Source organism: Heptranchias perlo, chromosome 15 (assembly GCF_035084215.1).
Source record: "Heptranchias perlo isolate sHepPer1 chromosome 15, sHepPer1.hap1, whole genome shotgun sequence".
NCBI classification, from domain to species: Eukaryota; Metazoa; Chordata; class Chondrichthyes; order Hexanchiformes; family Hexanchidae; genus Heptranchias; species Heptranchias perlo.
In genome coordinates this window covers 45,794,991-45,867,079 of record NC_090339.1, presented here as the reverse complement: position 1 = coordinate 45,867,079, position 72,089 = coordinate 45,794,991, and the positions used below count along the sequence as shown (strand labels likewise).

Genomic DNA, 72,089 nt, shown 5'->3' with positions numbered 1-72,089 from the left:
GTGGTGTAATGCTTCCAAAATACTACCTGTTGCCTTGGAAAAGGGAGGAAGAAAGAGGGTGGCCTGAGTTTGTTCCAAATGGACACTGTTAAATGGTATCTGTTTGTAGAAATGCAATTGTGTATTTATTAGATTCTTTCTAATAAGTAATATATCAGTAATGATTGCATTGTACTGGGATTCAGTTTGGATGTGTTAAGATGCACCTCCACCCATTCATTAACAGGTATTGGCTGTCTTACTGTCTCTAAGATTAACCACACTGGGATATGTCATTGTATAACTTGTTGACCAAAGCGGAACGATGATGTCATCTTATTTTAATTGGAAAAGATTGTAGAAAAGTGGCTGAAAACATAAAGATTAATCGTGTTCTCCCAGTTACATTTTTTGTGTTTTGTGCATTCATTGGTCCTTATAACTTACAGTTGTGCAGAATTACCAAACTTGATGCTCAACTTGGCTGTGATGAAAATGATTTTCAAAACAGGATTCATCTTCTGGTCTTTGGCAAAGACATCAGAACAATGAGACAAAGTCTGAAAGACTGCTTTTTCTTCTTTTCTGTTTCTTTACCACATCAAAAAATTTTAAAGAGTTGCTGAATCATTGCAGAATGCAGTGTGGGAAATTGCCCAGCTCTATTGTCAACCCCGTCTCTTTCCCTCTCCAATCTAACTGGCAAACAATTCGTCAAAGTATTTGTTGTACCAACCGTATGAGGTGGTTTTTTTTTAAAAGAATAACGGTCATCTCTGGTAACTGACACGTCTGTGCTGAATTATCTGTAAATATAGTTGCCAGTTTAGGCTTGTTTTGCGGAGATGGATCTCTAACATCTTTTGTTTAAATAATGGTTGACCAGCTCTTGTATTACAAAATTTAAAAAATATCTCTCTTCCTTCTTCCCCTTGCCTCCCCCAGCCTATCCATCAGAAAAATAGCTTTGCATTTCCTGTTGAATGTGACATATGGTTATGAGATTTATTGCAATTCTTGTGATGGCCAATAAACCAAGAAAGGAGAATCAAGCAAAATGAGGTCACCAAAGAAGGACCAAAGTGATAAATATATTTCAGACCTCCCATCTCCTGACAGATGTTTATCTCCCCTTCACTCCTGAGCTAGTTGACTCATTGGGTGCATTTCCACTGTCCTCACCCCAGTGTCGACTTTTCGTGCATGAGCAGTGACTGTGAATATTGGCAGGTTATTTAAGCAGTGGTATAGCAGCCAGGCCTGGTCCTGTTTTCCCCTAACATCCAAACATACGCACTTGCCAGCATGGGTGACTGGATAGTGCTTTGGAACTTTTGGTGATTTTTTTTTTTCTGCTCTTTTTCTTGCTTAGGGATTTTCAGGCAAATTGTGGCTACCCTACCCTTACCCCAGGTGAGACCACTTAATGCAGCACGGATTGGGAATCAAACAGGGGACCGTCTTGGTCTATATGGCTCCAAGCTGGGTGTGCATTTACCAACTGAGCCATTGGGAGAGCTGCTATCAATGTGGTGAATAAAGATCAAGTAAAAGTCCAGCCCAGACTAGAATGTTGGCTTCCTTGTCTTGTGAACCCTTTTTTATAGCTTTTCAGTTTAATACATACAATGTACACAACATCATGACCCACATGAAATTCTGCTTAAAGTAAGACTGCTGCAAAAGAGTTCAACCCCTTTTCTGATTGAAAAATATTCAGCATAGCCACTGAGTTCAGAGTGATTATATTTGAAGTGTGCTTTTACCTTTTATTTCAATAAATTTCTGAAAGTTTCTTTTATTGAACTGCATTGGTTTCACCTTTTTATATCAAATATACTTTTTAAAAAAATACTACCTACCCCCTTTTGTAGATTACCATCTATTTTCTCTTGTTTCTATGCTTCCTTCTCCAAGCAGGACAGTCTGAGTTTGCAGAGTACTTCTCAGCTGCATGCTGTTCCATCCTCCACTGGCAGGAAGTGATCTGTTGGGTGGGGAGAGAGAGGTGGTGAAAATCTGGTCAATTTTTCTTCCCTTCTCTCAACCTCTTGCAGTTTTCTCTTGCCCTCCTTCCTGTTCTGAATGAATTGCTTTGCTTTTTGACCTAGTTTGTGTGGCTGAGAACCAGTGGAGAGTAACTATATTCAAATGTCACTGGAACTCAGACCTAATAATGCCTTTTGGGTTGGGAGTCTGAATATTGTATTGGAGTTACTGTGCTGCCATTTATTGGTATCTTATTCATGGAATACTGCATAGATGCAGACCTTAACTCTAAGTGTTCTCTTTCTGTTCTCTCCTCCCCCGCATGCCTGAATGCAAATTGAACACTCATGCCAAACACTATCAGTCTCCCTCCACATCCTTGCTGAGAATTCTTGTCTTTTTAGTATCAGGAGTTTGGTGGAAAATTTGTTTCTGTAAATGTTTTCATTGTTAATGTTTATGAGGGAGGGGGTGACAAGAAAGAGGAAGATGTTGACATGTGCAGGAGAGTGTACGTGAACACAAGTTGAACTTTTAGCTGTCTTGTTTCTGTTGTGTTCTTAACCTCAAATGTTGCTGTAAAGTACTGCATTTTACAATAGAGTTTGATGCAAAAGAGATTTACTCTTTGATTTGGTTGAGCCTCTAATACAATAAGCTGCTACATAAACCACTGTTGTGTTTTGAATAAAAGTTACATATATATTAAAAAAAAGGTGACCCTTGTACTTGAAGTAATACAGGGCATTTGCCCCTAAGCACCTTGCAAATTCATTATTGCAAGTAACTACACTCAAGTGACCATCAAACTTGGCGACATTTTACTTGGTACAAATTTATTTACCTGCAAATAAATGTAAAGTTAGGCTATTAAATATAGCTGTCAGAGAGTCAGAAATTCTACCTTAACTGAGTGCCAATTCACTCAATCTATTCAAGACTATTAAAGTAGAAAGTTGGTTGCTATTAGTTTTCTGTTAATCTATTTGATTTTATGTTGTGTGCTGGTGCTGTTTGTCACAAGATAGATACAAATGAGAGGGGTTATTCAGTGCAACTTAGCTCATCCATCCAGAAAGACAGTTTCCTCCCCCACCCCCACCCAGTGATGCTACAGGTATGTACAGATATAGAAATAACTAGCATGATATAAATGCAGTGAATACCAGCATTATCTTTTGTTGAATAACCTTGTAGCTCATGCTAAATTTACATGTACTGACCCCAACAGAGTGTTCAGTTTCAGAAGATTCTCTCCAGTATATCCCATGGAGCAGCACCTCAGACCTGTAACTGGGTAAACCAGCTCTGCTCCCCAAACTTTTTTGGGCGTGGGAGGAGAGCAAAGAAGCAATTTGTATTCAAGTACAGCCTACATGAGGTAAAAATACAATCTGCTAATTCCAGAGCTGTAACATCATTCCTTTGTGCTATTGATTACCTGTCCAAACACTGGATAACAAGGGCTGAAAAGTGGTTTGAAGATGTGGATGTTGCATTATTGAGGATAACAGCAAATGTAACTCTGGGCCTACTGTATCTCCACCTACCATTTAAAATGAACACCAATAAAAAGAAAAAACTGCAAATGTTATCAGAACTGAAAATTAAGCAATACATCATTTCTGCAATTTTGAAAAGGGGAGGGAAAGGAAGAAACCGAAGATATGACCTATCAGAGTAAAAAACACACTTTCCATATGAGGTAGCAATTTATATGTGTATTTATTCCAATCTAGTATTTGGTGCTTCCTGATGTGGCCAAGCTCAAATTAGGTGACTGTACCTCTGTTCTGTCTTAAGTGTTATCACCTAATCTCCCTGTGTCCCCCCTCCTCATCCCATTTAACTGCATCTTTGGCCTCCTACATGGTTCCAGTCAAGCTCAATGCAAGCTTCAGGAACAGTTTCTTTCTCCTGGGCACTGTGCAGCCTTCTGCTCTAAACATTGACTTCAGTAGCATCAGACCTTAACTGTATCTTCCATTTTCTTTGCAGTGGAGTATGTTCGTGATGTGGGGTGGATGTGTTAGTGTCGAGGGAGAGAGGAGACAAGACGGGTTGACATTTTGGGTGTAGATACTTTGTCAGAACATAATGCGATTAAGGGCAATGTTTGTACCGATGGCATTAACCTGATTTTTTTTCTCTTTGGGACTGGCAGCTCCCTGTTCTACCAGAGTTTTCTATTTTCATCTGGATGTCCTGCATTTGCAGGTTTTCTTCCTTCAATTTCCCCCCTTTATCTTCTTTTCATTTGTGTAGGGCCCTTTCATGTCTTTTTACCTTTTTGGCTGCACATTCTTTTGTGTTTTGACATTCTACCATTGCTTCACTGGTCTGTTATATCATCTAGCAGTTTGATGAAGTAGTTTGCTGCTCATTCAACCTACTGGCTCCCTCTTTGTGATTGGGGTATCTTCTGTTTCTCTTTTCACCCTTGCTAAAATGCTTGCATATCTTTTAGTTTTCAGTTCCAATGAAGGGTATACAACTTGTCCTTTCTCTTTTACAGATGCTGACCTGTGTGTTTTCTGCTTTTATTTCAAAATTAAAGCTCCAATTAAACTTGGAGGACAGTCTTTATGAAAGAGTATTTGGCAATCTACTTGGTTTGGGAAGGGAAAAGATCCATGTGTAATTTTCATCTTGTGGAAGTCACATTTTGATGCGATTTAGATTATTGTAGCAAATCTGTGTAGAACGAAAGGAGGTAAAATATCTGTCAAATGGCTTTAGCATACGTTCTACAAATGACCAGTTCAAATCAAGACATATTTAAGTGCACCTCTTCAAGTTTTCAGATTTTGTTAGTTAACTTACCATGCTCCTGCCTATTCTCCCCCCACCCCCCATACCATCAACGTACACACTTGCTCCAGGTTCAGTAGTGGTTTCAACTTTTCTGGATCATTCACTGCTGCCTTCTTGCCCTGGACATCCATTGCAATTTATGCTACTCCCAATCCTCATTAGTTGTGATGACTGCAAAAGTCAGTTTCCACAAGCATACCATTGGTATCCACACCAGAAAAAATATGCAGTAGCACTGCATGCTTCTGATCTGCATTAGCAGAAAAACATCATGCTGAAAGTTCCATAGGGTTCAGGCTAAGCCAATTCAAATTATTTGTAAGTAAAATTATACAGAAGACAGAATAAATCATTGTTTATCGTAAGTAGTATCATAAGTTCAGGCAGCTCCTGGCTACAGAATTGTCAGTTGGAATTAGAACAAGTACACGGTGGTAGCATACTAGATTAACAAGCAACATTAGCCATTGTTTGTGGTACCGAGAATTGCTAATACTGACACAATGGGCATCTTGTCTGACCTACAAAAATGGTATCTGGTTATTACCAGATCAGACAATGGTCTGCTTTCTCACGTAATCTGATCCTGCTTTTATTGGTGGTATGAAGAGAAAACACAGCTTTCATTTTAACATTGGCCAGTGTTAAAATCACTTGCCTATTCTCTATAAATGTAATTAATGAATAAAAGAAGTATATATTATGATCAGAAGTATATATTATGATCTTATCATTCAAAATAGGGATAGGCCTTGCTCTGTCACTTGATAGACAGGCAGCCTGCTCACTGGCTTCCACTAAAGCTGCTCAGAGCTGGCCACTGTGAGGCATGTAACAGTAGCCCAAGAGCACATTTTTCATTCACGACCCCCTGTGTAGCAAGGCTTCTGGCCTCTGTTCAGCATCTCCTGATGGCAACACAACTGAGGTAATGCAACATATTTGAAGAGTAAGAGAAAAAAAACCTAAGTGGCCCACCATGTCATGGCACCATATGTTGGTTTTCCTATAATCTACACTACTCCAACCATTTACAATTTATTTATGCTTTTAAAGAGGTCATCATGGTAAGACTCTTCCTTTTTAAGTTTTTTGTCTCCCACCAGCTAGATTCAAGCACATTAACCCAACTTCAGTCGTTTGGCAAAAAAGCACGAAAGCCAACACAAATAAAACCAGATAGAGTTTCCACAACACATTAGTCTGTGACACAGCACTGAATTGATTTGACAAGTGGCTCTGTAGCCAGCGTACAATGTCATGTGATCAGATGTTCACATTGACCTCACTATTAATAGCGACAGAATTGATGCAAATTTCACCATGATTTTGAGTGCAACCAGTTCATTTGTCAATCCAGTTTAACTAAAATAAATTGTGAAAATGACTGCATAAATGAAATACATCAATGTGAACCTAATGTGACACTGGCTTCCTTGAGGATTTTTTTTCCTATCTTTGTTAGTATTCTTATTTCCTTGGTTATTGATGTATAGACAAAAAATGTAATTGTGTAGAGGTTTCTGTGCCTCATCCAATTGAGTGCTTCTTTTATTCTGCCCCTTCTCTCCTGAAGGTGGTGACTCTTGAGGTGCAGATCCTTGGAAGTCAGCCACTGTCGGACCCCTTGCCCAACTAGCCGTTCTTCGTGTGTGAGCCAAGATAGTGAATATCAGCAATCTCTTCTGCTGTGGAGATGTTAGCCAATCTCAACTGTATCTTCATTCATATCCACATGCACTTACCTGCAAGGGCATAACACAAAAATGATGAGGAGACCTTGGCTCATGTTTTCCTCCAAATGCAGGCATGTTGAGGCCTGTTATAGTGTTTGCCACTGGCTTGGCTGCAATCAACTAACTCAGTAGAAACCATGTTTGAACCGGAGACTGCTGGTCTGTGTGGCTTAGTACCACATCGTGTGGTGCATTTATCCACTAAGCCAGCAAGGGGATATGAGGGGTGATTTCTGACTAGAAACTTTTTATTGAGAATCATGGCACTCTTATTACTCATCAATTTGGCACAGTTAATTGGAGTTTCCTCTATTTTCATCTGCCTGCTAACTTGAAGGGAGAAGGAGTTATTAACACACAAGGTAATGGGGGCAGGGGGGGGGAAACAAACTTGTCCATCTGGTGATGCATCATGCCATTTGCTTCTGCTCCTTCCATCATCTATAATTGGAAGGAAGATTTTTGGTGGATGAACAATTTATATTGAAAGAAAATATCGGACAGCTGGGGAAAGCATAAATATAATAAAGTTAAATGATGCAACATTACCATATACATGCATCCCAGAATTCCTGTACTTCTGGCTGAAGAAGGCATTAAATCCTACTGATAATACCCCAAGCAAATCATCTCAGTCTATTGGAATCTTTGGTGATGTGCACCTTGTTAATCAGCAACCTCCAGTATGTGGGTCAATGTGTATTTATACTACAGGCAATAATTTTTTGTATTGTATGTAATAAAATGTGTGATTGGAAGAAATATTCACAATTTGTTAGTTGACTTTAGTACTGTTTCCTTTTTATGTTAACTGTATAAAAAATTGTGGACTGCATAGCATCAGCGATTTTGTGATTTTCCATCTGCTAAACATTTCAATATTTTTAATTATTTTGTTAAAATCATCCAGTTGCAACGGGTCTCATCTCAGCCTTGGGTTTAATGTTTCTAAAATAAACACCCGAGGCTCTTGACATGGAATCAATTTCTGTTCGAATTTTTAAATCTTGATGTTTGTTGGAATAAATGGCTCCGTGTGGGTAGCGCTGCAGCATCTGAACCAGAGTAGCCATGTCTTTGCATATTGTCATGAATCCAAAATAAAATTAAATTTAATGGAACTTGTTGGGAAACATTGGGTTTTTTAAACACCTCTGTGCAGTTTTCTAAGTAATCTAATTCCATCTCTCTAACAGTTTAAGAAGCACCATTTAAACTTTTTAAAAAAAAAAAATAACAATACAGGGCAGTTTGATCAGCATCTGAAAGATAAAAGGTAGATTAATACATCAGGTGCAACCCTTCACACTTTTTGGGGTTTGTGCATAATTCAAATAACTTTTTCATATCACTGCCTGAGTTAATTATTGTATCATCATGGAAATTGCTGTATAACACGATAAAATAACATTACATGCCAGGATGTCCAACTGGGCAATTTGGGTAAGTACTGTATAGATGGATGCAGGTAGGCTGGAATAATTTCTGATGGGGAATGGAATGGATGAAAGTTTCCCCTTCTCTTTGGAGGGGTAGCACACATGAATATCAAAAATCTGAGAAAAATGACCTATTGTGGATATACTTGGGAACTAGAGGGAAAGTTGTTGGTGTTATTACTGTCTGGAAAGTTGATGGAAATCGCTTGAGCAGAAGGCAAAGAATGTAGCTCAATGATGTGATGGAATGAACAGGTGTTACATTGCTGCAATTTACTTGAATGAGATTGGAATGTATTAATTGTCAACCACAGCAGAGATGGCATACCTGAGACAATTTCAAAATTCACTTGTATTGCTGTTGAGAATGTTGATATTTAGGATTACTTCCCCTTTTTCTTTTGGAGGCTCCCTGAGCTTCTCTGGTTGTGAGGCTGGCTGAATAACCTACTTGCTGGCCTCTGCTGAAACACCTTGGGGGTGATTTTGAACTCCGAGAACGGGTGGTTTGGGGGCGGGTGGGAGTTGAAAATAGTTGTTTCTTTGGGTCGCAACTACAAAATTTTCGGACTTTGCATTCCCAGTGGGAAGCCTGTACTTTTACGCACCGCATTAAATCTGGTAATAAAGCTGGCTTGCGGTCACGACCCCAAAAAAACAACTCTTTTCAACTCCCACCTGCCCCCAACCCACCCGTTCTTGGGGTTTAAAGTCACCCCCCTTGTCTCTGTTCCATCCCATCTCCTTTTGACACAGCTGGCATTGGAAACACAGGGAATTGCAGGTGAGAATCCCTAACTGATCACCATGTGTGGCATTGGAACTTCTACATATTAGCATCATGCTGCCTCACCTTTAACTATTATACATAAAATCTGACCTGTTTCATTTAAAGGTTCACTTGTCTTACCCAACATGGAATGTTTTGCAGGATTCTGACCAGCACATATTGTGAAATACGCATAATAGATATTGTGAAATTTGGTGTCCATGTATCAATAATAAAAGTATTAGAATAAATTCCAAACACAAGGGAAATTAGTTTTCTCTCCTTTACAGAAAGAGGGATAGAGTTTTATAGGCTCATCAAGACTGTTCTGCCATTATATTCTCTGTGCAGCTCTATTTCTTTAATCCTCATTCTCTGACCTTGGTACATTGAAAATAAACCTTTTCTCTGTGGGATTTGTTTTTATTTTAAATCCCCTTTTACTTTCATGTGTTCCTCCAAATTCCCCACCCTCTGTTAGAGCAAGTGCAGAGAGGAATCACTTCAAGGCTTCTGTACATCCCAGTCTGAAACTCATTCAAGAAGCCATGTGAGAGCTGTGGAGTGGCCCTCCCTCTATAACTGCATTAAATAATGCAGTGCATAATCTTAGTATACTAACAAATGCATTCTGAAACATACTACAATTTGTGACAGACACCACATTTGAGTTGATTTTCCATTCTCTCTTTATTTCTTATTTTAGTTCAAGTAAATGGATAACAGGAACATGATAGAAATGTAAGCAGTAATTTCAGTACATTAAACATATGACCGAAGAATTCTTCTTTTGGAATTAACTCGCAACATTATTTTGTTTTACAAAACAAAATGTAAATCTGATGGAAAGAAAGCAAAATCTCCAAGTGTACTTTTGTAAAACTAATAAACAAAAAAGTGCTGCTGAGCATCAACCCCTTCTAATCTGTCAGGGTAGTAGTTTTGTGCTTTTATACATTGTATCACTGTTCAGATAACACTGAGAATCTTAGAGCATAGAGATAGGCCTGTTTCCACCTGGCACTGTTAGACCTAGCCATTGCAGTTCTGTATTACAGCATTCTACAGGACATATCAGGCCCTTTTCATTACAATAGTGTTTTACAGAACATTAGAAGTATCCCTGTAACAGTTTCACAAGGGTCTAGCAGTTAAACTCACTGTAACATTAGGCCTTATAGACCAGACGAGTCTAGATTCTATCTTCGATCTGTGCTGCAGTAGGTGGTCTCAGCTGTGGAAGCAGTTGGGATGCTACAATGAGGGGTCCGGTGTCCCTGATGCCAAAAGTGAAAAAATAGCTAGGATTCCCATCCAGTGATCTCTGCTGGAAAGTGCATGTGTGTGGACAAGGAGTGAGGTCAGGATTAAGCTCGGGTATGATTTTCAATTGCCCTGGTTCCACAGTTGAATAGTCTGCCAGCACTCACTACTTAGGTTTCCACACTTAAAAAATGGCCAGGAGAACTGCCAGAACCGGTGAAACTGTAACCTGGAATTTTCAGCAAAGGGGTGAAAATTAATTTTACAGAAAATGCTTATATGTTTCCCAGCAATATTATGTTACTTATATAAAATAAGAAAATGTTAAAATTCAAAGTACAGCCCAGAGTTAAAAATGCCAAGAGAAAATGCTGAAAATACACAAAAGGTTTTCTGAAAGAGAAAAGGTAAGTTAACATTTTGGTGTAGAATCTGCAAGTTCTGGTGATGGTTCTCCACCTGAAACCTTTGTTTTCTCTTTCAGATTCTGACTGACCCTTTGTCTATTTCTGGCATTTTCTGCTTTTATTTGAGATTTCCAGCGTTTGGATTTTTTTGTCCCTCTTTAATGACCCATTAAAAGTTTGTTATTTTATGTGTGAAGTTGTGGCCTCATTACTGCAGGTTCATTGAGAGACAATCTGCAACTAATCACCAAGAAGCCAATATATTTTATATGCTGTCCATTTCATATTCCTGCTTTCATCTGTTTGATGTAGAACTTCTAAAAGGATCTTATAACTCAGTCAAAGGAAGTGTTGGTTTTCAAATAAATCACTAACAGCTGACAACTGCTTTGAATCACTTCTGATGTTCTATCAACAAATATAAATGTTTTTTTAAAAACTGACACATATTGAAAAGGGGGAAAAACCCCAATGGCCATATTGGCACTGATTAGGCAAAAACTGATGGCTGTAATGGAAAATATTTTTAAAAACAGCAAAAGCTCGCTAAAAGAAAAGGACATATACACGTGTTTAAGATTAATGAACTCTCAGTTTATATTATCCAAACTGCTGGGAATGTCTTGCAACCATATAACACACTCCTAGCCAACTATTATTCTCTGTTGTTAGAAGTAGTAAGCAAAAGCAAATAATTGAATAATTAAAATATTAAGCTATCTGCATTGTGCATTTGTGGCTGTTGAAGACCCCCTTTGCTATTTCCTTGGACCTGCAGATTTTTAAAACTTTGTTACAAGCTTTCCTTATGTCTTGATTAATACTCTGTCCAACAGAATAACTACTGTTAGGGGGCCTATAAGCTAATCCCACCAGTGTTTTCTGCCCCTTGTTATTTCTTATCTCCACCCGTACTGATTCTATTTCCTGATCTTCCGAGCCGAGATCCTTTCTTACTACTGTCCTTATGTCATCCTTTATTATCAGGGCTACCCCCCCCCCCCCCCACCTCCCCACTTTTCCATTCTGTCTGTCTTTTCAAAAAGTCAAGTACCCTGGAATAATTAGTTCCCAACCTTGGTTATTTTGCAACCACATCTCAGTAATGGCTACTAGATCAAACCCATTTATCTCTATTTGTACCATTATTTCATCTATCTTGTTACGAATGCTTTGTGCATTCAGATAAAGCGTCTTTAATTTTAGCTTTTTACTATTTTTCCCTGATTTGACCTTATTCACTGATGCACTATTACTGTTAAACTCTCTGTCCCTTCCTGACAAACTCTGCTTATCGTTACCTAAATCGCTGTACTGCTATGGCTTTGGCTTTTCTCTTTAGATTTATAAATTTACCCTTACCTGAATCCTGCACCCCCGCTCCCCCCACCCCCCCCCCGCCTTTTTTTAGTTTAAAGCCCTATCCATCGCCCTAGTTATTCCATTCGCCAGGACACTGGTCCCAGCCCGGTTTAAGTGGAGCCCGTCCCAACGGAGCAGCTCCCTCTTCTCCCTGTACTGGTGCCAGTGCCCCATGAATTGAAACCCCTGTCTCCCACACCACTCTGAGCCAGGCATTTAACTCTATAATCTGCTTGATCCTATGCCAATTTGCACGTGGCACAGGCAGTAATCCAGAGATTATTACCTTTTGAGGTTCTGCCTATTAATTTGAACCTTAGCTCCTCTAACTCGCTCAGCAGTACCTCATTCCTAGTTCTACCTATGTCTTTGGTTCCTATGTGGACCCCGATAACCGGATCCTCACCCTCATGCTGCGTGTTCTTCTGCAGCCGCGAGGCGATATCTTTAAACCCTGGCACCAGGCAGGCAGCACAGCCTTCGGGGCTTCTGATTGCAGATGCAAAGAACAGTACCTATTCCCCTGACTATACTATCCCCTACCACTATCACATTCCTTTTTACTCCCCCCAACTTGAGTGGCCTCCTGTACCACGGTGCCATGGTCAAACTGCCCATCCTCCCTACAGTCTTTGTTCTCATCCACACAGGTAGCAAGTACCTCGTACCTGTTAGACAAGGTCAAAGGCTGAGGCTCCTCCATCACTGCATCCTGGGTCCCCATACCTGCCTGATTCACAGTCACATCCTCCTGTCCCTGACCACTGACCAAATCTAAACTAGTACCTAACCTAAGACCTGACTGAAAACCTAACTTAGACAGACTGGTGAAATGGGCAGACACATGGCAGATGAAATTTAATGCAGAGAAGTGTGAAGTGATGCATTTTGGAAGGATGAGGAGAGGCAATATAAATTAAATGGTACAATTTTAAAGGGGATACAGGAACAGAGAGATCTGGTGATATACATACACAAGCCTTTGAAGATGGCAGGACATTGATAAGGCTGTTTTTTTTAAAAAAAAGCATTTGGGATAATTGGCTTTACAAATAGAGGCAATGGCCAGATTTTGGTGTCAAAATAACGGTGAGGCTAATGGCTCTCGCAGTTATTTATGCACAAATGGTACAGCAACTTTAGGCAAGGGGCAGATGATCAGTTAAACTCAAATATCCAGAAGTTGCTGTCAGATTGTGTTGCTCCGCCGTTAGCTTCATGAAAACTGCATCGTACTGTCTGCCTCACCGTTGAAATGCATTGAATGACGTAAAGTTGCTGTATTTGCAGGGTAGATATGAACTAAACTCGCCAGAAAGTTAAATCTTGTCCAGTCTAAGTACCCTTTTTAATGACATGATAACTGTTAATTACTGCCAAATCAACTTCTCTGGCATTGAAAGTTAACTATTACAAGTGTGGAGTCTCATTCCTTCAGGTTTTATTTGTTGGAGATTATAAAAATGTAAAATTTAAAATGTTTACTTTTTTTACTTTTCCTTTGTCTTTTTTTTCTTTCTCTTAATCCAATCTTTGTTTCCCTCTCTTTATTTCTCTTTCTGTACTTGATTTGACATTGAATTCACCCACTCTAATTTACACTCCCTTCTCAGTCCTTGCGCTGTTAATTTCACTATCTTTTAATCTGATTGGTTAAGGAGATACACAGTTGCTTGCCGTTTCCCTCGCTGCGACATTATCAACTCGCACTTCCAGTAACTCGCCACGCAAAAAATTTAAAAACCTAAATGTGCAAGGGCAAGTCTAACTAACAGTCGATGCCGTTTCTCAGCAAAATTTGACCCATTGACTACAAAAGGAAGTTACTGGAATGCATTGGCTTGAAGGGTGATGGAAGCAGATTCAATAGTAGCTTTCAAAAGGGCATTGGATATGTACTTGAAAAGGTAAAAATTACAGTGCTATAGGGAAAGAGCAGGGGACTAATTGGCTAGCTCTTTCAGAGCCAGCACAGACGCAATGGGCTAAATGGCCTCCTTCTGCGCTGTATGATTCTAGGTCACTTTGCCAAATTTATTTTATCTAAAGTCTTCTTTTATTCTGAATACTGTTATTAAAGGAATGGGTGATTGCTTGAAATATACCTTCTGTTTAACTCCATTAGGAATTAGCCTTTAGCTTTTTACTTGAGTATCACTTTTGCTGCTATTGTGTGGCTCTGAATAAGATCTCCTATGTGAGTGTTTTTCAGGGAATCCAGTGGCGTAGTGTATTGATGCTCTGTTAAATTATGCCATGCAAGACAGGACATGGATTCATATTGTGATTCCTGATCTCAACCAGACCATCTGTAGAAAACAAGCACCAACTGAAGCTCCTTAAAGAGATGAAGGAAAAGTCAAATCCACTCATTGTATTCAGGATTGGCGGGAGCCTGAGAGCTGCTCCCCAATGGCTCATTGGTGTTCCTATTGGCCTGTGAATAGGCTGCTAGCTCACATTCACAGCAGCAAAGACAAATGCCCCACAGAAAGGACTGAGAAGGATTCTCCTCTCTCAAAAAAGAGCATATGTGTTCATTGAAGGGTAATACACTCTTTTTAAAAAAAACATGAGCAATTTTAAAATGCAACGGAACTGACATTTTGAGGAAAAGGTCTATTTTTAGTCATGGGACTACAATGCTTACATTTGAACCAATTGCTCAAAGTTCTTAAAATGGCTTCCATCACCAAATGAAAGGGATATTGTTTTTTAAAACTATGCTGACATATGTGCCACATGACACTGAACAATCCTTTCATAAACCATTTCATTGTGCCTCAGGTTCCTCGTGCTGTGAAGTAATGGTTAGCATGTGACTTATAATTTGTTCCTTAGTTATGGTAACAGTCATGTTATTTTTATCCCAAACAGTGTTAGCTAACAATCCTCTTGTTGCTGGGATAGCCTATCGTTGTAAATAATTATTCCCATGTATTGAACTTTCTGGAAAACATACCCATAGCTGTAAAAAGTTGTTTCTGAGGACAGTAATGCACTATGGAAATTCTTACTACTCCATTGTGCTTTAAAGTGGTAGAAAACAGTTTGCAGGGTGAACCCATAATGTCAGCCATCTGGGCAGGTGGTGCAAGGCATTGGTTGCAGATTAGGCATCTTCTCCACAGGGAGGAGAAGGTGAGTCTGATCAAGAGTAATGCTAGTGGGGGCCTCGGAGCAGGACACCTAACAGCCTTAGTAAAGATTGATGTGTGGTTTGAAGAAGTTGAAAGAGGAGGCCTTAAATATCTTAAAACTAAGGCCAAAACATGGAAGTATGCCTTCCCTACTCCTCCATATTTCAAAAAGAAAAATTTGAAAGGGTATGGGGAAAGGATAGGGGAATGGAACTTTCAGAGAGCCAGCATAGGCGCAATAGGCCAAATGACCTCTTTCTGTGCTGTAACAGTCTATGATTATATAAATCCTTAATACTGGGAATTATACATTTATAGTCTTTTTATTCAGAGAGTACAAAGCCAGAAATGGTGCCTCCTGTGTGGTTCTTTATACTTCTCTGACTCCATAAGTAAATGTAGACAAATGAATTTTCATATAATTCATTAGAGCAAATGTACATTATTATGCAAACTGGAAAAGAAATTCAATGTTTCCACCTCTGGATTAGGGAATAAATGTGTAGCACAACCATCTAATAGATTTTTTTTAAGCTGTTCTACTAATTCACAGAATCTATAAGACTAAATAATGTAAAATTCTCAAATTTAGGAAGTTATACAGGCGAAGGAGGGAATGTAATGGAACAATTTCAATGTGCAGGTTAAAGCTCCCCAGTGGTCAGAGCACTGAGGAGAGTTTTTATTCATTCTCGGTATATGGGCGCCGCTAACAAGGCCAACTTATATTGCCCATCCTCAGTTTCCCTTGAGAAGGTGGTGGTGAGCCGCCTTCTTGAACCGCTGCAGTCCATGTGGTGAAGGTACTCCCACAATGCTGTTAAGTAGGGAGTTCGAGGATTTTGACTCAGGAATGCCGATATATGTCCAAGTCGGGATGGTGTATGACTTGGAGGGGAACTTAAAGGTGATGGTGTTCCTGTGCACCTGCTGCCCTTGTCCTTCCAGGTGGTGGAGGTTGTGGGTTTGGTAGGTGTTGTCAAAGAAGCCTTGGTGAGTTGCTGTAGTGCATCCTGTGGATAATACACACTGCAGCCATGGTGCGCCAGTTCTGGGATTAGTCAGGAGAACTGCAATGATTTACAATTTTGGCTACCGTGCATTTTATTTTTTTTAATGTTTAACAGTAAGATCGACCTGAAGAATTTGAAAGAATGAAAGCCACCCATTAAACATTCCTATTAGCATTGTTCTAAAAGGGTATTGCCACCATTTTGGACAGGGAAAGATCCATAGAACCATAGAAAATTGTAGAAGGGAAAGAGGACATTTGTCCCATTGTGTTCGTGCCAGCTGTTTGCTTGATCAATCTAAAACTAATCCGTTATCTTGCATTCTTCCCATGGCCATAAATCTTCCTCTACTTCAAATGTTCATCTACTCATTGCTTAAAAGATGCAATGGTTTCTTCCCTGTCCAAAGCCTTCCATATTCTAACAATAACACAGCACTGATTCTGTCACGATAACATTTCTATAAGTGCTGCTATGGTGTTTCCATAGTGAATGATGTTCTTATGCTACAAATGGTAAACACTATTGGAAGAGCTGTGCTAATAGAGTTGCCACTTGCCTAGTCTTAAGCGGGTTACTTGGATGTTTCAAAATATAATTCTGTTTTTTTATGAAAGAGTCTGGGAGACTTGAAGCTTCTATGAGTTGGAGTGGTTCTGATAAGCTACTGGTTGTAATACGACAGAAATTCTACACACATACTGAATGCAAAATACCATAAGTTGTTTTTCTTATTTGAGAGTTAATGTTGATTTTACCAAAATTTAACAATTGAAATAAAGAGAAAAAAAAAATGAAATGTGAATTGGTCACTCACGCAATTTAACATTTGGGTGCCCAACCATAACTGTAAATGTATTTTTATAAAAACATGTAATAAAAGTATCTATTTAAACCACACTGCTGAATTACAGAAAAACCAAAAGGGTAAAACTAGAATTCTGGCAGCACAGACAAAAGACTCAGACAGATGAGACTCATATAAACTGTCATTGTTTGAAATTAGTGGCTGGTGTTGGATGAATGCATACTTGTCAAAGTTACCTGAATGACTAGGTTATGCTGTCTGAGTAGAAAAGAGTAGTACAGGGTTCCTAAAAGGATCATTCTTATCAAGTCAAAGTCTAATTTTTTTGAATCAGCCAGCTCGCAGGTGAAACATGATTGAAGATTGGGCCGCCGCTGCTCCTGCTTCGCCTGGCTCAACAATCAGCTAAGTATTTTTAAAAAACTTACCTTGTTGGTTGTTAGACCGCATGGAGACCTGCTTTTCCTGAGTGCAGCTGGCATTGGCTGCCTTAGGGTAAAATACCCTGCAGTGGGGGCTTCAAATGGACGTTAGGCGTCTGTTTCAGGCATGGGCACTGCACGTTGATTTTTTGGCCTTTAATAATATGGCGGGTGGTGCATTTCCAGCTCATAAGGAATGTGTGCTTCCTGCCCACCAAATTGGAGGCTTGGGAGGTCGTTTAGCACCTGAAAAATGAATGCTGTGTGGCCGATTTTCTAGGCCACTGTTTCCCACCTCTAACCATATACAATATTATAAAGTTTTCCTGAATTGCAGTTCTTTATTTAAAATAAGCTGCATTTTCCTAATACAATCCTTTAACAATGCTGGCATTGAAGTTTTGTGACTCTATAATTATTCTTCTGAATTTTGCTCAAGATCAGATTTTTTATACAACAGCTATACAGGGCCTAATTTACAGTTCACGACTATGTAAAACCACTTTTGCAAATGTAACTTTGTTTGTATATCAGCATTGCAGTTTTTATTTATTTTTTGTCTGAGGTATATTTTATTATATTTGAAGCTGAGTTCTTTGATGGCATGATATAGGCAAATATACTGCCCAGTGGTCCTGAGCCATACATATCAGGAAGGTTCAAGTTTCAATCTGTGATCCATCCCGAGCTAGCAGCTCCAATGCTAACTTTGAGTGTTGCAATTGGGCACAGTGTCCTGGGCTAAGGAGGAGAAATATAAGCACGCTCCCCCACTCCTGATTGCTGTCCAGTGATTAGTGAGGCTTCAGCTCTGAAGTCCTCGTGATTATTGTGTGAGGGAGTTAAAATGTGTCATTTTAATTTTAGCTGTCCACAATTGAAGGCTCCCTGAGGGCATGCAACTGATCTGAAGGTTGCTTCGTGTTAACTTAGAAACAATGGTTTCCCATTTTAAAAAAACCTTCAGTTCCCAAGTTGACAGATTGGGGCTTCCACAAGTTGTTGTCCAATTCCAACCATGCTATGCAGACAATACAAATGTCCCAAGATATGATGTTTGCATTTTCCTAAAGCTCCAGAAAGTTCTACAGTTGTGCCAAGCCTTCTAAATATAGCAAACTAGTACTGTTCTGTAATAAATTCATTGCACAAGTGTAAATGAGTGGCAAGGTTAAAATGTCTCAATTATTTATTCCATTCCTTTCACTCTCACTAACACCTTTCACTGTTTACTGACAGGAAGTCATTCTGAAGTACAAGCTTTTAAAATGTTGTACTCCTTAAGCACTCCCCTCTAAAAGATGTTTATGCAGTTCCTCGGTTCTGCAGGATTCTATTCCAAGTGCTGAGAATTGCAGAAAGAATTTGGAGGAAAAATTCCCTTTGAAAACTCCTGCAATAAATAAGAATAAAGTGATTGTGAAGGCCCACACAGTGGCATGAATATTACCTTCTAGAGCAAAAAGTGTTTGCATAACATTTTTGATGGGAAAAGATAAACTTAACAAAATGATGGTGGAAGTGATCTTAGACATGATATTATTTTATACCAATCACATCTGTAATTAGCATCACGCCAGAGTAAAGTTGCAGAAAAGTGGAATGTGGACAAGTGCTTTGCAAAATCAACCCTGGTGGGTGTTAGGAACCCAGAAAGATCTGGACCAACTTCGCATGCCCATTTGTTTAACTTGATGAGTTGCGCTCTATACCACTGTGCCAGGTAGCCATATCCTTTTAATGTTATAATCTCACTTGGAATCCATAAACAGTCAAGTAGCAACGACACAACATAAAATAAATTAACAATAAGACAAGTCAGGCAGAAGCTCTTTACACAGCAGGTAGCAGAGGTGTGGAATAAGTTACCAGGGGAGACCTTGCAAGACAGTGCTAATGGGTTTGAGAGACAATAAGATTAGATTCTGAAGAGGGAAGCGATCCAAGGATAAGAGAAGTTGGGCAGGTAGGGTTGAACTATCAGAAAGGGATGGTTTATTGGGTCAAATGGCCTTTTCTGTTCTTGAACATTTTCATGTTTTATGTATTAAAGAGGAACAATATTCATTAGAATTTTTTTAGCAAATAATTTTGCTAGTCATCAACACATAAGATCACGAAAATTATGTCAAAATGTGGCAGTGATTTCGTTATAACAAAAAGTGACATGCCAGTTTTGCCTGTCCAAACAGAAAATAAGTTTGATTTCCCCAAATACTTTTTCATGAAGACAATAACCCTATAAGCCTTCCAGGATTCATAAAGGATTTTAGATAAATTTCTAAAGATTAGTCCTTTAAACTCAGTTTTTTATTTATATATATATATATATATATATATATATGGACTCAAAACTCCTGTTAGTGAAAAACAGGAGAACACCTGATTTTTCCACTTACAAAATCATGGGACCACTTGGCTTTGAAACATGGGATTTCTGAAAATGCAATTTGGTTAAAAGAGGAATTTCACTCCTTATGTCATAGGTACTATGGAGTTTTTTGATGTAGGATGCAAATGACATTAACAATACAAATCAAACATGACTGAAACCCTCTTCTGGTGCTGACAAAAAAGTAATTTCTTAGCAACTTTCTTATGTTGTTCAATCTGTCATTTTGATAGTTTTCTCACTGGTGGTCAGATTCAATTCTTTGGGTTTTAAAAAAATTTCAGTTGGAATGGTTTCTTTAGTTTGCAGCTCGTCATTTCAGCAGCCAGAGATTTAGATGGCTAGATCGTCTGATCTGGTCCGGTTGCTCTGTTTGCTCGTTTCACTATTCCTTCTTTTGTCAGTCACGGAAATGTGACTGGTGGGCAGTGCATTTGTCTCCTCGTGACTTGCCTGCTTGTCATCCATCATGGCAAAGTTGTCCCTGTTTTGCTTAGTTGCCACATTGCTGTTGTAAGGGTGGCAAATAGAGTCCATTTTTGTTAGCGGAGAGACGCTGAACCCTGACTCCATCTTGTAGAGCTGCGGCCCATTATGGTTGGCGAAGTAATGGTAACTAGGGGCGCAGGGCCCCAGGCCCTCACTTGGCGGTGCACCATTCTGCTTACAGGCGGCCTCTGAGACTTGGTTGTCTTCGATCCTCTCTCGACATTTCTTGAGTCCCAGATGAAACACTTCAATTAGGTTCAAAAGTAGTGACAGGCAAGCCATAGCCAGCATGAATATAATGAAAATTGTCTTCTCAGTCGGGCGGGAGATGTAACAGTCGACGGTGTTAGGGCAAGGCAAGTAGTTACACTTGTAAAGAGGCTTCAGCTCAAAGCCGTAGAGATAGTATTGGGCCAATATGAAGCCAACTTCAAACAGAGTTTTAAAAATGATATTAAACAAATAAGTGCGTAGAAGGACCCCTTGCATTCTAATTTTACCCTGTTCGTCCACAGTGGGGCGTTTGATGTTCTTGGCATTCTGCATCAACGCCTCCTTGTCTCCGGGTGGATACCTGCTCAGCTTCTCTTTCTCCCTCTGCTTCTGTTTCTCCTCCATCCGCACCAGGTGGAAGATGTGGCCTACATAGACCAGCGTGGGGGTGGACACGAAGACTATCTGCAGCACCCAGAAGCGGATGTGGGAGATAGGGAAGATCCTGTCGTAGCAGACGTTCTGACAGCCGGGCTGCTTGGTATCGCAGGTGAAGAAGGACTGCTCGTCTCCCCAGACTTTCTCGGTGGCTGTCCCCAGCACCAGGATACGGAAAATGAACAGCGACGTTAGCCACACCTTCCCTATCACGGTGGAGTGCTCCTGAGCACTTTCCAGCAAGTTCCCCAACAAACTCCAGTCTCCCATTCTTTCCTGTTTTTAGCCTGACGGGGAGGTGGGGGGAAAGGAGAAAAAAAGTCAGTAGATTGCAATATTTTATGTAGTATTGACCCCCATATTGCTTCCCCCACCCCCATCCCAAAGTCTTTGCAAGCTCAGGAGAAAAATGAAACCCCCTGAACAACAGACAAGATACAGATGTACAATTCTAAACACAGCTTTAGTTGTAATAACATATTGGGAACTATACAATGAGCAAAACAAAATTCAGTCTCCAACTTTTAATAAAACAAAATACTGCAACATGTACCTAAAAGTTCTGATACTGTTCTACTTTCTTCCCAGTAAAAGAAAGCAAACTGAACAAGGTGGAGGGCAAAAAATGGACAATAGGAGTGAGAGGGGGCAAGGTTGAAGCAAAATTTTTATGATGCTTTTAAAAGCATGGAGAGAGGTGGTAAAAGTGGACGTGTTTAGGAAGAGAGCTCAAAAGAGAAATGGCATCATGACTGAAAGGTGGTGATGTGGGAACAGTGTACGAATGAGGAATGAGAAGCGGAGGATGTGTGTGGCGATGTCCAGTTGGAGGAGAACATTGAGGTGGGGTGGAATGAGCCTGGCCGAATTCATGGGCAGTTGCACGATTATTCTTAATTTTGCAGTTTGTAGTGTACTACTAACCAATCCTTTCCAATCATATTGGTACTACCATTCTTGTGACATAACACATTTACTGGTACCTGAATTGCCATTTGCCATCTAAAATCTAATCATGTTGGTTATGTCTCAGTGTTACTATGATTGCCTTCTGAATTAGTAAGTTGCAGCTATCAAAATGTTGCATCCTTGTTTATAGGCTGCATCCATAAGCTGCAGCCATTCGGCCCATTAAGATCACTCCTTTCACAAACTGTGTTCAATTTATCCAACCATGAATTCTATCCCACCCACTTAATTTCCCGAGGAAAAGTTGTGCATAAAAATTCCCCATTATTTATCTTTGAGATGAAACGTTAAACGGAGGTCCCATCCGCCTGTTCAGATGGATGTAAAAGATCCAATGGCACTATTCAAAGAAGAACAATGGAATTCTCCTGGTATCCTGGACAACATTTATTCCTCAATCAAAACCACCAAAAAGCAGATTAACTGGTTATTTATCTCATTGCTGTTTGTGAGATTTTGCTGTGGCAAATTGGCTGTCGGGTTTGCCTACAAAGCAACAGTGACCACACTTCAAAAGTAATTCCTTGGCTGCAAAGCACTTTGGGATGTCCCGAAGATGTGAAAAGCTATAGATAAATTCAAGTTCTTTCTTTCTGTGTGAACATTGATAGTGAATGTTGGTGGGCTATTTAATTATGGGAAGTGCCACAGCCTAGCCCAATCTTGTCCTTATCAATGTCCAAACATACATATTTCCAGGGGTTGTAGGATTGCAATCAAGAGTGGGAACCTATCCCGATTTTCCTCTCACTAACCTAGAGATGCTGTGACTAATTGCAGACTATGATGCTGCCCTCACTGAGATCAACTAACCCAGACTGGGGATTGAACCTGGGATCTTTCTGGCCTGTATGGCTGAACTACCGACTCCGTTATCCATCTAACCCATCAAAAGTGTCACAGTTACCTTTTTAAAAAATGTTGCTAAATTTTTAATGACCTAACACATATAAATAGAAGATTCCAAAAGTAAAAACATACAAACAAAGAGATGGTGACAATATTATATTCCAACATTTATTTCTTAGGTATCCTCATGAGTTTTAAAAACAAAAGAAAGCTTGGAATAGGAAAAGGCCACTCAGCCCATCCAGGTCAAGGCACTTCTCCTACAGACCATGCACAATTCACTCTATCATGGATTTTATCCAACTTATTTATCTTGTGAGGAAAGGTTCTGCAATCTTGCCTTCCACCAACCACCCCCCCCCCACTGCCCCGCCCCCAGCAATAGAAATGAGCAAAGCTACTGAATACTTATTCAATCTTACATTGTACATTATCTATCATGAACTAGTTACCTTGCTTACCATGTCATCCCACAGTCCCAGGAATTCAGAGAACATCATGCTTTACCCAGAATTTTACCATCCCTTATCTGTACTTATCCTCCTCAACCTCATTTGCATTCCTAACCAGATAGATAGCCAGTTCTTTTAAAAGATGTTATTCAGAAGAGTGGTTGATTCTGGGCCCACTGATACCTTTAAAAAGAAACTTGAGAAAGGAGATCAAAGATTACAGAGCTATTAATAGATCTATTTGATGCACTAGGGAGTGAGTTTAATGATCATGAGTGCTGGGGAGCAGGGGGCGGTGGGGCGCGGAGAGAAGTCCATGATTGAGGTCATTCATGGATTGTGGAAGGAGTGTGTTCAATGGCCGAATGTCCTTCTCTTGTTCTATGCTGTCTTATTTTTAATGCATCTTACAGTATTAACTGGGAGTTTATTCCACATAGCCATTAGTCTTCCAATCTCAAATCTTACCTGAAAATTTTTCTTCAAATATTTGCAGATTTTACTGTATAAAGACATAGTGAATTTTCACTTTCCATAAGTCTTAAGCTACAAATTAAGAAAAATAACAGCCCCAGGATGAAATCTTTGTCAATTCGCTGATGTCCTTAGGGTAAAACCAATGAGTTAGAGCCGATGTCCCAAGGACAGAAGTGTCCAAGTATTTTGTCTTCTCAGGCAACTTAGGTCCATACCATGGAACCTTGCAGGCTATATATAAAGTTTAAATCCATGTCCCTTTAATTTGCATATATCTCAAGTTGCTGATGCTAACAAATCCTGGTGTTCTGATTTAGGATTTATCCACCAATGAAGCAACAATGCGGAGAACAGATCTTTTCAAATGTCCAGGTTCATGAAATTCAAACAGGACAAACCAGTGAGTAAAAATTATAAGCACAAATAAAACTGAGTCACTGGCTTTGTGGGACAGATTGCCACAGCTCAAAAGGCCATAAATGGTACATAAGTCATAGTTTGGACACCCCTGCCCTAGGGCAAGACAGATATACCCGGGGTAGGGCTAATGTCTCGAAGATAGGATGGTAATGTATGAAAATCACACTGTAATTAGTTTACCTCTTTTCTGTAATTCCACTTAGAACTGAAATGGTTGGATTTAATCAAATATACAGAATAAACAATTTGAAAACATTACAAATAATGAATAAATAATAAAAAAACAACTTAACAAAAATATTTTAAAAACACAGGAACAGATGTAACAAAAACAATTTCTAGTCCATTTTGGACAACGCATTTTCTGTAACACCCACACTCATTCCACAAAATGGACATGAGGTGGATTGGTGCCCTGAATTCTATTTAACATTGTGATTTACATACTTTTCTTCGATATTGTTACATGGTAGGGAGGAAAATTTAAGTTGTGCATATGTTTACAATTGCAAACTTCTAAACCCCTGTTAATGTGTGTCTAAATGCAGGTGAAATTGGAGAGACATAATGGATAACACAGCTTCCATCGAATGTCTGAGCAGCTTTTACAATTAATTTTTGTTGAAAAGTAGCCTTCACTGCAGCACTTTCAAAATAAAGTCGCAGAATTTTGAAATATAAAGTACAAAAGGTCATAGATCTGTAGTTACAGAAACTGGTGGAAACGAAAGGCAGCAGCATGATACAGCCTCTGGTGTGGAGAGATAACAGACCTTACCCAAACCAGATGACAGCAAAATTCATTCCAGTGACAATCAGATAAAACCATCTTAAATGATTAGGAACAGAGACACAGCAATCAGGTAAGTAGGCTGAAAATATCAATTTATGAGCTTTCATGCAAGTCTTTGGTTCTTTTCATATTTTTGGTTGGCACATTAAAGCTGACACAAAGGAAAAATACACCTGCATTAGTGATACTTTGAATTATTATTCTTAGACATGAGGGAGTTTCTATTTTGCTTTTATGATGTGACTACAATTCACTGGTAATTGCATAAGAAAGCAGTTCTATGAGAAACAAATACTGCTGAAACCTGCCAATCTGGGACTCAGTGCAAAAGAGCCTCATAAATCTTGATCTTCAGTGCTAGGATCAGCATTGTTCCAAGAGGCATAGTGGAATAACGTGTTAGAATAACATCAAACAGTGCCATGGAACATGGGTACAGGTTCACACCAGAATTCTTTGCACACTGAGCTTTTGATCCCAAGTGTGCTGTCTTAAAGATGTATTGGCGAGCACAGGCTCTTCTCCCACAGAAGAGAAGGTTAATCGTAGGGAGTCATTTCACTGGGTGGCTGTTGTGCACCTCCCGGCAATTGATTTCAGAACAATATTAGCAGATACCCAGGGCAGATCACCCATCATCCCTCTAATGCATGGCACATGTAGACCCAAGAAAGGGAAACAAAAACCAGGAAGGTCCCAATTTCCATTCCCATCTGTCATGAGTTAGCCGATCTCAGCCAGATGACGGTAAGGGAATTACAATGTGATCTCAGTGACTCTGAGTAAAAGATGGGAAAATCATCCAGTGTTCTGCTCCTGATTGCTAGCCGATGACCACCTTCTGGCAGTGCAGCTGTGTGGATCTCCAGTGAGAATAAGATTGAATTTGGCTATGATCCCACTCCTCTTGCTACGGTCAAATAGCCTACCAACCCTCACTGTCAAGGTGCGCATGTATGAATAATGGCCACTTCGGGGGTAACATTACCCCAGCAAGGAGGGAATGGGAGGGGAGAAAATTGGTGAGAAGAATAAATATGCAGGCCCATCCTGAACAGTCAACTTTCTGCTAATGCAACAGAGCTGAATTCAAATTATAATCTCAATTTGGATTCAAGCTCAGGCTTGTATTAAAGAATGAGCTTCAAACTGTCTTCTGTGTTATCTGGAGGAATATGGAAGGTTCCATATCATTCAGGCAAACTTCTTGATGGTTGGTTAAGGAATGCTGCCTTTGGTTTCCACAGATATATCAACAGTCTGGATCCACCTGACTTCCCCAAGCAAGAATTGTTTACTGCCTTGCTATCCTGACCAACCAAGCCTATAAGTTGGACCAAGAGATATCTGCAACTAGGTCTGTCCTCCCTGGAAGAGATGTCTATGAACCGTACCCTCCTTCCCTTCTGACCAAAACATTCTTAAAGGCTGGACTTCCTCTTCAAGTGGGCTTGACCACCTTATCCTCCAGAACAAGCACAGATGCTGTGAATAGGTTTGGCTAATTTATAAGCAGAAAATAGAAATAAATAAAATATTTAAAATAAATGGGCTTATTTAGTCAGTTACAGATGAATTCAAAAGCTTTTCCTTTTGTCAGATATATGAAAAGAGAACAGTCCAACATCACAGGGAAGGGAGTATCTTATCTCTTTTTAATGAGCAGAAGACCTTATAAATGCATAAAGCTAAAGGAAAGATAAATAAATTACATTTAAATTTATAGATAAACAGAACACCAGTTCATAAAGCAGTGAAAAATGGGATTGTGTCTAACTGAAAGATGATTAACTGAATGGCAATCTTAAAGAATCTTGGAACTGTAGCCACGAATATTGTGGAACGTGCATTTTATTAAAATACACATTATATCAATGTAAGTTGTTAAGATGTGCGCCTGATGTATTGAAGCAGGAAAGTAAGGAACAAAGGTGCAATATTACTGCAGGATTCAAGGCCTGAACCAGTTCTACTGGTTGTGGTTATGGAAAAAAAACTCCAAAACTGATTTAGAAATACATCAGATGCATGAACTTAAATAAAACAATTAATTTCTTTGCCTTTGAGAAAGAGGTTTTATCAACCTGTCGGAAAAAAACCCAAAAGGTCCCTGAAAGTACAGATGAAAGTACTTGCCTAATGAGAGAGTTTAATGTAAATGAGAAATTCTTTGCTTGTTCTCTGTTGAATGCCAGTCACAAATACTCATAAGAATAAATTGTTCGAATGCCACAGTGTGCTGGAATATGGATTTACTCTGTGGTCCCCAAGTTCCTGATCTTAGCTGTGTCGCTGTGTATAGTACTGAGCAGAGGCCAATCAGTGAGAATCATTATCAGGGTGCCTTCATGTACTCCTAGTGACTGAGGGTTCAACTGTTTTTTTTCTTTGCAACAACTGATTCAGCCATTAATGGTGGAGGCTAGGGACAGCTTGCCCATTTGCTCTCTCAGCTACTAAGTAAATAACAGTTGGGTTGAAACCTGTTATAGAATTCTTAAACCTGTTCAAGATATTCAGATAAACCAAAAGAGAAAAGCCCAAGGCGTTTATGAATATCATCAGGATTTCCAGATTTTCTTATGACACGTCACAATTCAACTGTAGCTCTCTATGCAACTCATTCCAAGCCATCTTTAATTCTCCAAGTCACGCATTCCAACCTAAATGTTGGTCCCTGTATAATTCACTCCAATTCATTCTCTATGTAATTCGCTCCAACCCATGTGTTATTTTCTATGTCATTCATTCTAACCCAACTGCTATCCTCTACGAAATATATTCCAAGTCAACAATCATTTTCTGTATAACATACTCAAACGAATCTATGTCACTCACTCCACCTCAACTGTTTTCCTCTGTGCAACAAACTTGATTCAAATGTTATTTTGGATAATGCATGGTATTTAGACTGTTAATGTGAATTTGTGCATGGTTACAGTGCTATAAAGTCTGCTGCTGACGGTCGGATGGTATTTCACGTCATGTGACTGGTTGGAGGGACAATAACAAGTAATGATATTAAGCCTTGGATCTAAGATGCCACATAACAAAACAAAGGGCCTGCGATACAGAGGCACTTTGACTAGTACTAGAAAGTCACCACTATATATTTTCAAATTATAACACATTACTAGTTCTCACTCTTCAATTATTAGAATTTTAATTTGTTTACAGTAGTTATGCTAATTGTTAGAATTATATTTAAAGTGGCATTGTCTTCATGAAACTATATTTGGTAATTTTTATATTCAGGTTGCGGGAAAATAGATGAGCCAGAAAAGGCATGTGTCATTGCGGCATGTTAATGTTATTTATATGGTAGCTTTGGTCTATTTTGAAGTGATTTATCAAAATAAATCATTTATGGTTATAGCGTTGGGTGTTACGAAACAAATATAAATAGACTTGTCACTTTTTGCACAGTTTTCTTGTACTTTTTCTTATTGATAGACAGTTGCATGGGTGTTAGCAGCTCTTGGGTACCATGCCCAATTGGCTAGACTTCAGTTGTGAACATAAATAATGAGTGTCAGGAGGCTGTGGAGGACATCACAGCCAAGGCAGAGCATCGTGAGAAGTCCGAGGAGCGGCGAGTCTGCAATAGACAGGGAAAAAAACAAATAAAAAGTCAAAAAATGACGTTACAACACAAAGAGGAGCGGCGAGGATAAGTATTTAGTTTATTGGTTGGTATTTTTAGTGGTTATTGTTTTTGGTGGCTAGTGATTTTAGTGGTTAGTGTTTTAGTGCTAGCTAAACAGTTAAATAGCCTTAAAGCTAAACAAACAGTTTTAAATAACTGTTGGCTAACATGGCAGGACAGCTGGGGCCCATCGCATTCACATTCTGTGCCATGTGGGGACATCAGAACACTTTGTGTGTCCTAGAAAACTACATGTGTGGGAAGTGCTACCAATTGCTCGAGCTTGAGCTCAGAGTTTCTGAGCTTGAGGGGCGGCTGACATCACTATAGTGCATAGGGAAGCTGAGAGTTTTGAGAATAGCACGTTTCAAGAGGTGGTCACCCCGCAGTTACAGAGAGTTCAGGAGGAGAGGGAGTGGGTGACCACTGGACAGACTAGGAGGAATAGGCAGGCAGTGCAGGAATCCTCTGGGAGTATGGCACTCACAAACTGGTTCAGTGTTGAATACCAATGAGAGTGATGAGGGGGACTGCAGTCAGAAGCAAATCCACGGCACCATGGGAGACTCGGCTGCACAGGGGGGCACAAGAAAGTGGAGAAATGCAGTTGTTATGGGGGATTCGACAATCAGGGCGATAGACAGGCGTTTCTGAGTGCCGAATGGTGTGTTGCCTTCCTGGTGCCAGGGTAAAGGGTATCATTGAACAGGTAGAAGTCGTGGTCCATGTTGGAACCAATGACATAGGTAGGAAAAAGGTTGAGGTCCTTCAGACAGAGTTTCAGCAGCTAGGAAAAAGGATTAAAGAACAGGACCTCAAAGGTGGTAATCTCTGGATTACTCCCAGTGCCACATGTTAATGAGTATAGAAACAGGAAGACAGTGCAGGTGAATGCGTGGCTGGAGAAGTGGTGCAAGAGGGAAGGCTTCAGATTCCTGGGGCATTGAGACCAGTTATCATAGAATCATAGAAAATGTACAGCACAGAAGGAGGCCATTCAGCCCACTGTGTCCGTGCCGGCCGAAAATGAGCCACCCAGCCTAATCCCACTTTCCAGCACTTGGTCCATAGCCTTGTAGGTTATGGAACTTCAGGTGCACATCCAGGTACTTTTTAAATGAGTTGAGGGTTTCTGCCTCTACCACCCTTTCAGGCAGTGAGTTCCAGACCCCTACCATCCTCTGGGTGACAAAAAATTTCCTCAGCTCCCCTCTAATCCTTCTACCAATCACTTTAAATCTATGCCCCCTGGTTATTGACCTCTCTGCTAAGGGAAATAGGTCCTTCCTATCCACTCTATCTAGGCCCCTCATAATTTTGTACACCTCAATTAAATCACCCCTCAGTCTCCTCTGTTCCAAAGAGAACACCACCAGCCTATCCAATCTTTCCTCATAGCTAAAATTCTCCATTCCTGGCAACATCCTCATAAATCTCCTCTGTACCCTCTCTAGTGCAATTACACCCTTCCTGTAATGAGGTGACCAGAATTGTACACAGTACTCAAGCTGTGGCCTAACCAGTGTTTTATACAGTTCCAGCATAACCTCCCTGCTCTTATATTCTATGCCTCGGCTAATAAAGGAAAGTATTCCATATGCCGCCTTAACCACCTTATCGACCTGAGTTCTGGGGCAGGAGGGAACTGTACAAGCTGGACAGATTGCACCTGAACAGGGATGGGACCAATGTCCTTGTGGGGAGGTTAACTAGTGCCGTGGAGGAGGGTTTAAACTAATTTGGCAGGGGGAGGGGAACCAAGACGTAGCAGCAGAGAGGAGAGACAAGGTGCATGGAAAACTAGCAGGGACAAATAGGAACAGAATAAAGAATAGTGTAGGAAGAGCAGGAATTAGATGGAGTAAAAAAGCAAAGCAGACTAGCATGGTGTTGGAATGCATGTCTGTTAATGCGAGGAGTGCTACAGGCTCAAGTTGCCACATGGGGTTATGATATAATGGCTATAACGGAGACCTGGCTTAAACATGGGCAGGAATGGGAACTAAACATTCCTAGCTACAATGTATTCTGGAGGGATAGGGAAGGAAAAAAGCAAGGAGGGGGTTGGGGGGATGGGGAGGTGGCAGTATTGATCAGGATAATATTAGTTCTACAGAGGGACTACATGCCAGAGGGTTCAAAGACTGAATCTATTTGGTTAGAGTTAAGGAACAGAAAAGGAGCTGTTACATTGCTGGATGTTTCCTATAGACCCCCAAATAGTGAGAAGGAAATACAGGAGCAAATCTGTAGGCAAATTTTAGAGAAATGTAAAAATAATAGAACAGTAATAGTAGGGAACTGCAATTACCCTAATATGGACAGGGAAAAAACTGTGTAAAGAACAAGGAAGATGAAGAATTCCTAAAATATGTATGGGAGAACTTTCTGAATCAGTATGTTTCTAGCCCAACAAGGAAGGAAGCAGTGCTGGATCTAGTTCTGGGAAATGAAGTAGGGTAAGTGGTGTGTGTTTCAGTGGGAGAACATCTGAGTAATAGTGATCATAATATAATTAGGTTTAAAGTAGTTATGGAAAGGGACAAAGAGAAATCAAAGGTGAAAATACCCAACTGGAAGAGAGCCAATTTCAGGGATTTGAGAAGAGATCTAGTATCGGTGAACTGGAAACAAAGATTGGCCAAGAAAACAGTAAGTGAGCAATGGCAGGCCTTCAAGGCAGAGATTGTTCAGGTACAGACCAAGCATATTCCCATAAGGAGGAAAGATAGGGCATCCAAAGCTAGAGCTCCCTGGATGACAAAAGAAATTGAGGTTAAAATAAAACAGAAAAAGGAGGTTTATGACAAATGTCAGGTACAGAATACATTAGAAAACCAGGCAGAATACAAAGAGTGCAGAAGGAATTTGAAAAAGGATGTAAGAAGGGCAAAGAGAGAATATGAGAAAAGATCAGCGGGTAATATAAAAGGGAACCCAAAAATCTTTTATAAGGATAAGTAAAAGGATAGTTAAAGGAATGGTGGCAATTAGGGACAAAGAAGGAAATCTTCTTGTTGAGGCTGAGGGCATATCTGAGGTACTGAATGAGTACTTTGCATCTGTCTTCACAAAAGAAGAGGATAAAGTTAATTTTGCAGTAGAGGAGGGGGGAGTGGAGATATTAGATAGGATAAAAATAGACTGAAAGCAGGAGCTAATTAGGTTGGCATCACTCAAAGTTAACACGTCACCTGGTCCAGGTGGGATGCATCCTAGGTTGCCGAGGGAAGCAAGAGTGGAGTAGCAGAAACTCTGACCACAATCTTTCAATCCTCCTTGGATATGGGAGTGGCGCCACAGGACTGGAGGATTGCAAATGTTACACCCATATTCAAAAAAGAGGAGAGGGATAAACCTGGTACTACAGACCAGTCAGTCTAACGTTAGTGATAGGAAAACTACTAGAGACTATTGTCTAGGACAAAATTAATTAACTGGATTAATAAGGGACAGCCAGCACGGATTTGTTAAAGGAAAATTGTGTCTGACTAACCTGATTGAGTTCTTTGATGAAGTATCAGAGAGGGTTGATGAAGGTAGATGTTGTACATATGGACGTTCAAAAGGCATTTGATAAAGTACCACATAACAGACATTTTCGGAAAATAGAAGCATATGGTACTAAAGGGATGGTGGTAACTTGGGTAGATAATTGGCTAAGGGATAGGAGGCAGAGAATAGTGGTGAACGGATGTTTTTCTGACTGGAGAGAAGTATGCAGTGGGGTCCCCCAAGGATCTGTATTAGGATCATTGCTTTACTTGTTATATATAAATGACCTGGACTTGGATAAAGGGAGTACAATTTTGAAGTTTGCGGATGATACAAAACTTGACAAAAAATAGTGAGGAGGATAGTAGCAGACTTCAGGAGGACGTAGACAGAAATGGCAGACACATGACAAATGCAATTTAATGCGGATAAGTGTGAAGTGATGCACTTTGGAAGGAACAACATGGAGAGGCAATATAATCTAAATGATACTATTTTGAGGGGGTGCAAGAGCAGAGGGACTTGGGATGCATATTCACAGGTCTTTGAAGGGCAAGTTGATAAGGCGGTTAAGAAAGCGTATGGGATATTTGGCTTTGTAATAAGGCCAATGAATACAAAAACAAGGAGGTCATGCTAAAACTTTACAAATCACTAGTTAGGCCTCAGCTGGAGGATTGTGTACAACTCTGGGCATCACACTTTAGTCAAGGCCTTGGAGAGGGTACAGAGGAGGTTTACCAGGATGATACCAGGGATGAGGGACTTCAGTTTTGTGGAGAGATTGGAAAAGCTGGGATTGTTCTCCTTGGAGTAGAGAAGGTTATGGGGAGACCTGATAGAGTTATTCAAAATAATAAGGGGTTTTGATGGAGCAAATAGGGAGAAACTGTTTCCTGTGGCAAGTGGGTCAGTAACCAAAAGTCATAGATTTAAAATAATTGGCAAAAGCACAAGAGAGGAAATGAGGAGAAATGTTTTTCACACAGAGGGTTGTTAAGGTCTGGAATGCACTACCTGAAAGGGTGGTGGAAGCAGATTCCATAGGAACTTTCAAAAGGCAATTGGACATGTACTTGAAGAGAACTAATTTGTAAGGTTATGGGGAAAAGGCCGGGGTGTGGGACTAAATTGGACAGCTCTTTCAAAGAGCACACTTGGGCTGAATGGCCTCTTTCTGTGCTGTAAGACTCTGATTCTACGCTTCTAAGGCTGAACCTGTCCTCATCAGCACCTACACCCACATACTTTCCATTAGAGGTAACTGAATAGTGGTGAGGAGTAGGAACCCCAGCTGATTTTTCTTCCAGCTAGCCCAGGCACACTGAGTTCAATTTTGTTGCACTTACCACTGCCCCAACTGAGATTGGGGACCAAACTTGGTCTATATGACTAATGACCAAACTTGCCCATGCAATTATTCAGTATGCCATTGAGGATAATCTGCTATTTCTCTGTTATCAAGTTTTCTTTTTATCAGTGGAATCCACTTTCTATATCAAACCATCATTTGGACATGGGTATCAAAGGGTTAAGTAGCCATCGGCCTAAAAAACACTTGCACAATCATTATCTGCCTAAAATTGTTCAGGCTCCAAATGCACAGGAGGTACAGTAATTGCAATACTACTCTTTAAATAAGTGTGACAGAACATTTAGACCCATATGCCTGGAAGGCAATAAATAAATTACTAACTAAGCTGTTTGCAGGAAACTGATCTATTTGCAACAAAGGGCAGATTATGAGGCTAGGAATCACAAGGTCCATCGTGACTCAGTCACAATGTTCCACTTCCCGCATTCAGACCTCTTTAACATTTAACCATCACAAGCACAACATTCATCTCCTTTTATAACACTAGGCATCTCTTCCGTTAACATCTCCCTTATTGTCATCTTCTGTGTTAGAGAGAGCACATGACAGTGAAAAGGCACTGATTAACTCTATCCACTTCCAGCAATTCTGATCTGACCTCTGGTGTAAATATTGTTTCTCCTTTAACTATAAGATTCATTTGACCACATGTTTCTATTCTATTGGATGAATGCTAGTGTATTCACATGACTCCTTTGTCCATTATTTTAATGCAGGTGTTAACCTTTTTAATTTAAATGGCTTAGCACCTCTGCTAAAATGGCCGACAAAAGGATGTACGAATGTATTAAGCATTCATCCACGAATTATGGTAGCAGTAATTTGTAGGAAGAGGAACATAAGGTAGAAGGTAGGAATAAAATTTCACATGTTGAAAGTAGTAACTTTATTAAGTTACAGGTAGAGTACCTGGCTGCTCTTGATTCTTTTTACAGGATCCCAATCATCAACTCCCTTCCCATTCCTCATTTTCGTGTTTAAGTTGAGCTCCCTCTTCAGCAAGAATAGAGGGGAATTCCCTTCAGCAGTTGAGGGGGCTGAAGGTTTCCTAAGAAACAAGTCTTGTCTCAGTTGATGGAGCTACAGAGTCAAAACGTCTCTCATTGGTGAAGATGGTTCTCTGACTGCCAATGGGCAATGAGATAGTGAGGTGTGCTCTCAGAATTACCCACATTTAATCTCACTTGGATAATGAGCAGGAAAGCAATGAAACTTCTTGTGAACCAGCCAGAGGAACACAATATCCCATGGCAAAACAGCCATTGTTTAGGTGTACAATTTCAAACTTAGATAATTTATGTAAAAGTAAATACATTTATTAAAAATAAAACAAAAGATTATTTTTTTCAAAAAGTAACAGATTCTCATTTAGGGTAGGTAGGAGGAAAAGGGTTCAAGACAAAGAAGATGTGCTTTGAAATAAAACAGAAAATTTGAAGGACAATTGTCTGTGTCATTGAATTTATGCATACAGTTAACTAAAAGGGTCACATTGGAGTTTTAAAAATTTTTTTGGCAAGCTCAGTTCCTGGCAAAACAAACACTTCTATAATAATTTTGTTCTTGCCTATGTGGCACAATTTGAGCTGGAGTGCTGATATGAATCAATGATGTGGAGATGCCAGTGATGGACTGGGGTCGACGAGTCGAGCGTCATATCCCGTTCTTACGAGAGCGTCTTTCAGCGTCTGTAGGTGTCCATCGCATTCCTCCTCGTCTGAGCAGATCCTGTGTATTCGCAGGGCCTGTCCAGGGATGGCCTCTTTGACGTGGTTAGGGTGGGAGCTGGAAAAGTGGAGCATCTTGAGGTTGTCCGTGGGCTTGCGGTAGAGTGAGGTGCTGAGGTGCCCGTCTTTGATGGAGATTCGTGTGTCCAAGAAAGAAACCGATTCTGAGGAGTCGTCCGTGGTGAGCTTGATGGTGGGATGGAACTTGTTGATGTTATCGTGTAGTCTCTTCAGTGATTCTTCACCATGGGTCCATAGGAAGAAAATATCGTCGATGTATCTGGTGTATAGCGTTGGTTGGAGGTCCTGTGCAGTGAAGAAGTCCTGCTCAAACTTGTGCATGAAAGTGTTGGCGTATTGGGGTGCGAATTTGGTCCCCATGGCTGTTCCGTATGTTTGGGTAAAGAACTGGTTATTGAAGGTGAAGACATTGTGATCCAGGATGAAGCGGATGAGTTGTAGGATGGCGTCTGGAGATTGGCTGTTGTTGGTGTTGAGTACTGAGGCTGTTGCAGCGATGCCGTCATCGTGGGGGATACTGGTGTAGAGTGCCAAGACGTCCATCGTGGTGAGAAGTGTTCCTGGTTCAACTGGTCCGTGGGTGCTGAGTTTTTGTAGGAAGTCTGTAGTGTCGCGACAGAAGCTGGGGGTTCCCTGTACGATGGGTTTCAGGATGCCCTCGACGTATCCAGAGAGGTTCTCACACAGGGTTCCGTTGCCTGATACGATAGGACATCCGGGTGTGTTGGCTTTGTGTATCTTAGGGAGGCAGTAGAAGTCTCCCACGCGGGGAGTACGTGGGATGAGAGCGCGTAGGATGCTTTGAAGGTCTGGATCGAAGGTCTTGATCAGTTTGTTGAGCTGGTGGGTGTGTTCCTTGGTCGGATCTGCGGGTAACCGTCTGTAGTGTTCCTGGTTGTCCAGTTGTCGGTATGCTTCTTTGCAATAGTCCGTTCTGTTCTGTATGACGATGGCTCCTCCTTTGTCCGCTGGTTTGATGACGATGTTGCGGTTGATCTTGAGAGCGTCGATGGCGTTGCGTTGTGCTCGGGTGACATTCTGGACTGTCTTGTGAGTGCGGCTGATGAATCTGGCATTGACGCATATGAATCAAGGATGATGGATGATGGATGCCAGCATTAGCCTGAACACAGTCCTTTGGCACTATGCTGAGAAGGATTAAAGCTCACCTTGGGTCTTTCTCATCTTTCTTTAATGGCAGCAAAATTCCAATGCAGATTAAGCTTTTGACATCCAAATACTTCTCCATCACGGTTCAGAATTCCTGGGCTTTTGATGGACTGGTTACCTTTGTTCCATATGCAAAAACTAAGATCAAGTTGTGAGATGGCTGTGTGGCAAAACGGGGAGAGGGGAAATTGGGAGTGAGGGACCTGTCACTGAGTAACCTGGAGGGGAGGAAGCACATGATGGGCATATAGTTTTACCAAAGCTCCTCAGATGAGGGCCTGGATTAAACAGTTGGTGATGAGTAAGCCTGTTATGCGGCACTGAATTTGGAAATCTAGAACATCAAGTTGGTTGGCATGTCACAAGCTGCCCTGCCTGTGTTCTTCCTGCTGAAGGCAGAAGTCCATCGTATGAGGTAACTCTGAAACTTGGGGTGACAGTTGCTGTAAGGCATTACTTGGAGACTTTGTATGAGAACATGCCCTCAAACTTCTAGAGTTCAGTGTCTATCATGATTGGGTTGCAAACAATCAAGCAGTTGTAGCTGAAACTCTGCATCTCCAGCTGGTGAAACTGAAGTTAGATGGTGGAGTATGTCCCCATCGAAAGAGCATGCACTCCAAATCAGGCAAACAGAAACTCTAGCTGTGTAGATTTCTTGGTAGTTTGGTGATTTGTACACATGGTGATAGGTTTCAGCATGTGCCAAGACAGTTGGCAGACCAAAACAATGGATCTGGAATGAATGCAGATTCGATTGAAGCATTTAAAAGGGAAATGGGCTGATTCCTGATCCGTCATGCAATAGAGGGAGAAGAGCTTAGCATCAAGGCAGGAGTGAGATGAAAGTGGTTCTGGGTAGGTTCGCATTGACCTAAACAGCAGGATGAGCTTCATAGCCAGAACTACATCTTCTCATTCCTACCTCATGTGGACACTTAGCAATTACACAATGCAATGTTAATGAATGAGAAAGCATTTCTTGCACCTGTGGGCCACAAGTATAACTTAACTGGAATCTTTATGGCATTCCTTTTGAAAATGCATGGACATATGAGCACAGAAGAATTCAGGACCTTGCCAGATGAAATCAAATATGGTACAAGAGGTAAAACTCATTTTAAAGTGTTTCATTAAATTATATTATTTTTCATTGATGTTAGAATCGTAATATTGCTTTACTCCATAAAATTGCACCTCCTACTGGCTGATATGCAGAACAGCACCACTAGTAAAAGCCAGGTTGTACATTCTCCCAGCTGGAGGGGGCATTGTGCTATAACAGCTGAATAGGAAATGGAAGAGGGCATCTGAAGTGAAAATAACTCCAAACAAAATAAAAGTTAAGCACAATAATATCTGGAATCAGGAATGACACCTGAACAATACTGCAGATTGAATATGAGATAGGGAAATGGGTAAGGGATGGGAGATGGTAGGTGCACAATAATGGAGCTTCCTTCACACATATCCTTTGTAAGTCATTCAATTCTTTTCATAGCTTTCTGGCATTGGGATAATGGGAAACAGTCTCCTTGTAGTGCTGCATTGACTTCCTTCACAGCAGCTTGTGCTGTTTACAGCCTTTCTTTCGGACAATAGTCAGGAAGGAAAGTTTTCAGTTTATGTCCTTGGGAATGCTTGACTATGTCAACACCTAGACAATAGAGCCTTCTTTTAAAAAAAAATCCCTTACGTGTCATTTACTGCACCAAACATCCATTAAATGCCAGGGAAATCAACAGAATCTTCTTTTTAAAAATCTATACGAACATTAATTTGTTTCATAGTTGTTAAAGGTGATTTAGTTTAATGAGGAACTTTTCAATCAAGTTGAACAGCCATGGAGCATCCTCCTTTGAAAAAGCATGCAGCCATGCTGCAGTGTTGGATGTACTGCCAAATGTGCATTGTATCAGATGCTCGATCTACTGCAGCCCACATGTTTTTCCCAATTGAGCTATTTTCTTATTAAAGCGGAGAAGAAAAAAAGGTAACACATCTACGAGGCAAATGCCATAGGTGATGTCAGCCTGTCACCAAACACAAAATTGCAGCCTGCTCCATGTTTAAACATGGAAAAGTATATTGCAAGGAACATTACAGTGTGCATTGCAGGATCTTTTATTGCAATTTTGCGAGCTTGCATGAGAGATCTACCTTGCTGGATGAAAGTTAGTACAATGTAAATCTTGCCCATAGGTGCTTCTCATTAAACAGCTAGCAAAACTAGAAAATAACATCTATTGCAAACAAACAAGATTGCAGTAACTTTCTTTATATACATTTCTACCTATCCTGATCAGTAGGGGGCAAGAGTGTGCCATTCTCAGATAATGGTATCGCTATTCTAAAAATGCAAAACATTTTCAAGCCTTTTTTTCCCAAATTTTTCCACTCTTTTGAAGGCAGTGACTCATGCTGGGCACAATTCCATTGGCACTGGTAGTTCTTGGGTATCTTGTCTAAGTGGCCTTTCGTCACTGGAGACTAGACGTTGAAACATGACTCTCCCCTCTTGGCTGTGGGGTTGGAGCCTGACCTTAATATCTACTCAATGCTCTTTCCAGCAGATGTCACTGGCTGATGTTTTCCCCTTCCTAACCCAGAGCACTAAAGACAATTATAGTGGCCTGGCATTGACGAAACGGAGATCAGCAAAGATCAGAAATAACTTCTGTTCAAGGAGGTTGGTATCAATGTGATCTATTTCACAGAATACTAAAAAATAAAAAATAAAATTTTAAACAATTTGTGTCTAGTGCTGCAGAGTTGGAGAAAATGCTGAGTTGGCATTGACGTACTGGAGACTCCTGCTAAACACTGTTTAATGGGAGTCACATGAATGGGAAATTAAAGGGAGCACAGATTATTTTTTGCAATAAGGAGAAATGGAAAGAAGAGGAATATATATTTAATAATATTGTTAAAAGGTGAAAAAATTAGTTTAAAAATTAGAACATTATTGGTTTGTAATAAGGCACAATATTTGAAACAGATGAGCATTATCTCAGCTATTAATGTCTAATGAGTTGGGTATAGTCTCATAGGAAGGCTTGGGCCTTATAGAGGCTGATAATGTGACTCGTGGCACCTTTAAAAAATAAAGGATGCGAGAAAGGCAGTAATGAGAAAGGATCTTAGCTCAGAAAATCAGGATGTACAATCAGTATGGGTGGAGCTAAACAAATACAAGGGGCAGAAAACACTGGTGGGAGTTGTTTATAGGCCGCCTAATAGTAGTTATAGTGTTGGACAGCGTATAAATTAGGAAATTAGAGGAGCATGTAACAAGGGTAATGCAATAATCGTGGGGGACTTTAATCTTCATAAAAACTGGACAAACCAAATTGGCAAAAGTAGTTTGGAGGACGAGTTCATGGAATGCATTTGAAACAGTTTTCTAGAACAATATGTTGAGGAACCAACTAGGGAACAGGCTATTTTAGATCTATTATTGTGTAATGAGACGGGGTTAATTAGTAATCTTATTAAGGATCCTCTGGGGTAGAGTGAACATAATATGATAGAATTTCATATTGAGTTTGAGAGTGACATAGTTAAATCCGAAACGAAGGTCTTAAATTTAAACAAAGCCAATTATGTAGGTATGAGGGCGAGTTGGCTAAGGTAGATTGGGAAATTAGATTAAAAGATTGACGGTAGATAAGCAACAGCGAACATTTAAAGAAATAATTCATAATTCTCAATGAATATACATTCCCTTGAGGAATAAAAACTCCATGGGAAAAATAATCCAACATTGGCTAACTAGAGATGTTAAGGATAGTATTAGATTAAAAGAAGAGGCTTACAATGTTGCCAAAAATAGTAAGCTTGAGGATTGGCAGGATTTTAGAAATCAGCAAAGGATAACCAAGAAATTGATAAAGAAGGAGAAAATAGAATATGGGAAGTTGTTTTTATTCGTTCATGGGATGTGGGCGTTGCTGGCAAGGCCGGCATTTATTGCCCATCCCCAACTGCCATTGAGAAGGTGGTGGTGAACCGCCTCCTTGAACTGCTGCAGTCCATGTGGTGAAGGTTCTCCCACAGTGCTGTTAGGTAGGGAGTTCCAGGATTTTAATCCAGCGACGATGAAGGAACGGTGATATATTTCCAAGTCGGGATGGTGTGTGACTTGGAGGGGAACGTGCAGGTGGTGTTGTTCCCATGTGCCTGCTGCCCTCTTCCTTCTAGGTGGTAGAGGTCATGGGTTTGGGAGGTACTGTTGAAGAAGCCTTGGCGAGTTGCTGCAGTGCATCCTGTGGATGGTACACACTGCCGTCATGGTGTGCTGGTGGTGAAGGGAGTGAAAGTTTTATGGTGGTGGATGGGGTGCCAATCAAGCGGGCTGCTTTGTCCTGGATGGTGTCAAGCTTCTTGAGTGTTGTTGGAGCTGCACTCATCCAGGCAAGTGGAGAGTATTTCATCACACTCCTGACTTTTGCCTTGTAGATGGTGGAAAGGCTTTGGGGAGTCAGGAGGTGAGTCACTCGCCACAGAGTACCCAGCCTCTGACCTGCTCTTGTAGCCACTGTATTTATGTGGCTGGTCCAGTTAAGTTTCTGGTCAATGGTGACCCCCAGGATGTTGATGGTGGGGGATTCGGCGATGGTAATGCCGTTGAATGTCAAGGGGAGGTGGTGATTGCCTGGCACTTGTCTGGTGCGAATGTTACTTGCCACTTATCAGCCCAAGCCAGGATATTGTCCAGGTCTTGCTGCAAGTGGGCACGGACTGCTTCATTATCTGAGGGGTTGCGAATGGAACTGAACACTGTGCAATCATCAGCGAACATCCCCATTTCTGACCTTGTGATGGACTGAAGGTCATTGATGAAGCAGCTGAAGATGGTGGGGCCGAGGACATTGCCCTGAGGAACTCCTGCAGCAATGTCCAGGAGCTGAAATGATTGGTTCCAACAACCACTACCAACTTCCTTTGTGCTAGGTAGGACTCCAGCCACTGGAGAGTTTTCCCCCTGATTTCCATTGACTTCAATTTTACTAGGGCTCCTTGATGCCACACTCGGTCAAATGCTGCCTTGATGTCAAGGGCAGTCACTCTCACCTCACCTCTGGAATTCAGCTCTTTTGTCCATGTTTGGACCAAGGCTGTAATGAGGTCTGGAGCCGAGAGGTCCTGGTGGAACCCAAACTAAGCATCGGTGACCAGGTTATTGGTGAGTAGGTGATGCTTGATAGCACTGTCGACGACACCTTCCATCACTTTGCTGATGATTGAGAGTCGACTGATGGGGCAGTAATTGGCCGGATTGGATTTGTCTTGCTTTTTGTGGATAGGACATACCTGGATAATTTTCCACATTGTCGGGTAGATGCCAGTGTTGTAGCTGTACTGGAACAGCTTGGCTTGAGGCGCAGCTAGTAAACTAGCAAGAAATATAAAAACAGATTGTAAGAGCTTCTACAAGTATGTAAAAAGGAAGAGATTAGTGGAAGTAAACGTGGATCCCTTAGAGGCAGAGACAGAAGAAATTCTAATGGGGAATAAAGAAATGGCAGAGACGTTAAACAAATATTTTGAATCTGTCTTCATAGTAGAAGACACAAAAAACATACCAGAAATAGTGGGGAACCAAGGGTCTAATGAGAGTGAGGAACTTAAAGTAATTAATATTAGTTGAGAAAAAGTACTGGAGAAATTAATGGGACTAAAAGCTAACAAATCTCCTGGACCTGATGGCCTATAGCTTAGGGTTTTAAAAGAGGTGGCTACAGAGATACTGAACACATTGGTTTTGATCTTCCAGAATTCCCTAGATTGTAGAACGGTCCCTGTGGATTGGAAGGTAGCAAATATAACCCCGCTATTTAAGAAAGGAGGGAGAGATAAAAAAGGGAACTATACGCCTGTTAGCCTAACATCAGTAGTAGGGAAAATGCTAGAATCTATTATTAAGGACGTAGTAACAGGGCACTTAGAAAATGATAATATGATGAGGCAGAGCAAACATGGTTTTATGAAAAGGAAATCGTGTTTGACAAATCTATTAGAGTTTTTTGAGGGCGTAATTAGCAGGATAGATAAGGGGGAACCAGTGGATGTAGTATATTTGGATTTTCAAAAGGCATTTGATAAGGTGCCACACAAGAGGTTGTTACGCAAGATTAAGGCTCATGGGCTTGGGGGTAATATATTAGCATGGACTGAGGATTGGTTAATGGACAGAAAAGAGAGTAGGAATAAACGGGTCTTTTTCGGGATGGCAGGTTGTAACTCGCGGGGTGCCGCAAGGATCAGCGCTTGGGCCTTAGCTATTTACAATCTATATCACTGACTTAGATGATGGGACCGAGTGTAATGTATCCAATTTGCTGACGATACAAAGTTAGGTGGGAAAGTAAGCTGTGAGGAGGATGCAAAGAGGCTGCAAAGGGATATAGACTGGGTAAGTGAATGGGCGAGAAGTTGGCAGATGGAGTATAATGTGGGAAAATGTGAAATTATCCACTTTGGTAGGAAGAATAGAAAAGCAGAATATTTTTTAAAAGGTGAGAGATTAAGAAATGTTGGTAGTCAGAGTGATTTCGGTGTCCTTGTACATGAATCACAGAAAGTTAACATATAGGAAGCAATTAGGAAGGCAAATGATATGTTAGCCTTTATAGCAAGGGGGTTGGAGCATAAGAGTAAGGAGGTCTTGCTGCAATTATATAGGGCTCTGGTGAGACCACACCTGGAGTACTGTGTTCAGTTTTGGTCTCCTTATCTAAGGAAGGATACACTTGCCTTAGAGGGGGCACAACGAAGGTTCACTAGATTGATTACTGGGATGAGAGGGTTGTCCTGTGAGGAGAGATTGTGTAGAATGGGCCTATATTCATTGAAGTTTAGAAGAATGAGAAGTGATCTCATTGAAACGTATAAAATTATTAGCGGGCTTGACAGGCTAGATGCTGAGAGGTTGTTTCCCCTGGCTGGAGAGTCTAGAACTAGAGGTCATAGTCTCAAGATAAGGGTTCGGTCATTTAGGATCGAGATGAGGAAACATTTTTTCACTCAGAGGATTGTGAATTTTTGGAATTCTCTACCCCAGAGGGCTGTGAATGCTCAGTTGTTGAGTATATTCAAAACTGAGATCGATGGATATTTGAACACTAAGGGAATCAAGGGATAGGGGGATAGGGCGAGCAAGTGGCGTTGATGTAGAAGATCAGCCATGATCTTATTGAATGGCGGAGCAGGCTCAAGGGGCCATATGGCCTACTCCTGCTCCTATTTCTTATGTTCTTATGTTCTTATTATTTAATATATATTCCTCTTCTTACCATTTTATTGCAAAGACCTACCCCTCTCCTCCTTTAAGACCCTGATTAAAACCCACTGTTTGACCAAGCTTTCAGTCACCTTTCCGAATATCTCCTTCTTTAGCTCAGTGTCCATTTTTTGATTCGGCTTCTATGAAGTTTCTTGGGAGCTATGTTTTTCTATGTTAAAGGTGCTATATAAATGCAAGTTGTAGTTGTTGATGTTAAAAAATGTCTTCAAACCTTTCCTCTAGAAACAAAAAGTTAAATACTTGTAACAGTGATTCTGGAGTCCTCCAGAGACCTGGAAATGTCACACACAGATTACTGAAACTCAGCAATCACACAGCAATCACTGATACACTGGAAAGCTCTATAAAACAGTAAAAAATCACTAATTTCATCAACCATCTTTAATAAATGAAGTGCAGCTCTCTCCCAGGGATTTGTCGTTTGTTTTGCAATACTCCCAGCGATCCTTCATTCTCTACATAATCTTCTCTCAGAGGTCAGATTACACTCCATGTAATTAATTCCCTGATTTCTATAAAATTCACCCCCAGGCATTTGTTATTCTCTACATAGCTCACTCCCGAGGAACTATCATTCTTTATGCAATTCATTCCCAGACATTATATTTATATATATAAAAATGTATTTTTTACTTCTAAAGACAAATCTTAAGGGAAAAGTTAAGTAACGATTTATTTTTATAGGTTTGTGGTGTTGTTTGGATATAAAACAGCATAAGCTTTTTGTTAAAATTCCTAGTCTGTAGAAAGTTGCATATTTCCCATTCTTAGTAAACTACTTAATTTCAAATCGAGGTTATTTATCCAGAAATTAACCATTCAAGCATCTCTTTTGTGTTTCAATTGCATTTCTTATTTCTAAAAATGAAGTTGTATTGAAGCATGCAAACAACTAGAAACATTTAATAAATAGGCAATGTATTTTTTTATTCGTTCATGGCATGTAGGCGTTGCTGGCAAGGCCAGCATTTATTGCCCATCCCTAATTGCCCTTGAGAAGGTGTTGGGGAGCCGCTGCCTTCTTAAACCACTGCAGTCCGTGTGGTGAAGGTTCTCCCACAGTGCTGTTAGGAAGGGAGTTCCAGGATTTTGACCCAGCGACAATGAAGGAACAGCGATATAGTTCCAAGTCGGGATGGTGTGTGTCTTGGAGGGGAACGTGCAGGTGGTGTTGTTCCCATGTAACTGCTGCTCTTGTCCTTCTAGGTGGTAGAGGTCGCGGGTTTGGGAGGTACTGTCGAAGAAGCCTTGGCGAGTTGCTGCAGTGCATCCTGTAGATGGTACACACTGCAGCCACGGTGCGCCGATGATGAAGGGAGTGAATGTTTAGGGTGGTGGATGGGGTGCCTATCAAGCGGGCTGCATTGTCCTGAATGGTGTCGAGCTTCTTGAGTGTTGTTGGAGCTGCACTCATCCAGGCAAGTGGAGAGTATTCCATCACACTCCTGACTTGTGCCTTGTAGTTGGTGGAAAGGCTTTGGGGAGTCAGGAGGTGAGTGACTCGCTGCAGAGTACCCAGCCTCTGACCTGCTCTTGTAGCCACTGTATTTATGTGGCTGGTCCAGTTAAGTTTCTGGTCAATGGTGACCCCCAGGATGTTGATGGTGGGGGATTTGGTGATGGTAATGCCGTTGAATGTCAAGGGGAGGTGGTTAGACTCTCCCTTGTTGGAGATGGTCATTGCCTGGCACTTGGCTGGCACGAATGTTACTTGTCACTTATCAACCCAAGCCTGGATGTTGTCCAGGTCTTGCTGCATGCGGGCACGGACTGCGTCATTATCTGAGGGGTTGCGAATGGAACTGAACACTGTTCCAGTTTTCACACAGCAGTGAGAGTGAATTACCATGTAATGTAATCTGATGAACTAAATGATTCCATCTTTTGTCCCAAGCATCATTTTGATGGCAATTGTATGATTGTAGAATAGTAAGCACAATTCTGATGTATAGAATGAGGTAAATAGATGGGATTGGAGGAAGCGATTGTTTCTACTTTCAGAATTCACTCTGTCACTCCTGTGCGAAAACTCAAAATCTCTCATTCCATTAATCCGCCCTGGGGTTCACTATTTACTGTTTGATTCAGGTGGACATAAAAGGCCATCCTGGCCAACGTTTATCCCTCAACCAACACCCCAAAGCAGATTATTTAGTTATTTATTTCATTGCTGTTTGTGGGATCTTGCTGTGCACAAATTGCATGCCGCGTTTCCTACATTACAACAGTGACTACACTTCAAAAGTAATTCATTAGCTGCAAAGTGCTTTCGGGCATCCTGGGGCCATAAAAGGTACTATATAAATGCAAGTCTTTCTTTCTTCTAGCAAATAGTCCATTTGTGCTTTCTGCTGGCATTGTACTGGTATTTAAACATGTCTATCTTTTCATTAACATTAGGAGCCAGAGGAAAATATGGCGCATGATGCCATGCATATACATTTTGTTATTAATGGCATAATTTCTTTGTTATGTGGGACTTTAAACTTGTTGAATGATTCCTCAAAGCGATAGTCTCACCATGATGGTGTCTTGTAATTTGTTGTATACAGAGGAGAGTGCAGTGATGCTATTGGTAGCATTGTATTGTCATCACATCATCGATCTTGCTTGGAGGGACAAATTATTTTTGTCAGCTATAACCCAAGGTAAAAATGTTAAATCCACTCTGCTGAATTTAAATTGGTTATTGCGCTGTCTGATGTGATACTGAGCCATACACTTGGGATGGTCCCATGTTCCATCTCTGGTCTATGCTGAGTTAGCTGGAGGAATGGTGGCAACACTACAATTTGCCACAGGGTCCCAGGTGCTAAGAAGGGAAAAATAGCTTTTGCTCAATATCCAGTGACTTCTCCTGGGAAGTGTGTGCATCCGGATGTTGAGTGAGAATGGAGTCGGATTCAGCTGTGTTGGTCCTCACCCCATGGTAAAATATCCTGGTAATCGTCACTGTCTAGAATACAACATGAAAAACATCTACTTGGGCCAATATAAAAAGGAATTCTGATGACCATGGAAAGAGAACGAAGAGGTAGTCTTTTCAAAATGCATTACAAAATTTAATGCTTCAGCAAATCTGCCATGATGCGCTACAGCTGAGCTTTTAAAGCAGGTTGGTCTGAGAACTGAATCTGCCCGAAAACTACCAAAAAGCTGGATTGAGACCACCCAAACTCATTGGGCCAGATTTGGCTCTCAAAATAACGGTTAGGCTAATGGTGCTCTCTGTTATTTATGCGTAAATGGTACAGCAACTTCAGAAGAGGGGCAGATGTGCGGTCAAATGTGAATATCCAAACGTTGCTGTCCGAGTTGTACCACTCCACCATTAGCTTTGCAAAAACGACATTTCACTGCCTGCCTCACCATTGAAATGCATTGAATGGCCTGAAGTTGCTGTATTTGTGCGGTAGATACGAACTAAACTCGCCACAGAAAGTTAAACCTTGTTATTTCAAGTCTTATTACCCTTTTAATGATTTGATGTGTTAATTACTGTCAATCAACCTCTCTAGCTCTGAAAATTAACTATTACAAGTGTGGAGTCTCATTCCTTCAGGTATTAATTGTTGTTGGAAATTTTAAAAATGTCAAATATAAAATTTTTAAAATTTTGTTTTACTTTTCCTCTCTGCCTCTTTTTTTTTCTCTTTCTCTCTTAACCCAAACTCTCTCTCTCTCTCTATTTCTTTTTCTGTACCTGATTTGACATTGAATTCATCCACTCTCATTTACACTTCCTTCTCAGTCTTTGCGCTGTATTTTTCACAATCCTTTAATCTGATTGTACACTGTTAGATGCCCTGCTACAACAAAATCTGGGCCAATATACTTGAGATCCTTACAGTCATCAGAGGGGACTTTTAAAAAATATTTTACAGTTCTATAGTTTAAAGATCTTTGGGACTTACTTGTGAGTTACCCCTACATGACCTTTCTTGACTCCTCCACTGCCTCTGTACTGTCAGACTACTTGTCTGACATTCAGTCTTGGATGAGTTTTAACTTTCTCCAGCTAAATATTGGGAAAACCAAAGCCATCGTCCTCGGTCACTGCCAAAATGTCAGTTCCCTCAGCACTGACTCCACCTTCTTTCAAACCACCGTCTCAGATTGAATCAGATAGTTCACAACCTTGCTATCCTGTTAGACCCTGATTACAGTTTCTGACCTCATATCCTCTTCATCACGTAAACTTCCACCTCTAAGACATTGCCAGGCTCCATCCTTATCTCAGGCCATCGGCCTCTGAAACAGACTCGATTACTCTCATTGCCTGCTTGCCTTCCTCTATCCTCTGAAAACCTGCTGCCTGTATCCTATCCCATACTAAGTCCTGCTCACCCATCACTCCTCTCCTTGCAGACCTGCACTGGCTCCCGCTCCACTGACACCTCAAATTTGAAAAATTTTATCCCTCTTTAAATCGGTCCACGTTCTAACCCCTACCTATCTGTGTAACCTCCTCCAGCCCTATAACCATCAGCCCCAAACTTACTGTTTTACTGACTCAGGCCTCTTGTGTATCCTCCCCCTTTGCCTCACCATTGGTGGCTGTGCTTTCAGGTGCCTAGGCCCTACGCTCTGAACAAGCAATCTTAAACTTCATAACCTATGCAAATGAAGCTATAAGATTAAAAAATTCACTGTAACCAATGTCTCCATATTTGTATTTTCAGTCCCCACTACATTTCCATTCCCTAGCCACCGACCCCATCCCTCTCCCTGGCTACTGTCTGAGGCTGAACCAGACCGTTCGCAACCTTGATGTCCTATTCAACCATGAGGTGAGCTTCCAACCCCCATATCTGCTCCATCACCAAGACCACCTACTTCCACCTCTAACATCGCCCGTCTCCGCCCCTGCCTCAGCTCATCTGCTGCTGAAACCGTCATCCACCTCTAGACTTGACTATATGAATGCTCTCCTGGCCGACCTCCCATCTTCCACCCTCCATAAACTTGAGTTTATCGAGAACTCTGCTGCCCGTACCCTAACCCACATCAAGACCTGTGCTTGCTGACCTAAATTGGCTCCCGAACTGGAAATGCCCCTCCCTATCTCTGTGTCCTCCAGCCCTACATCCCTCCGAGATCTCTGTGCTTCTCCAATTCTGGCCTCTTGCGCATCCCCACTTTTAATCACTCCACCATTGACGACCATGCCTTCAGCTGCCTAGGCCCTAAGCTCTGGAATTCCCTCCCTAACTCCGTCTCTCTATCGCTCTCTCCTCCTTTAAGACGCTCCTTAAAACCTGCCTATTTCAACAAGCTTTTGTTCACCTGTCTTAATATCTCCTCATGTGGCTTGGTGTCAAATTTTGTTTGATAATCGCTCCTGTGAAACGCCGTGGGATCTTTTATTGTGTTAGAGGCGCCATATAAATGCATGTTGTTGTTGTTGTTGTTGTTGTTGTTTGTAGATCTTGGTATTAGGGTTCCAGTGAAATTAACCATTTGATAGTTTGGATTTACAGATACAATATGATGATTTGTTCAATCTACAATTATTCACTCAATCTTTTTACAAAGGGAAATTATATCAGGCCTGGGAGAAGTAGTGTTTCTCAATGTTTATACCCAATGTCAGCACCAAGCACTCCTATTTCTGTTATGCCAATACCTACATTCAGAGTCAACCTCTCTCTATACTCAACAATGTGCATTTACTCATTAACAAAGAGGACAGCTTCCTCCCCCCGCTGCACCACTGTGATGTTTCCTTTTCCTACATGAATCATTTTTGTAGACTGTCTTCATAAGATTGCCAGTTCAGTGATAGTTCACACAAAACTATGGACTCTTTTCTGCCATGGGCTCATGCTCCTTAGGATCTGAATTAAGGCTGCACCTAGAATTTGTTTTTTTTGGTGGTCGAAGATCAAATGGGAGAATTCCCTGCTCTGCTTTGAAAAATTACTATGGGACCTTTTACATTCATTTGAACATAGGGCCCCAGTTTAACACGTTATCAAAAAGACTTATTACTGCTTCCCGCTCCGTATCCCATAGGATATGGAGTGTCATGGATTCTTGGAGACAGCTCCCAAATGGAGGGTGAATGCAGCTTTGGCGGGATGGGTAGGCAGGTGTCATCCCATTGCATTCCTGCTAATAAAGTCTGCACCATTATTTGACGTTTCGTTCCCTTCGAAAAGATCAGCTGTTTCTGCTGCAAGGTTTTATGGAGGTGAGCACATTTCATTCATAGTGCTCATTTCACTCAATGTGGCTGTGCTGTAATTTGGAGGAAGGGTTGCAGTCAGACCTCAGCCAGCACCACCTGACAACAACCTAAATGCCCGTAAAAGACATAGGGCTTTTCAGCCTGATTTTGCCAGCATCCTTTCTCCCAACAGGCCACAGAAAACCAGAGGAGTCTCAATGTCTCCCATCAAATGCCAGCATTTCAAGCATCCCTTCTCACCAAGCCCTGGCGGCAATGAATGATGCTGCTGCCTCTAACCTACCTGTCTGCTTGAGTTGCTACCTGAGTCTCAGTATTGGTATCTCTGACTTGCTTGATTGAGCCCCAGTGCTGCCGCCTCTCGCTTGCCCACAGTTGGGGAGACAAACAGGAGAGAGGTAAAAACAGAAAAGTAAGAAGGGGGAAAGAAAAGAGAAAGTGAAAAGAAGCCAAGGAATAAAAGAGAAAGAGATGGATATAAATGGAGAAACAGCAGTGGAAGAAAAATACAGATGTGAAGGAGGAGAAAGACTCACAAATGAACGAGGAGAAAGCGAGAGAGAAATAAATAATGGAGGTGAAATAGTATGCTCAGCTGATTCCATGAAGCATAAAATAGACTGGAAGGTGATTAATCATGATTTTGACTGACTCAGAAGTAATCTAATTATATTTGGCCCACTCACTAGCTATGGCGCATAGATGCAGCTCATTGCTCTTAAAAGTTGGAGACCTTCACAGACAGCAGAGAGAATCAATTGTCTGCAATCAACCTGGCCTAGAGTCAAACTCAAGTTCCAGGAAAATCAAGTCCCAGGGAAAAAAAATTATGTTTTTACTCACTGTAACACCAGAATCCTAACTCACTTTGTCTAGTATACACTTTTAAGATCTATCCTAACTGCTTACATTGGTTAGATAAATATTTACAGTAATCTAGTAAACTCAGTTTAAATTCCATTAAAACTTTTTTAACTTAAGGTTCCCTTAAAATGTAATGAATTGCTGATCCCTGAATTTTAAACAAAACTTAATCTCTATTTAGCAAACAAAACAATTAAGTATGTTTTGTAGCCACATATGTTCAAGATAGCAATGTGAGCAGCAGAATTAGCAATAAACATTTTGAACAAAAAAATCGCCTATCCGTCACGATTACCTTGTTAGCAGGAGATGACATTAATCAGAGCAGATAACAAAATATATCTCACACCAGCCTCTTCTGTCCTTCACTCATTCCTGTAGGTAAGGGTCTCCTAGTACTTTCCTGGTTATTTGACAATCATTTCTCGAATCTCATTGATCCTTTGTCCTTGAACTTAAATAAAAAGCTGTGTTTAAAAGAAAAAACGTTCTTCTTTCCAAATGATGTCTGTGAACGTTGACCATTAACCAACTCAAAGGGAAAGCTGCGTTCAAACTCTGTCGCATCTGATCGTCTGTCCTTAATTTAGCGTTTAAAGTTCAATGCAGTCTTGAGTCCAGCTGCTTGATCCGTTGTCTGATGACTCCGTCTTTGAAGCAACCCTAACTCTTGACAGTAAAGTTGGGAAATGAGTGAGTGACGGTGCCACCAGCCAATGGCACCGACATCCAGCTCGGGACCCTTTCTAAATATAAACACGGCTTGCGTTGGTTTCAGGGTGGGACTTGTCTTATCAATCCCAGGACTGGAATTCGGCTGAGTCGTCTGTCTGGCTGCCAGGGTTACAATCTGCCCAAGACTAAGGCTCGCCCTCGAGTTTAAAACGCTACCCTTTCCCCCTGCCTGCTGGTTACATTTAACAGGTTTAATAATGGGTTAGGTTAGAGAGCCTTTGAGAAATATATCTAATAAGTCCTTAAAGCTCGGGTGTGCTGCGTCCGAACGGAACCAGTCATGGGATGAGTATCTTTAAATTCTCACAATGAGATCCATTTTGGAAATGCATTATACTGTGGAGTTTTACTGTGTTTAAAGGAATTAACCGCTTCAAGTCACAACCTCCACGTTTTCCCCGGGATTTATTTAAAATATGTCTATAACAGTTAGCAATAAATAGCAACTCTTTAAATAGATAAGGAACAGGGAGAATTCTAACCAGGCAGTAATCTCATCAAGTGACTCATAAACCGCTAAAGATCAATCTCCAACATGTTATATACATTTAAACAAGGAGGTGACGTGACAGCCAGAAATTACTCTTGTGCTAATTTATTACCTACTGGCAGATCTGCAATAACTTCGCTCAAGCCCGGTATGAGGTGCTGGCAATAAAATGTAATGGGGAACGTGTGGTACTTACTGGAAGTGCACTCTATAGGAAAGACTTTCATACCAGTGAATGTCCCCTGGCCTTGCTCACCGTTCGTTGGGGTAAAGGCGCATGCTTGTAGCTGTGTTTGTTGTAACAGGCTGAGAGGTTACAGCACCGTCTTAGGAGCGAACAACAATAACCGAAAGTCTTGTAGTGCATATTTAGAGACTGCTCCGCTGCCTCTGGAAGAAGCAGGAATAACATTACCATTACTCTCGGTATGTTACAACTCAAGGATTTATTTATATATGCCAGCTGTGGTTTAGTGGTGGCACTTTTGCCTCCGAGTCAGAAGGTTGTGGGTACAAGTCCCACTTCTAAGACCGAAGCACATCATCCAGGCTGACATTTCGGTGCAACACTGTTGAAGGTGCCGCCTTTTGGATGTTAAACCGCGGCCCTGTCTGCTCTCTCAGATGTACCAAAAAGATCCCAAGGCACCATTCAAAGAAGAGCAGGAAAGTTGTCCTGGTCAATATTTATCCGTCACCCACATCTAGAAAACAGATTATCTGGTCATTATTTCATTGCTGTTTGTGGGACCTTGCTGTATGCATATTGGCTGCCATGTTTCCTACATTACAACAGTACTTAAAAAGTACTTCATTGGTTATAAAGCACCTTGGGGCATCCTGAGGTCATGAAAGGCATTATAAATGCAAGTCTTTTTATAAATATACATAGAGAGAGACTGCACCTTGTGAGTGGTTTTATTCTACTTTGGTCCGCTCTTTTGTCAATATTAGATGGCATGTTGGATACTAGCTGTCAACATATCCTGTAACATGGATGTGTGATTAGAATAACAATTGTGATATAGGCATTGCAGATTCACTAAATGATAATAAATAAGTGAAAATAATAAGTTCAATATATACATTATAAATAATAGTCAGTATATCAATATAATGAAAAGTTTTGTGTCTGACATATCTGTATGTTATTAGGGTGCAAAACATGCTTATTGTCTCATATCATTTCCATGTCTCATTGTTTGACTTATAGGGAGAGGTTAGATAGACTGGGACTTTTTTCCCTGGAGAGTAGGAGGTTAAGGGGTGATCGTTTAGAAGTCTATAAAATAATGAGGGGCATAGATAAGGTAGATAGTCAAAATATTTTCCCAAAGGTAGGGGAGTCTATAACGAGGGGGCATAGATTTAAGGTGAGAGGGGAGAGATACAAAAGGGCCCAGAGGGGCAATTTTTTCACTCAAAGGGTGGTGAGTGTCTGGAACGAGCTGCCAGAGGCAGTAGTAGAGGCGGGTACAATTTTGTCTTTTAAAAAGCATTTGGACAGTTACATGGGTAAGATGGGTATAGAGGGATATGGGCCAAGTGCAGGCAATTGGGAATAGCTTAGTGGTATAAACTGGGCGACATGGACATGTTGGGCCGAAGGGCCTGTTTCCATGTTGTAACTTCTATGATTCTATGATTCTATCTCACGTTGATTAAAAAGTGTATACTTGAATGTCTATTTTATTATCTCTCAAAAAATTTAAAAATAATCAACAGATAAAATGTTCAATAATTCTAAAAACATACTCATTTCACTTTCCGATATCTCCAACAACTTTTTTCTGCACAGACTTTCCTCTCTCAGAGCCTCTGATTATACAATATGTTAATACAGTTGGATACGTTTTTCACACATTTAAAAACAATACAGTGTGTGAATGTTTTAAATAGTATGGCAGCTATGTATTATCCAAACAAGACACCTGCAGTGTTATTTTTTCGTGAAAATATGAATATCTCTCTATTAACCTGATTTCCCTATTCCTTGGTAACTTATTTGCCCCCTTTTTTGGTTTCCCATGGCCATGCACTACTTGTGGCAGGAGGGCAAATGGGGAAATATTAGCGACTAACAGATGCATAGAATTGTTCCACTGACGATGTTTTCCGGGACTTTTCCTTGTGCGGAAGCGCTCGGTCTCTACTCAAGCATTTCCTCATGATGACAATGAAGACCAGGAACTCAGTGTGTGGCAGAGGTTGAAGTGGGATTGTCCGGGAAACCGTAGCAGTTCCTGTCTGACTGGTTCCTGATATTACTGGTTTATATCCTCATGATATTCCCAGGTGCCTTTTATTATTGGCTGTTGGATCTCGCAAGAATATGAAAATACTTTTTAGCACCTGGACTCCTCCTTTTCGTTCCCAGAGCAGCCAGCTACCAGTGAAGATAGGAGCATTTTCATCTCCTCAGCTAACTTTCTTTCCTACTGCTCGTAACAATTCTGCATTTGTTTGCTGCTCTCGATGACCTCGATAAACCCTCCCTTGTTTTTCCTCCCCTTTATTTTCAGCGACCTTGACTCGCCCTTGTTATTTCCATGTCACTATTCTTGACAGCCTTGTATCTTGCTCCCCCTTTCCTTGTTCTTCCTCACTGCTGTTGTGGTCTTGACTCCACGATCCCAGTTGCTGTTTCCTCCCCACCGTTCTCAATCAACAACTATTATAGATAATACATTAGGTACGTTATTTAGTAAATACTTTAATTAAAAAACAAATACAAAAAAGGCATAGATTTGTACGGTGTGAAAATTTAATTTGATCCCATGAGGAACCAGTAACCCTGGAGCAAATTGTTGTTCAGTCTTTGATATTGCACAAATAATGGATCTTTGTCCAGACTTGGACATTTTTCAAAACTCCAAAAATTTCAAAAAGATTTGTCATTAAAAAACATTTAATCACAGTTCTCTGATGTCTGAGTGGGTAAACACACTGCCCAGTATGGTACTGAGCAATACAGACAGGAAGGTTTCAGGCTTCATCTCTAGACTGTCTTCAGTTAGCTGGTCTGTGACATGGGAGTGGTGCGAGCATTACAATTGTCCTCACTGTACCTAAGCTAGGTATGAAAAATATCAATATTTCAAAATCACCGCAGCTCCTACTCTTCCAATTACCTCTGCTGAAAATTTGTCTGGATGTCAGATAAACTCCACATCAAGAATGGTGGCTGCCCCCATGGTTGAATAGAAATAGCTGGACAATACTTACTATTGAGGTTCACACATCAAGAATGGCTACTTAGGTGAGGTAGTAGGGGGCAGCAGTACCCACGGACCCTGGGAAGAACAAGTGACGTCAGAAGAAAGGGATAGTAATATTGAAGGCTGTAAAGAGAAGTGTGTGATCCAGATTGTCCCGCTGTCCTAAGTAAAGAAGGAAAATTGGTAAATGAAAGGGGAGAGGCTGGTGGAAGTCTTTGATTTTGTGAAGTATTAATTTCAGCCTGGAACATCTAACTATCTACCATGTGAGGATTTGGTTAGAGAAACTCAAAAATGCCTTTATAGCATCAGCACAGTAAATTGTAAAACCTCTGGAATAATTCCATGGTGTGTCTGCCTTCAATGTGGCAGTTACTTTCTATATTGAATAATCCTGCTATACTAATAAGCCTGCAAGCCTACTTTATGAGGATATAGCCAACTAGTTTGGTCAGTTTAGACGCTGAGCAAAGTGTCTTATGAATATAGGAAAATTACAGCTTCAAAATGATAGGGTTAAAGGCACCCATTTAAAATGCCAAAAACTACATATATTTCATTGAAAATAATGGAAAACCCTAACATTCCAAAATGGGGCAAGGCTGAGTTACACATTGTGGTGTTGTCAGCATGCAATGCTATTCATAGGATAGAAACACTGAAGTCTTCCCTGGGGCATGGAGGATGTGGCATGTCTCCTAATTGTCTCCTGTCAGCTTCAATGTCCCACTAGCAAACAAGATGCACCTCCTTTGTGGCTCCTGAGCTACCAGTCTCTCATTTCTGTCCCACTGGATGTATCTCGTGTTGTATAATTGTATAATCTGGGATAAAACACAATAGTGACCTTATCTGTGTCAATTTGTCTGACAAAAATTCCTTGGCTTGTTGGTATAGCAGGATTATTCAATATAGAAAGTAACTGTGCCACATCGAAGGCAGTCACACCACAGAATTATTCCAGAGGTTTTACAATTTACTGTGCTGATGCTATAAAGGCATTTTTTGAGTTTCTCTAACCAAATTCTCACATGGTAGATAGTAAGATGTTCCTGGCTGAAATTAATACTTCACAAAATCAAAGATTTCCACCAGCACCACCCTCCCTTCCCCCCCTTCCCCCCCTCCCCCACCGGCCTCTCCCCTTTCATTTACCAATTTTCCTTCTTTACTTAGGACAGCGGGACAATCTGGATCACACACTTCTCTTTACAACCTTCAATATTACTATCCCTTTCTTCTGACGTCACTTGTTCTTCCCAGGGTCCGTGGGTACTACTGCCCCCTACTACCTCACCTAAGCAGCCATTCTTGATGTGTGAACCTCAATAGTAAGTATTGTCCAGCTATTTCTATTCAACCATGGGGGCAGCCACCATTCTTGATGTGGAGTTTATCTGACATCCAGACAAATTTTCAGCAGAGGCAATTGGATATGACTGAAGAGTAGGAGCTGCGCTGATTTTGAAATATTGATGTTTTTCATACCTAGCTTAGGTACAGTGAGGACAATTGTAATGCTCGCACCACTCCCATGCCACAAACCAGCTAACTGAAGACAGTCTAGAGATGAAGCCTGAAACCTTCCTGTCTGTATTACTCAGTACCATACTGGGCAGTGTGTTTACCCACTCAGACACCAGGGAACTGTGATTAAATGTTTTTTAATGACAAATCTTTTTGAAATTTTTGGAGTTTTGAAAAATGTCCAAGTCTGGACAAAGATCCATTATTTGTGCAATATCAAAGACTGAACAACAATTTGCTCCAGGGTTACTGGTTCCTCATGGGATCAAATTAAATTTTTGAGTTGTTTTCCTCAATTTCTTCCTGCCTGTTTAAAGGGACTGACTCATACTGAGATACATGCTGGGCATCTGCCATCCTCCTATTCCTCGCCTAATTCTGATTTTTCATGTGTGAGCCTTGACAGTTACTATTGGCAGCCTGCAGGGGGCATCACTGCCAAGTCCAGTTCTCTCCTCACCTAACATCAACACATTCATTTTCTAGCAGAGGCCATTGGAGAGTGGTCATGGCTAACTGCCTCTCCTTAACCTAGGGATGCCGAGGATTAATGAACTGCCTCATCCACCACCAAGTTGAGATCAGCTAACTCAGCACAGACCAGTCTGTATTGGTTTTACTCATTGAGCCATCATAGAAAACATATCCTTGTGACTTAAAAAAATCCATAAGAACTTGCATTTATATAGCGCCTTTCACAACCTCAGGACGTCCAAAATACTTCACAGACAATGAAGTACTTTTGAAGTGTCGTCACTTTTGTAATATAGGGAAATGTGGCAGCAAATTTGTGCACAGCAAGGTCCCACAAACAGCAGTGAGATAAATGTCCAGATAATTTGTTATACTGATGTTGGTTGAGGAATAAATATTGTCCAAGACATTGGAAGAACTACCCTGCTCTTCTTTGAAATAGTGCCATGCGATCTTTTACGTCCAGCTGAGAAGGCAGACAGCACCTCGGTTTAATATCTCGTCCTAAAGACGACACCTTCAACAGTGCAGCACTCCCTTAGTATTGCACTGAAATGTCAACCTGGATTATGTTTTCAAGTCTCTGGAGTGGAGCTTAAACCTACAACCTTATGACTTAGAGGCGAGAGTGCTACCACTGAGCCAAGGCTGACACTTAAAGTTGAAATAAGCCCCATCGTGCAGCAGGCCACAGTGCCTTCATTCTGGAAAGGAAAGCAAATATAGAGGGATGGCTATTAAGAGACCACAGCTAACCTCTGTATCTATGGCTTTTGACCTCACTGGGAAACCACCTAATAGCAGTTCAACATCTCAGGCTGGAAGTGTTCCTCACTTGCCATCTCCACTGTCAAGAAATGTATGTTGTCCACCTTTGGACAATGAAATAGTGTGTTTAGACAGGCAATGGCTGTGTACATTGTTTGAAATAGTACCTCTCAGAGGGTGTGGTAGTTCCCAGCTTACATTTGTACCATGGTTGATGGGCCCCACAAGAAATGTGTGAAAGAATGAGGACCACACTTACCTTCACCTTCCTTTTGATGACAACAAATGTTTTCCTCATTTGCAGCCAGGTATGAGGAACTGGGTGACTGCACTGACTTGCTCAGTGACTTCCCACTATGTAGGTTTTACTGCAGGAAGTGGTGGGGGGGAGGGGCATTCAGCCCCAAATAAGGTCACTCTCCTTTGCTGCAACTCCTGCAGCATTAAACAGAGCAATGTTGTTCACAGGTCTTCACTGTGCCATTGGAAACAATGAGTCCACTTTTCTCCTTACATTACTACTTCCCCTTTAACATCAGGCTGTAGTCTTTTCAGTGCTCCTATCTTGCTTAATTTAATGCTCCCCGCCAAATTGCACTGCAGGTCAAGCTTTCTAGACAAGCTTTTCATGTGTCAGCAGTCTATTCAGATTGGAGTGAGGAACTCCTATTGTGAAATTTGGTGGAATCACCCCTCAGACTGCTGATGCAGACCAGTTTGTGTCATGGGGAGAAAGAGACAGAGTTAACATTTCAGGCTGAAACGTTAACTCTGTTTCTTTCTCCACAGACGCTGCCTGACTTGCTGAGCTTCTCCAGCATTTTCTGTTTTTACTTCAGATTTCCAGCATCCGCAGTATTTTGCTTTTGAGTCTGTGTCATGGACCAGCTCAACTACATTTTTGTCAGACTCAAAAAATTGGGGCTTTAAATGTCTGCACCATGAATCCTTCTAACCAGAAATAATTGAGAATATTAGTGTTAGAAAAGACATCCACTAATGGACCCATATTGTAAGACACCAAATAATATTGTATGAACGGAACAAAAATAGCCAGAATATTTTTTTTATATTCGTTCACGGGATGTGGGCGTCGCTGGCGAGGCCAGCATTTATTGCCCATCCCGAATTGCCCTTGAGAAGGTGGTGGTGAGCCGCTGCCTTGAACTGCTGCAGTCCGTGTGGTGAAGGTTCTCCCACAGTGCTGTTAGGAAGGGAGTTCCAGGATTTTGACTCAGCGACGATGAAGGAACGGCGATATATTTCCAAGTCGGGATGGTTTGTGACTTGGAGGGGAACGTGCAGGTGGTGTTGTTCCCATGTACCTGCAGCTCTTGTCCTTCTAAGTGGTAGAGGTTGCGGGTTTGGGAGGTGCTGTCGAAGAAGCCTTGACGAGTCGCTGCAGTGCATCCTGTGGATGGTACACACTGCAGCCACAGTGCGCCGGTGGTGAAGGGAGTGAATGTTTAGGGTGGTGGATAGGGTGCCAATCAAGCGGGCTGCTTTGTCCTGGATGGTGTCGAGCTTCTTGAGTGTTGTTGGAGCTGCACTCATCCAAGCAAGTGGAGAGTATGCCATCACACTCCTGACTTGTGCCTTGTAGATGGTGGAAAGGCTTTGGGGAGTCAGGAGGTGAGTCACTCACCGCAGAATACCCAGCCTCTGACCTGCTCTTGTAGTTACAGTATTTATATGGCTGGTCCAGTTAAGTTTCTGGTCAATGGTGACCCCCAGGATGTTGATGGTGGGGGATTCAGCGATGGTAATGCCGTTGAATGTCAAGGGGAGGTGGTTAGACTCTCTCTTGTTGGAGATGGTCATTGCCTGGCACTTGTCTGGCGTGAATGTTACTTGCCACTTATGAGCCCAAGCCTGGATGTTATCCAGGTCTTGCTGCATGCGGGCTCGGACTGCTTCATTATTTGAGGGGTTGCGAATGGAACTGAACACCATGCAATCATCAGCGAACATCCCCATTTCTGACCTTATGATGGAGGGAAGGTCATTGATGAAGCAGCTGAAGATGGTTGGGCCTAGGACACTGCCCTGAGGAACTCCTGCAGCAATGTCCTGGGGCTGAGACGATTGGCCTCCAACAACCACTACCATCTTCCTTTGTGCTAGGTATGACTCCAGCCACTGGAGAGTTTTCCCCCTGATTCCCATTGACTTCACTTTTACTAGGGCTCCTTGGTGCCACACTCGGTCAAATTCTGCCTTAATGTCAAGGGCAGTCAATCTTACCTCAGCTCTCGAATTCAGCTCTTTTGATATGTCCACCGGTATCTACATGTGCTAAGAGCAGGTGTAGGTGCTGTTCTGGGCCACACATAGGTCGACACAAAACAGGATTTGAATGGTAATTAAACTAGAAGAATTGAATGGTAATTGATTCTGGGCCTACCAAGGGGCAACTTTAAAGAAGTTTGTCACTACAGTTTTTGGCCCAAACTGGTCTGTGGCACCGACTCTTGGAGTGCAGGTGTTTCTCCAAGATTTCAACTGGCCAGTGGGAGAGCACACCTGCTGCATCACGACTAGCACAGGTACTTAATCCTATTATGTTAATGTACTCGGGATTTGGAATGGGATCACAGTGGTAGACAAAAATGGCGGGTGGAAATTCTGCCCTGCCGCATTTCCGGTGATGCTTTGGTGCTGCTAGAATTTTTACTCTAGTATCTCAGGATTCCTGCATTGTGCTGAATTATCTGGTCTCAGCTAGGGCAGTGAATTTGATAAAGATTCATAAAAATAATTAATATTAATTGTTGTTGGATAATTGTTTATAGTAAAGGGAGGGGAAATATCATCCTGGTTCCTATTGCTGATTGCAATTCAATGATTTCATATCACAAAAGTGCTTTGATTTTAACACTAATTTGCACTAAACTGCTCAATTTACTCATTCAGACAGATCATAAAGATAGCCAGTATAAGAAATAAAAAGCACACACTGGTAAATTCGGAGTGCTCTGCTGAGGTTAGAGTGCATTTCTGGGACAATGTGGGAGCTTTACCTTGCATCTATCCTGGGCAGAAAAAAGGATGAAAATATTCCAAAATATTCCAATAATCCAATTTAATAGGACAAAGTCAGCATGGCTTTACGAAGGGGAAGTCATGTCTGACAAATTTGCTTGAGTTCTTTGAGGACATAACGTACAGGGTGGATAAAGGGGAACCAGTGGACGTAGTGTATTTAGACTTCCAGAAGGCATTCGACAAGGTGCCACATAAAAGATTATTGCTCAAGATAAAGAATCACTGGATTGGGGGCAATATTCTGGCATGGGTGGAGGATTGGTTATCTAACAGGAAGCAGAGAGTTGGGATGAATGGTTCATTCTCGGACTGGCAACCAGTAGCCAGTGGTGTTCCGCAGGGGTCGGTGCTGGGTCCCCAACTCTATACTAACGATTTGGAGGAGGGGACCGAGTGTAACATATCAAAGTTTGCAGATGATACAAAGGTGGGAGGGAAAGTGGAGAGTGAGGAGGACATACAAAACCTACAGGGGGATATAGACAGGCTGGGTGAGTGGGCGGAGATTTGGCAGATGCAATACAATATTGGAAAATGTGAGGTTATGCACTTTGGCAGGAAAAATCAGAGAGCTAGTTATTATCTTAATGGCAAGAAGCTGGAAAGTACTGCAGTACAAAGGGATCTGGGAGTCTTAGTGCAAGAAGATCAAAAAGTTAGTATGCAGGTGCAGCAGGTGATCAAGAAAGCCAACGGAATGTTGGCGTTTATTGCTAGGGGGATAGAATATAAAAACAGGGAGGTATTGCTGCAGTTATATAAGGTATTGGTGAGACCGCACCTGGAATACTGCATACAGTTTTGGTCTCCATACTTAAGAAAAGACATACTTGCTCTCGAGGCAGTACAAAGAAGGTTCACTCGGTTAATCCCGGGGATGAGGGGGCGGACATATGAGGAGAGGTTGAGTAGATTGGGACTCTACTCATTGGAGTTCAGAAGAATGAGAGGCGATCTTATTGAAACATATAAGATTGTGAAGGGGCTTGATCGGGTGGATGCGGTGAGGATGTTCCCAAGGATGGGTGAAATTAGAACTAGGGGGCATAATCTTAGAATAAGGGGCTGCTCCTTCAAAACTGAGATGAGGAGAAACTTCTTCACCCAGAGGGTAGTGGGTCTGTGGAATTTGCTGCCCCAGGAAGCTGTGGAAGCTACATCATTGAATAAATTTAAAACAGAAATAGACAGTTTCCTAGAAGTAAAGGGAATTAGGGGTTACGGGGAGCGGGCAGGAAATTGGACATGAATTTAGATTTGAGGTTAGGATCAGATCAGCCATCATCTTATTGAATGGCGGAGCAGGCTCGAAGGGCCGATTGGCCTACTCCTGCTCCTATTTCTTATGTTCTTATGTATTCAGCAGTGATGTCTTTCAACTTCATGAACACAAATATTCATGAAAAAATAATGCAGGGTAACTATTTAGGCCACAGTCAAAGGATTCCTTCCTACAGTTTATCAAATCTCTAAGTATGAAATACTTTCAGACTTTTCGCACACAATTATTTTGGAGCTAATCTCAGAATCTATATCTTTCCAATGCTGGCCCTTGTTCCTTTGAGGCATTTCTTGTACTGTACTAACAAATCGCCTTAATGAAAGTGACTCTTTATTTTAAAAACAGCCTGCAGGCATAGAAATGTAACTGAGAAATGTTAATATTGAAGCACAAGTCCAAGCACAATGGTATCCATTAAATCAGAAAGCAGATAAGAATCACAGAACAATTTAGCATTGTTATATTATTACAGATGCTAATTTCCATATGTGTTCTCAATGAGAGGCTTTAATCAGCAGACTCCTAGATATTTAATATAAGAAACATGTTGCAGATTGGTTACTTTCTTCAATGAACATATTCAGATATATGAGACCTCCTACACATCTAAATAAAATTATAATCATCTTTTCACAATGAGGATGGATAACTATTTCCCAGGCACCAACCAATACTTAAAAAATAAAAAGAAAAAAACTGCAAATGCTGGAATCTGAAACAAAAATAGAAAGTGCTAGAAACACACGTCAGATCAGTCAGCATCTGTGCCATGTGATAGAACTTCAAAATGCTCTTCTGAGGTTCACATTGTATTTGGTACATTTTGCCTGAGGAACCGTAGTACATTATTTGGATGAAGAACGGACCAAACATGGATCCCTCAGTCACTCCGAGCTTCAGAGGGAGTGATATGCATTTAACATATTCATATATGGGGCACTGCAGCCATTATATATAATGTATGAAGCATTACAGCCAATGTATAAGGCAGTGGAGCCTACTTGAAAATAATGCCCTTTTCTTTACACTTGATGTTTATTTAATTTCCAACCATTAAAATGTATTTTTCTTGTCCTATTTTAGACCCGCTGAACCACAAATCATCTCCTTGTCAAATAAAGATAGAAATGCCTTGGGACATTTTTCTATGTTAATGGCAGTATATACATGCAAGCTATTGTTGTTGTTGTAGACAAACTGCTTCCAGGTTCTGCCTGTGACACTCTATAACCAGCTATTTGGATTTCCATAGTGACTTATCTGTTGATTTTCTCTCCTTCCCAGTGTGGTTGACTCCACTCAGCATGTCCCTTTGATGACAGTCAAAATTGAAAATTTCCACTCTTTAGAAATAATAGCTGCTATCTCTTTAAGGACACTACGCATTGGAAGTCCAATGTGCGGCCCCACTAAACCACATGGACTTGATACTTGATGTATTCATATCTGTCTATTTGTGTACCATTGAGGCTGTGCCAATTGACCATTAACAGATGTAGAATCTCCTTCAAACAGATGAAGTTTGGGAGACTGATAAACCATCAGAAAGAGGTGTTAAGAATTAAGTTTGACCACATGCTAATGATCCTACAACTATAGTTTAAGCATGTGTAACCTATTTGTACAACTTGTTTATTATGATGATCTGCAAAACAGCTGTTGAACAAAGGATACATGTGAAGGATTGATTGCTGTTATTAGAACTACATTGGATTGTAATCCTTTGATGGCCAAGTGAGATATAACATACTATCAAATTTTACAAGAAAATAAACAAGAGGCTTGAAACCACACTAATGACAAAATGCATAAATGTTTTAATTTTCCTGTGATAACCATTAACTGCCATGTTGTGAGTGAACCTTAAAAGATAATTGCTATTTGAATGAAAGGTGTTTCAATAATATTAACGGAATCATAAACACAATGAGAATTGAGATTGCTCAAAAAAACCAAAGAAAATTGTGCATTGCACTCCACAATTTGTTTCACATGTCCTCAAGAGTCTTTTGTACTGACGCACTAACAACATCTGTGCACTATCCCCACCATGTGGTCATTTTGAGAATAGTGCCATATGTGGAATCAGCTCCATAGGATAAATTGTTAACCTTTATTTCTGAACTACACTACCAATATTCCCATTGTAGTTGTAAATTTTATAGGTATTTCATGTGACGTTGTTTCATTCTTAAATATTATGGAACCCTTATTAAGTAAATAAATTGGTTTGTTACAGTTGGACAGATTCAAGGAAGTCTGACCCAGTGATACAATGCATTGTTGTGTTGTGCCATGCATTGTTGTGTTGTGGCAGGAGCTGGACTGCCAGCTTCAAGTGACATTGACACTTGGACTTCCTTCTCACTTTCCTCAGTGTTGACTTTCTAATGTCACAATGGATCAGATGAAGACAACAACTGAAGATGAGCTTTGAAAAGAGGAAGGGTAAATAATTGGTAGAGGACTTGCCTCAGGTCCTACTTTGACACCCTATGGCTACAAAGAAACAATGGTGGAAATGTCCTTTGTCAACTGCCTGTCCTCTCAGTGGGATTTTATGAAGATGAGGTTCCCTTTTTCTTCAATTATTTTTCTCCCCTTCCCTGGTCTCCATAAAGACATATACTATCTGCGGTCAAGAAGATGAGTGAACAGTCTGCTTCCATGCTTGCACCAACATTGTTCTGAATTGGATAGTAGAACGAATGAGAGAACACAGATTGACTCTCCCTCTAATTCTTTCTTTCCTTCCCATGAAGAAGGGCTTAGTCACCATTTGTCATCAAGAGCAGCTCAGCTGCTAACAGAGACCTGTTGTTTGGGGGATCATTGGCACAACTACCTCCCATTATTCCATTATACAGCAAATTAGGGTCTCCAATGAAATTTGACACTGCATCTCAACAAGCTGCTTTATTATTTTGTAAACTTCTTTGTGAATTTTGTGTTTGCCAGGATGAGGTATATTAATGTTGGTAACAGAGGACTTTCTATTTCAAGTTTTAATGTCAGCAGTTTATGAATAATACTGTTAGAGGGAGAGCAAAGCTCCCTCTATATGCCTCCACAAAGTGCACCAGGTCCACTTTCAGATAATCATCTCTGACTGCAGTAGTCTGACATTTTTCCATTTCCCACACACACACTCTGAGTGAGACTAGTGCAATCTACCACTGAATTAGGGACATTATTGTGCTGGACTGAAACTGCCGAAACTAGATTTACTATTATGTAGGACTCTTACGGCCAACAGACAGAGAAGTTTCATCATAATGGACTGGATTTAAAACCATATCCCAGGGGTGAAAGTCCATCATCTATAACCAGATACATCACAAACTGCCTTATTAAACATAAATTCAAAACCCTCATAAGATTAAAAATGTCACATTAATTCACATTTTCGTTGAAACAGTCTCACAGTCTCAGATCAATTTTATTGACTTGACTAAAAATTGATATTATACAACACATTAATTTCCCAGCCAAACAATATTCAAGTAGCATTTGAATGGAACTGTTTTACTTGCATTGAATAAATGTACCACATTTCACACACACGTATGAGCGTGGTTAGTTTATTCCGTTAATAATTAGTACAAACGTCACATAAAAAGGAATTGGTTGAAATGTATGAACACGGTACACTATTGCAGTCAACATACCATATGACACATATATATTCCATTTTTCTTCACAAAACTGCAATAATAAAGGAAAGATTTCAGTAACCATATTTTGAAACGTTGAATTTTAAGGCACAAAATATTCATGGACTAAATACATTTTAATGAATATTTGGACTCTTCAGCTGCCCATTGGTAATTATCCTCCAATAAAACGAGATTACAAAGATGCTGTGGCATGCTTTTTAAGATGTACTCTGTAACGGCTTAACCTGAAATCATAGCTCGTTCCCTTTCAGATTCAGGCAACTGTTTCTTTTAAAATTTTGGTTTTGACCATTTTATTGGAAATGCAAATTATCCAATCAGATTAAAAATGTTCACAATTTCCCGGCAGGTTAAGATGTTGTTATAAGGCATAAATTATATATTTTCAACCAAAAGTCTCAATATTTATGGGTATCTCGAAGATTTTTTAATGCAATCATGTACTTTCCAAAGTAAATAAATCCTTAGCATCACTGCAGGGCTCAAATTTAATATTTTTCAAGCAGCAGGATTGAAAAGTAAGGTTGCGGAGACACTAGACCACAGGACCAGCAGAGGACAAGTGTAACTGTACCTTATACCGGAGGCCATGATGTGGAGATGCCGGTGATGGACTGGGTTGGACAAATGTACGGAGTCGTACAACACCAGGTTATAGTCCAACAGCTTTATTTGAAATCACAAGCTTTCGGAGCTTTGCTCCTTGGTCAGGAGAGTCACTTCGCTCCTTCGTCACCTGACGAAGGAGCAAAGCTCCGAAAGCTTGTGATTTCAAATAAAGCTGTTGGACTATAACCTGGTGTTGTACGACTCCGTACATTTATACCGGAGGGGGAGGCATTGTCTTAAAATAAACATCTTCAGAAGCATGAATGGGCAATACAACACAGCACAGTGTGCATAGAATGAAATACATCAGAATCAGTTACTCCCTTATCGCTAACCGTGTACTGGGTCCGAGTTCATTTTAATCCCTGCAGGATATCTTTTGCTACGATCTGTAAAGATTACCAGCAAATATTTTCTCCCACTAAAAAGGTCAGAATCAAGAAGGCAGAAACTGATTACAGTAAAACCGTAGCATTTTACTGGGAATGCTACCAGTAAACTATAAATCCTATAGCACGTTGCTGGCCAACCGCTGTTAAATCTGAGCCCTGTTTGTCGTCGTCGTCAGTGATGTAAAAGAAACAGAGTTACTCAATCCGGTGCAATGCAGCAATAAAGATCCTTCGCTCCAGTAGGATCTTCATCAATGAAGATAGCTCACTTTTAGAGGCCAATGATCGCTATCATGCAAAATATCCTCTTGGACAGAGTCCATAAGAAGAAAGATAAAATAGGCCTGGATTAATCTCAGAAATTTAACTGAACGGAGCCCAGGCCCATTAAATCGGTCTACGTGCCTTGCTATAGAGTGGTGGGATACAGGCGAAGGTCAGCGATCTCCACACATAGTAAGATCAAGGAGTCTCCAAACAGAAAGAAAAACAGCGAGTCACCACTAGCCATTCTCCGGAATCTCCTAGTGGCTGGTTAACGAGCGGTGTTAAGCAAAGGATGGAAATAGGTCACCTGCCGGGGTAATGGAGCCCGGTGGTAGGGAAACCTGAAGGAGTCAAGAAAATAAAAAACAAATAATGGGGGAATAGGAAACAAAACCTAATAAAATGGGCTTTAGCGAGCGATTCTGGGCACATTGCGTTTAAAGCTTTCACCGCCGCAAGATTAGGATAATATACCCTTTTAAAAATGGTCATTTTAGTTTCAGAAATTAGGCCCATTGTTTATTGAAAGCACACACTAAAACTATCGCTTCAGCTGTGTAACTATTGTCTTACTTCTTCAAAGGAAGTTGAACGAACACTGACTCGACTATATTGCAAAGTATAAATGAACAAAGTAGTTAAAAATTGATGCTTGCTTCATTTCGAATCAAACTACAATTCTTTCTCTTTAATAGATCCTAACATTTTATTGCCATTCAATCTTCAGCTTGCACACACGTTAAATCCGACTGTATCGACTGTTTTGTTTAAATGTGTGGTATCTCATTCATTCTTTCCATTCATTCAGCAGCAGAAAATTCAAGTCATATAAAACTGTACAAGCGTCACTATAGAAGATAAATTAATATAGATGAGTTTTAAATGTTGGATATTTAATAACACGCATTAAAAAAATAAAACAGCATAAACAACTGGCCAACTAACTTACTGATTAGACATTATTTAAACCTACTTGAAATCTTGGAGTTGGTGAAGTCGTGTAAGGTCACTTATGACTGCAGTTTATTTTTATTCATGTTCTCCTATTCAAGTTGTTGGTGCCAGAAGTGATGGTGAACCCCAGTTTTTTTTTAGCCTTGAGCTCAGAACTGATCCCCAAATCTAAACCTAACTAAACTTGGGACAGAACTGAACTTTAGTCTTAAAAATTCAGGTCTGTTTTTTTTTACTAAAAATGTCTATTGGAAATGGTAACATCTCAGACTTAATTCAGCTTTTGAGCTTTCATGCAATTTTAACTAAACGTGTCACAATGAAATGAAATATGCAGGAATGAGAACATTGCCGTTAGAGTGAAATGTCTTTCGGAGGCATGGAGAAACTCAGTCAATAAGGGAGGAGAGGTCTGGAGTGTCCAAAAGATGAAGTCATGAATATTGATCTCGGGATCCCGGATAGCATGAAATGGGAAGCTTTGATGACAACTTTAGTTGACGTGGAAAACCTTGGGCATCAATCCGAGAAACCTGGAATATCTGACGAGTGAAGCTTTCAGCACCGATGTGGAAGACTTTAATGTCAATTAAAAAAACCTGGACTGCTGACGAGGAAAACCTGGAGCGTTGATCTACATGAAGCCTTGGGCATCAATCTGAGAAACCCAGAGTGGCTGATGAGGGAAACTGTAAATGTCAATCAAAGAAACCTGGAGTGGCTCATGGAAGGAGCTTTGACTGTTGATTCGAGGACCCAGAGATGTTGGTATGAGGAGCCTGGGGTCGCTGATGGGAAACACTAAGCTATCTTCTCGAATCCTGGGGTTTCCAGTAGCAGAATCAATTCTTGGACGTTGGAGGAGTCGTCAGGCATCTGCAATGGTAGGACACTTTTTTTCTTTAGAGATTAATGCTAGATGGGTGGGTGACTGGAGGTTACAGTCTGTAATGCAGGATTAGTTGTTTTGATGTGCTTTTAGTGTCCGGTTGTGACACGTATACAACAAATTTATTAAATATGGTCCTGTAATTGTGAAAGATAAACTGGTTTTGGAACAGTTGGTGTGATGCTCATTGAGGGAACTGGCCGGGAGGAGTTTCCAGACCCAACGATGTGAAAAAGCTTAACTTCCATTATTTGATTTACAGTAGTCAATTTAAGGTACTTCGGCAATCTTGTCTGTTATTGCAATTGCTTCGCACTGTCCAGTTTAGTAACTCCTTCAAACCTGTTCCCCTGATGACATTACCACTGCTTAAACAAAATATTCTCACAAAAAAATCTAAAAATAGACTTTAAAACATAAAGACTATTAAAATAGATATTCTGGACTGATTAATTTTCGAGAGGAGTCCCAATGGTGAGACTCGCTCTTTAAGAGGAGTCTTGAAGGCGATTCTCTCACCGATTGCTACAGCAGAATGGTCTGCAGCGGAGGACTATCTGGCTCGAATTCCCCCAACTAAGGTCCTCATTGAGCGAGTTCTCAGCAGACTATTCCATCCCGGGGAGGGGAGGCATTTCGTATCCGACCAACCACAGAATGTGTTGTAAAGTGGCAGGGAGAACTGCCCTCCTGACCGTGGCAGAAACATGTGAGTAGAAGGAAACAGTGCAACAGATCTAAGAGGAAACTCTATTTTTAAAAAATCGATTGTTAATATTTAATCTTGACATATTCGGTTGCTATAACATCGGTGACATATTTCTAATTTTAGTCTCACTTTATAAAGCAACCACAGGATGAGCTTATATTTCATAATCAATGGTATCTTCAAGAAACCTTGGATAGAGAACCATAATCTATCAAATGTTATATTTGTTATTTTAATGCAACAAGTTATCTTATTTCTTGAACGGTTAAGCTGATTAAAGAGACAGTTGGTACTTCAGTTTTCCCGCTAGTTTGGGTAGTTTAAGTATTTCCACTAAGTAACTATTTACACTCATCGTTTGAAAATAGCATTGCCTCATTCATTGCTGCACCGCAATAAATCCATTCCATTCGTTAACTATGAAAAACACTTGCACGTTCTTGTCTCCGCTCACAATAAATGTAAATCCAATAATACATAAACTTTTCCACCTCCTGTAATTAATGTCCAAACTCCAACAGCCATGAACAATTTGTAATTATTTTGTGCTCATGAGGGTGAGAGAGGAGCACCCTCCAAGCTCTCCCAAGTCAGGTATGACATGGTTAGATTCATAGTAAAGCTTCCTTCACAATCTCCCAACAACGGGCCTCAACCCTCAACCTCAGAAGAATGTCCTCTTTCATTCATTTTCTTCCATTCTATGGCCTCTGAAGAGACACTGCTAGTTTTGCACCATTTTGTGCCAATTAGGGGCACATTAGGGCAGTTTTGAACTGTGGGCTCACAGAAAGGACTTATTGTGATTGTCCAAACTAATTTCACTTTATAGCCAGTGGAGACTTTAATCCCATCATATTGACTGGAATAGAACCCAGGTTCCATAGGTAAAGGGCCAGTTTCTAACCCAGTGAACCACCATATCCACTTGGCACTGGACATTAACATTACTAAATGATCTTTCATTGACTCAGCTGGCAATGCTGTTTTAAATGAGTTGGGCAAAGGTGAATGTTGGGTCAATGCATTGAAAACCATGGGCTCATGTGATCTGTTACCTTGACAGACACCAGGAAACAGGTTGCCTGTTGGCCCTCCTGGCACGTGATGTACAGCATGGAGGCAGGAAGAAGAAAATATTGAAACAATATGGGAGGGGGAAATAATAAACAATACTTTACTTGCCTAATTTCTGGTGTCAGAACAAAGTAATGATAGGAGAAGTGCATAGTCAGTTGCAATAGTTGGCAAAGTCTCATACTCTAATGGATTGTGAATTTTAACTATTTATAACATGGCACCCTGTTCATATGGTGATATATCATAATGCTTTTTTATGTTGGATTTATGTTGATCTACTCATTATTTGGAGCGAATAGATAGAATTATAAAATCACATAATTTCATGGCTTAGGTGGCCACTAGGGGACATAGCCTAAAAATTATAGCCAGGACTTTCAGGAGTAAAGTTAGGAAACACTTCTACAGGCAAAGGGTGGTAGAAGTTTGGACCTCTTCTGCAAACGTAGTTGATGCCAGCTCAATTGTTAATTTTAAATCTGAGATTGATTGATTTTTGTTAACTAAAGGTATTAAGGAATGTGGGGCTAAGGCGGGTATATGGAGTTAGGTCACAGGTCAGCATGATCTCATTGAATGGCCGAATAGGTTTGAGGGGCTAAATGGTCTACTCCTGTCCCTATGTTCCTATAACATCGCCTTTCATTCTTTTAATGATGATCGGCGGCCATGCCTTCAGCTGCCTAGGCCCTAAACTCTGGAATTCCCTCCCTAAACCTCTCGCCCTCTCTCTCCTCCTTTTAAGACGCTCCTTAAAACCTACCTCTTTTACCAAGCTTTTAGTCACCTGTCCTAACATCTCCTTATGTGGCTAGGTTCAAATTTTGTTTGATAATGTTCCTGTGAAATGCCTTGGGACGTTTTACTATGTTAAAGGTGCTATATAACTGCAAGTTGTTGTTGTTATGCGTTCTAGTTACCAATTCATCAAGCAATGGGAATAGTTTTTCCCTACTTACTTTTTGTTATCTTATGAAAACCTAAAAGTTGTGCCCCGTACTAGAAAACTTCATTTGTTAACTCAAGTTTCTTTACTGTTTCAGGAGATGAGGAGCAAAGCAACTTGATTGTTTTTGCATGGAACACTATGGCGCTTCTGCTGCTGCTTCCAACCCAACTTGTTCAACCCTTAATTTCTCTGCTTGGCTGACACCTTCAATCCTGCTGTGCTTTTTTCCCATTTGCTTACTACCTCCAATCGTTCTGTCGTATTATAGTTCTTCTCTCCCTCTCCTCTTCTCCTCACCCCTTGCTGACATGAAGGTGTACATTGTTCCCATATAGGATTAATTTTCTCCAGTTAAGAGCTCATGTTCTAGTTTTTGGTAAGCGAAAAGTTCTTTCAGGTGGTTTGGAAAAAACAGAATTTTTTGGAACATGAGTCTGTGGAACTCCCTTCCCCAGAGAGCGGTGGAGGCAGGTTCATTGAATATTTTTAAGGCTGAGTTAGATAGATTCCTGATTAACAAGGGAGTCAAAGGTTATAGTAGGTAGATGGGAAAGTAGGGTTGAGGTCACAATAAGATCAGCCATGATCTTATCAAAT

General features: G+C 40.8%; 1 protein-coding gene across 1 annotated transcript; it reads right to left on the bottom strand.

Annotated features, from left to right (window-relative positions):
* Positions 1-19,470: 19,470 nt before the first annotated feature.
* LOC137333053 (gap junction alpha-3 protein-like) lies at positions 19,471-51,450 on the bottom strand. The gene is made up of 2 exons (XM_067997148.1): positions 50,723-51,450; positions 19,471-20,960 (listed from the first exon to the last, which is right to left on the bottom strand). The coding sequence occupies exon 2, from the start codon at positions 20,941-20,943 to the stop codon at positions 19,867-19,869; it is 1,077 nt and encodes a 358-aa protein (XP_067853249.1). The 5' UTR covers positions 20,944-20,960; positions 50,723-51,450; the 3' UTR covers positions 19,471-19,866.
* Positions 51,451-72,089: the final 20,639 nt, after the last annotated feature.

What these genes read in the sequence shown, in the direction of transcription:
- LOC137333053 (XM_067997148.1), bottom strand. Translation starts at nt 20,943, where the DNA reads ATGGGAGACTGGAGTTTGTTGGGGAACTTGCTGGAAAGTGCTCAGGAG.